Below are 72089 nucleotides of genomic sequence, written 5' to 3' on the forward strand. Positions count from 1 at the left end.
GTCCATCTTCACTTTTCATCCTCTATAAAGCCTAGATGTTTTGGAGTAACTAAGCCTTGTCCCCAAAAGGAAGCAGTTGCATGAAGACAATTTGTAAGAGGTTGAAGTAGACTCTATGATTAAGGTGAACTATATTCTTAGGAAGAATATGTCCCATATCGTTCCTACCCATGGATCCTCCCCCATACATGCATTATGTCTATTTGTTACCTTCCAGGCCAAACATTCCCAATAAGTAAACAAGATAATAATTTTTCCTTCCAAATTACTATACTAGTTCAATGTTTCTTGTTTGGTATACAAATCCAACCTATGATGGTGTCTAGTGCAATGTATTTCTAATGTACTGCATTCACACAAAGCCTTGTACTGTGATCAACCTCCATATATCTTTGGTAGCTAGCGCTGAAGTGAAGGATACAATATTTTGTATACCCCAACATCCAAGGTGCTTTCGAAGTGCTAGCCTACTCGAATTAATCCAAGCTAGCTCCTTCGTGTCTAAGCTACCAAGCCAAATAAATAAAAAACTATGCTCATGAATCCTCTCAAGTATCCCTTTTGGAATATGTGAAAGAAATATTTAGTAAACTAGGATGGCCTCCAACACCAATTTAACAAGGACCAATCTTCCTCCCTTTGAAAGCCACCAAAAGCTATAATTTGAGATTCCTCCTTGTTAACATATGCATCTAGATTTAGCCTAAATCCAAGGTATTTCAATCCCTTATCTAAATAAATCCATTTAATAGGAGAAAGGTTGTTAATAAAATCCACATATTCCTCTTCAAATCTTCACCTGAAATGATCAACTCCCCCTTATTTACTAGAATATTGACCACCTTACAAAATAAATCAACGTTTCCTTGAAGCTTCTCCAAATTCCTCATCGACAAAAAAAATAATTTCATCAATACAAATTAAATGTAGCCAAAGATTGCCTCTAATGCGCACTTGTTTGAACCCTTATCTCTATTTTTCCTCTAAAATAGATTGATTGATCCCTTCTACCATAATTAGAACAAAATCAAGGATAGTAAACACCCCTACCTGAGTCCTCAACTGAGTTGAAAAAAATTAGATGTTACTTTGTTTATCAAAATTGAAAGGAAATTATGGTGATGCAACTCATACCTAGGTTATGAAGGGGGCACAAAATTCTAAACATGTTAACATCATCTACAAATGAAGCCAAATGACCAAATAAAAGGCCTTGAAGAGGTCTATTTTTACAACTACTACCTTCAATTTTTTTTTTCTTATGGTGTGTAGTCCCTCCCGCACCACTCCTATGGCTTAATCAATCTATTGTCCTTCCAAAAAATCTATTTGCTACTCTAAAATATACTTAGATAGATACTCTTAACCCACCTTGAAATAACATTTTCCCACAATCTTATAAATTACATTCAAAGAAAGATAGTTATGAAGTATGGAAAAGATACTAGATTTTTAGACTTCAAAAATAAGGAAACAAAAGTTAAGTTGAAAGCCACAACCATCCTTCCATTCAACCTTGAGTATTTTATTACATGAAATAGATCATTTTCCCACAATTCAAGGAAACCTGAGAAGAATTCAATCGTACACCCATTAGGCCTGGGTCCCTTATCGTTTTGAAAATTTTGGAGGACATCTAATTCATCATTAGTTACCTCAACCATCATATATTGATCGTAATTTTCATATGCAAAGCTTGAAAAGTAATAAGATATCCAAACCATTTCCACGAATATCGTCCATTCATTTTCCTTGAAAATCTTACGAAAATGTGTCACTGTAGCTTTGGCTATATCCTTGAAATTTTTTACCTCCTCTCCTTTTGGACTTTTAATATTCAAATTTTTTTTGATATTGTAATGGTTTGCATATTGGTGGAATAAATTTGTCTTTTTGTCCCCCTTATATAGCCAAATATCCATGTTCTTGAATCACCATTATACTCAGTGATCCTCTAAAATCTTCCTTCTTCTTTGTTAAACATACATGGATTGTAAACAACGAATGTGAAAGATAAGCATTGAATAGCATATATTATTGACATGATATACATTTATAATACATTGATGTGACCCTTGGATTTATATTCCTAGTGGTCTCTTGGATTCCGATGGTTGTTCACATTCCACACCAACGCATAGATGATTAGGCGTCCAAAATTCCCCCCCTTAATCGGAAGGGGTATGTATGAGTCCAAGTAGAGAGAAGTAATACAAAACGTGCAAAAATGCATGGCAAAACTAGGCTGAATATGCTCTTTAAAATGTTGGTATAAGGGGGTGGTTTAAGGATGGCCATCAACACTAGAACACTTAGTGCAGTTCCTAGAACTCTTCCAAGTCTGGCAAGAAGCTGAAATATTCTGCTAGAGGAAGTGTCCCTAATGCTTTGGAGAGGGAGACCTTCAACCTGGAAAAGGGAGGTCTACAATCTACGATGGTTTAAACATGACCACCAAATTTAGAATCCTTAATGCAATTCTTGGAACTCTTCTAGAACTAACAAGAAGCTGAAGTCCTCTACTAGAGGAAGTGTCCCCAATTCTTTGAAGAGGGAGAAACTCAGTATGAAAAGGGAAGTCTCACCCCGCATATATGGTTTAAGGCTGAACACCAACCAATGACATAATCAGGGGCATCTATGTCTCTGGCTACAACTCTGAATTTGGTATGGCAAGTTGTGGCTCAGGCTCACTTGATATGGCTTTGAAACTTGTAGATGACCATAATTTCCCCCCAGTCAGATACAAGGTGAGAAGACAGAGAAAAATCAACTGCAAGACCTTTTAATATTCTAAAAGAAATTCTAACATATGACTAAAATGTTGGTATAAGGGGGTGGTTTAAGGATGACCATCAACACTAGAACACTTAGTGCAGTTCCTAGAACTCTTCCAAGTCTGGCAAGAAGCTGAAATATTCTGCTAGAGGAAGTGTCCCTAATGCTTTGGAGAGGGAGACCTTCAACCTAGAAAAGGGAGGTCTACAATTTGCAGTGGTTTAAAGATGACCACCAAATTTAGAATCCTTAATGCAATTCTTGGAACTCTTCTAGAACTGACAAGAAGCTGAAGTCCTCTACTAGAGGAAGTGTCCCCAATTCTTTGAAGAGGGAGAAGCTCAGTATGCAAAGGGAGGTCTCACCCCGCATATATGGTTTAAGGCTGAACACCAACCAATGACATAATCAGGGGCATCTATGTCTCTGGCTACAACTCTGAATTTGGTATGGCAAGTTGTGGCTCAGGCTCACTTGATATGGCTTTGAAACTTGTAGATGACCATAATTTCCCCCCAGTCAGATACAAGGTGAGAAGACAGAGAAAACTCAACTGCAAGACCTTTTAATATTCTAGAAGAAATTCTAACATATGACTAAAATATCTTCTTGGTTGTTGAAGCCCATTTCCAAGAAGAGATCCATCCAAGATGAATCTTTCTTCTTGCAAGATGATTGTTTTTTAAGCATCTGTGTGAAGAATGAGTACATTGACCACAATGCTTACACGAATGAAGATAAAAACAATGATATTTCACATGGCCAACTTTGTCACAATGTTGGCATTTAACAATCTATTGTCGCTATTGTGGAAGAGGACCAGAATCTGAAACAACTGAAGGTGAACTGTCATGAATAAATCCAACACTCTGAAACTGGATGGACTTTGAGTAATCTGGAATGTCAAAGGAAACCTCACTCTGAGTAATTTGGACAAGTTCTTCCCAAGGTCTGATGACTGACTTGGGAAGTGCAGGCTGAATTTCTGCATTTGCATGTAACTATGCTGCTTCATTGGGCACTGTATTTGAATCAACTGTAACATTAATGACTTGACATTTATGGGAGTCTATTTCAATGTCTTGAAAAGAAATAGGTTCAGAATGATGACTTCACTGCTATAATTCTTCCTAATGTAGTTGAGATTCAAGCTACAAAAATCAATCTGTTCTTGTGCATTTTGCAGAGAGGTTTGAATATCTGTGAGAGTGTCTTTGTTGACTTTAACTATGCTTTCAACAGTTGAAATGATTAGAGTTCTTAATAACTCTAATAAATTATCAATTCTGATCATTATTTCAACAAATGATACGACAATGAGGAAAATATACCCACTTGTACTCTCAACACATTAAGAAGAGGAGTAGACTCCAAGACTATGAACAATCTTCTAGATGCAAGTGAGAGTAAAAAACCTTGGTGTCAACAAGAGAAAATGACACCTGAAAAGAGTTTCAACTCAACACAAAGTTGAGAGGAATATAATGCATTTAAATGTATAGTCCAAATTGACAATACGAAGGCAGAGAGACAATATGTTAGTATCACAAATATTGAAGGCCCAAACTGGCAATCCAAAGGCAGAGAGACAATCTAAAGGAAGTTTTCAAACCTCGAAGACATTCAGTTTCATCGTGGCTGGCAAATATTCATTCCGTTACAGCTGTCCATCCTCGATATATTTAAGTCGGGTTAGTTCATTTCATGTCTAGCAAAATATGCAACAAAAATCCCTGCTAATATATAAATTATAAAAAGCTCAATTACTATACCAAACCACAAGCATTCACCAAACCAAAAGTATTGGATTGCCTCTTCCTCCGTCAAGAGATAGGCAGTCGTGGACAGTGCTTGAATCCAAAGCTTTTAACAGCAGGAGCGCTCTCCTTTTCTTATTTTCCAGAGAGCGACCTTCCTGAGAGAAGAGGGTGTTTTGTCTGCTATTTTGGAGAAAGAAGAATGCCTTGTCCTCCTTTGGAAACTTCACCTGTAGAAACAGTTCTACGAGCCAATTGAGTCCATGGGAGCGCTAATTTGACTCACATGACAACTCGAACATGTTGATTAGGTTTTTCCAAAGATGCAAAAATAAACGTTGGAAAATTTAAAAGGAGCGAGTGCTGTCAAATTTAATTGGTATGAAAATTTAAAAGGAGCGAGTGCTGTCAAATGTCAACGTATGGTGAAACGTTCCCTGTTTACTAACAACTCTTTATCGATCACACCAATTATGAACTATGTGCTTTTTGTAATTCCACAATATACCATTTCATATTATGTAATATGAGCATAAAAATCTCAACGAATATTAGACACAGTAGCATCATTTTAAGGGAACCATCATGCCATTGCCTTTTTTAAACAGGGAGCGAATATAATTCAAATACATGTGCTCACCGAACAGTCAACACAGTCTTTCTAAAAAATACGGAAACATGGAAAATCACACAAATTTCAAATGCGAATCATGGCCTGCATGAAAATTGTTCTATGCACAATAACACATACCAGTCAAATGCATATCATATTCAATTCCACGCAGATTCCACAACTTCATAGTTTAATCAATGCATAGTCCAGGGATTGCAGCGTCCAATTCATTGCAGCGTCCAAAGCAGCCCAAATTGTTTAATTCAGAAAGAAGAGAAAAGAGGGAGGTGAAATAAGTGTATACCAAGTTTTGAACGCAGAGGTTTAGCGTCTCAAACTATTGTTCGAACATTCCATTTTCTATCACTTCAAAAAAGATGCTTCATAAGTTGTACGTGGGTCGGCTTAAACCATGTCAGGTGGCGTTTGTTAAAAAGGTGGCGTTCTATTTTCTATCATTTCAACAAAGATGCTGCATTGTCAGGTAGCATCCACCGTGTTAGGGACGAACCAACGACCACATACAGTTAGGCTAGCTTTACCAAGGATTCCATGGTAAAGCTAGTATTTCATGATCACATTACATAGTCAAAGTCAATGAGAAGACTTTGGTTGAATATGAATTCATATAATTCAATGTATATGATATGAATCGACACTGAGATGAGAGAAAGAAAATACGTTGAACACGGTATTCAAACCCACGCTATATGTTTTACCAACGTATGCAGTATATACTCAGTTCAAACATACCATTCAATTCCATGGTTTTTTTTTTTAATTCTAATTTTGTCTGAGACCCATCCCCATGATAGAAGGAGCTGGAATTCGATCTCCTTCAACAAATTATTCAATGCAACTAACGCTCTGTCCAACGCAGAGAACGAATAATGCAGAGAATAAATAGCGCTTTGTCTAAATGTAGAGAGCAAATAACACAGGGAACGAATAATGCTCTGTCCAAACATAGAGGACAAAGTATAATGGCTTTTGTCCCACAACAAATTTTAGTGGAGCATTAGGATCCCTATGGACAGGACAGGCACATAATGAGAATTCTCACGTTTTGGCATTAAATATAGAGACAATAGCGCGGAATTGACAAGCACAAAGATGCCATAAAACCGCTGGCTCAAACAACACTGAGCAGGTTAGGAACATAGCGGCTCTGATACCATGTTAAACATACATGGAATGTAAACAACAAATGTGAAAAATAAGCATTGAATTGCATATATTATTGACACCATATATATTTATAGTACATTGATGTCACCTTTAGATTCACATTCCAAGTGGTCTCTTGGACTCTAGTGGCTGTTCACATTTCACACCAAACCATAGAAGATTAGGTGTCCAGCATTCTCTAATGTAGCATTATTAGCTCATCTTTAGACTCTATTGTTAAAATCCCTAACCCTTCCATCTCAAACCATTTAATAAGTATGGTTTCAATTTTTCTTATTCCCAAAATTTATTATCATGTGTCCATCCTATCACCACTTTTTTTACTCTTTTAAGGTTCTTTACAAACTGTATATCTAATGACTCTCTCAGAGCCATCAAACTAAACCCATGTTCACTAGTTACACAAAATTAGTTTCATTCAACCAACCAATATTAAATTTAAATGGGGTAAGAATTTTTTCACCTATTCCTAGCAATTCCAAGAGAATTTGGAGGTGATTAGATTTACCCCCTATCCCAAGGCACTATCTCAATCTGGCTACACATTCCATCCATTCTTAAAAAATAAGAAAACAATTTAATTCTTAGGTATCCTATCCTATAATTAGCTTTTTCTTCTTTATAAAACCTTTAGTAAGCAAGTTTTCCGAGAACACCACTCTGTATGGTTCATTTTTTTTAGATTTGTGAAGTCCATAATTGGTTCCTACAAGTACATGTATATCAATATACATGAATCAAAGACCCAAGAGTTAGAGACTTTTAAACAATGTAACCACCAATTGGAAAACAACCCACCTAATCTTCCCTTGACATCAATGTAGAAAAACTCCCACTCTATTAAAATATTCTCTAAATATAAAAATAATTTCACTCCATTACTAATGATCTCTTAAAGGAAAAATAAACTAGACTTTAGAAAATCTGCCATCCTCTTTATGGCTAGATTCTTTGAGGGGCTAGCGAACTATCTACAATTCAAAGACCAAAAAATAATTTGAAACCCTCAACTAGTGAATCTATTGGTCTAGACACCCCAACAATAGATCTTTGTTTTATAGAATCAAAATAATTTGCTTCCTTTTCTTGAGATTAATGAAGAAAGGATTTTCACCCTCTTCCTAGGGGATTACCCCAGGGTTTAATCTTAAACCATCAAATGTTTTTGAGAGAGATAATTCTAGGCCTCCTTTTCAAATTAAAATATTATATTCGGCTTACCCCATCTAAGGCCAATAATGTATTTTTTTCAATGACAATGAACTTGGCATAAGTTTGGCTCGAGTTCCTAATGGCTATTGGGAGGTCTATTGAATCTCTTCAGGAATGTGGTTTTTTAAGCAAGGATTTATCCCCTCTAATGTCTTCTTAACAATTCCAAAACCGTCTTACAATCTCAGGAATTAAACCATTTAGAGTCTATAACCCTAGAAGTAGGACTTTAGAATTGGATATGCCAATGTGTAGAGGGAGAAAAAAAAGTAACCTACTTAATTTTTAAGGCTCAAAGTTGACAGTTTTGTGAAATCACCAATGGGCCCAACCTAATAGTAGATAGGTTAAAACTCAATTATTATAAAGTGTGTCTGCAACACTTCCCTCTTCCCAAAAGTTGCATCTAGCTTCTAGAGGGGAGATTCACTGCAACACTCTCTAAACGTTCTATCAAATGAAGGTGAGAGGAGTCAGATTGCATCTCTTTTCCTTTTGGGCCCTGTTGGATACAGATTGTCATTGATGTCAATATGGCAATATTCGAGAGGAGGAGAGTGACAGAGCATATCAGAACCAAGAGGAGCAAAAGGAGCCAAGAGGAGCAGACCAAATCGGAGGAGCTATAGCAAGAGGAGCCATCGGAGGAGCTATTGGAGCATATCGGAGCAAGAGGAGTCATCGGAGGAGCTATCAGAGCTATCGGAGCATACAAAAGTTCATTTGATGGCGATCAAGTGAACTACTAATATATACATGCCCAGACTTTCAATCAAAACGATGAGAGCATACACAGGAGCCAATTGACCTTCCAGATCAATGGTCCAGATGAAGCCGCAGAGGAGCGGAGAATTTTTGTTGCACCGACGAGATTGGATGTTATCGGAACTAACCAAGGAGAAATTGACATGGGAATAGTGTGATGAGTTGTGAGCCGTCCGATCACTAATCCGGATCGACAGTCCTGATCTAATCAGCAATCGGGCGATCGGAGGAGTGGAGCCTTTCGGGACTGCGAAGTGTAAGCTCCGACAGCCGTAGCCGAAAAGATCATAAAGCCAAGCTGAAGGGTTCGTCAGGTCCACGGGATAGATCATTACTTAATAAGTCGCCGACAGAACTCGTCGAAACCATTCTGAATCCAAAATCCATATAGGGAGGAGTGGTGAAAGGTGTCGGGTCTGCACCGAAATTTATAAAGGCGGAGTTATAAAGATTTGGAATCCAAGCATTGGAAGTAGAGCGGGGATTATATGGTTTCCGTGTATTGATATATTATATGATATATGGCCGCAGGGGTTAAGGCTTGCGGGCTTTAAAGCACTCGGGTGGTGGCTTCTGATGGTTGATAAAAATGCTCAGGTGGTGGCTTCCGATGGGTGGTTATAAAGCGCCAATAAAAGGTCGCTTCGATTCCTAGTAAGTCCATGGTTATAATAGGCTCTTGGCCTAAAGAACGCTTCCGATAAAGCCTGTAAGACAAAAGAAGCAGAGGAATGGAAGCGGAAGTGTCAAGCGATCAAGTGAGGAGGAAGCCAAAGAGCCAGCACGTAAGAGGAAACGAATGGACAGGGGCATGGAGCATATATAAAAAAATAAAAAGCAAAAAAGTGTGAGAGTTGTTGTTGTTGTTCGGGGACGGGATAACCTGAGCATGAGATAGTGGAAGCAGCAGAAGAAAAGGGGGCAGCAGAAGCAGTGGAAGCTGAAAAGAGCGCAGTAGCACACCAGTGTATACCAAAGAGGTTGGAGCCTCAGAATTGAACATGATTGAAGTCCTTGGGAGTTGGTGCTCCTAAGTCCAAGATTGGTGTCTTGGCAAAATAGAGTTGGTGCTCAGGAGGTTGGAGCCTCACCTAAATCCAAGTTGGAGCTTGGCAACCAATTGTGACAATCTATTTATTGTATTTATTTTTACTGCACAATTATATTAATAAAAGCATTTATTCCTGCTGTTCATTTTGTGTTTCTGAACATATATGTTTTAACTAGTAAAACAATAGTGAGAAAAAGAAATACTGATTCACCCCCCTCTCAGTATTTCCAACAATTGGTATCAGAGCCAAGTTTCTTCATATTAGCCTAACAACTTGAAGAAGGATCAGCAGCTATGATGAGAAATCATGAAGCATCGGAAAAACCTCCTTCGTCCGATGACACTAACTTTGGGTTCTGGAAGAAAAGAATGACTTACTACTTAATGTCCCTTGGACCTGAAGTCTGGCATTTTTGTCAAACTGAATACCAAGCGACTTCCACTCTTCCAACAGACCAAGACGAGAGGAAAGCCTACATTGCAAATGCAAAGGCCATGAACTCCATCACTAGTGGAATCACTAATTCCGAGTTTACAAAAATCATGCACTGTAACTCTGCCAAAGAAATGTGGGAGAAGCTAGTTGGCTTGTACGATGGAGACTCAAAAGTCAAAAAGTCAAAGCTTCAAACTCACAGAAGACAATTTGAAAGCTTGAAGATGGAAGATGAAGAAGACATTGCAGCATACCTCCTCCGAGTAGCTGAAGTGGTAAATTCCCTGAAAGGATTGGACCAAAAAGTTGAAGAAAGTACCATTGTTCAAAAGGTATTAAGGTCTCTTCCAGACAGATTTGACTCCAAAATAAGTGCTATAGAAGAATCAAAGGATCTTGACACCCTCAAAATGGATGAACTTCATGGAATTCTTACTGCCTATGAAATGAGGAAAGGTGGGCCAAGCTCCAAAGATGCAGCATTCAAGGCCTCAAAGTCAAAGAAAGGGAAAGAAAGGAATGACTGTAGTGATGAGTCAGATGTGGAATCCGAATTGGCTCAATATGTACGAAAGCTGAAGAGAGGATCTAAGCTTAAAGGCAAGTATCCTCTTATCTGTTTCAAATGTGGTAAAATAGGTCATTATGCAGCAAAATGTCCTCATAAACATGACAGTGATGATGAAGGAAATTCTAAAAGAATGGCACATAAAAAGAAAGGGTTCAATAAGAAAAATTTCTTCTCCAAGCAAGATGAGTCTGACGAGGATGAGTTCATGGTCATCAAAAAGAAATCAGATGAGGAAAGTGATCTGGATGAAAGCCAAGAAGCATTATTCATGGCACTCACAGATGATGATGATGACTTGGGGCTAGAAGGAAATGTAGATGAACTGTTAATAAGCGCCATTAAAGAAAATGAGAAACTACAGAACAAAATCATTTCTCTCAAAGTGGAAAGTGAGGAAATAAGAAGGAGAGAAGATCTCTTAGAAGCAAAACTTAAAGAAAAAGAAGAGACTTGTGAAGAACGCGAGGCCGAAATAGTATCTTTGAGAAAGGAGTTGGAGCAAGTTAAAAAGGGTTGTAAAAGTTCTCAAATACTTGAGACTATTTTGAAAAATCAGAAACCTCAACATGATAAGTCAGGAATAGGTTTCAAAGGAGAATCCTCAAGCACTAAGAAAAGTGCGAAAAATTATGCCGATGCACTTTCCTGCAATCCAAAAGATGAAAAAGTATGTTATTAAAAGTGCATCCCAGATTCCAAGAATGAAGAAAGAATTTCTCCAAAGAAGAATGTGGAGTCGAATCATGGACACTACAGCAAATACAAACCTGTACTCCACCAAGGGCCCATCAAAAATCCAAAGGACGAGGGAGGAGTAATTCTCAGGAAGGAAATCGACTTAAACCGTGGTTGCTTCAAAACCATCTTTCTTGGACATTGTTTTCACTGTAAAAACTTCGGTCACCAAGCTAGACACTGTATGGCTCGCAGAAGTGAAAAGACAACGAAAAAGAACCAAGTAATCAACTCATACGCCCCCAAAAGGCAGGGACAAATCAAAACCTTCAATTCATTTGATCCCTTGACCAAATTTGATCTGACTTGCTCTTTTTGCTACAATAATGGACACTATGAACAAGACTGCCCACTTAAAGGAAGAAAGACGAGTAGCAAGAACTCTGGCATGGACAAATGCGGCCTGGCTCTTTTTGCCCAACATAATGGAAACCAATGGTTTGTGGATAGTGGGTGTTCCAGACACATGACAGGAGACAGAAGGAAGTTTATCTCACTGAGCAAAAAGGAAGGGAATGTGTCCTTTGGAAGTGGAACTGGAAAAATTGCAGGAAAAGGAACAGTTACTCTGATAAATGGAAAAGGAAAAGCTCAAGATTCTCTACTAGTTGACGGACTCAAACACAACCTTCTGAGTGTCAGCCAAATATGTGATCAAGGACATAAGGTTGTTTTCAGCACCAAAGACTGTGAGATAAGGAACTCTACCTCAGGGAAACTTGTGGCAAAAGGGGTGAGAACACCAGACAATATTTACGTTCTCAACAAGATCCAGGAAAATAAATGCTACTTGAGCCAGACAGAGGAGAGTTGGCTGTGGCACAAGAGACTTGGACATACCAGCTTCGAAAATCTGATCAATATCAGCAAGATCAAAGCTATACAAGACATCCCAAGGCTGTTCAAACCAAAGCAAGTAGTGTGTGGTCCATGTCAACATGGAAAACAGACCAGAACCAGCCACAAGACAAAGGAACACTGTACATCAAAGCCCTTGGAGATCATCCATGCTGATGTGTGTGGGCCAACTAGAAATCAAGCACTCCAAGGAGAAAGGTACTTTGTGTTATTTGTTGATGATTATTATACTAGAATGATGTGGATATATTTCATAAAGTATAAGTCTGAAACTTTTGAGTGTTTTAAGAATCTAAAAGCCCTTATAGAAAATGAAAAAGATTCAAAAATTAAGTGTCTCAGAACAGACAGAGGAGGAGAATTCACATCAAACGAGTTCAATGAGTTCTGCAATATTCATGGAATTAAAAGGGAATTCTCAGCTGCCAAAACACCTCAGCAAAATGGGGTAGTTGAAAGACGAAACCGAACTGTCCAAGAAATGGCAAGAACCATGCTATTAGCAGCAGACCTCCAGCCAAAATTCCGGAAGGAAGCAGTAGGGACAGTTGTATATACACTGAATCAAACTCAATTAAGACCAAATTGTGACAAAACTCCTTATGAGCTATGGAAAGGGAGACCTGCTTCGATGAAGTACTTCAAAATATTTGGAAGCAAGTGCTTCATAAAAATAAATGATGGTTCACCTGGAAAATTTGATTCTCGAGTTGATGAGGGGATATTTCTTGGATACTCTCCACGGAGCAAGGCTTACAAGTGCTACAATTTTCGACTGAAGAAAATAGTGGAAAGCATCGATGTAAAGGTTGATGAAGATCTTCCAGAAAAGGAAACTGAAGAACAAGAATATGACTTTCTCATTGAAGAAGAAGAACCTAAAGAAGAAGAGATAGATGATGAAGAAGAAGAAGAGGAAAGAGAACCACCTCATACCCCTTCAAAGATGAAGTATGTAGAAAGATACCATCCAAAAGAACAGATCATTGGCGATAGAGATGAAGGTGTGCAGACCAGAAGAAGGATAACAACCTCACCCAAGAGAAAAGGCGTTTCCCTCCTATCTATGATAGAACCAGAAACATTCACAGAAGCAAGTAAGGGTCCTCATTGGGTAAAAGCAATGGAAGAAGAAATGTCCCAAATTGAGAAGAACAAGACATGGGAGCTGGTACCTCGTCCAAAGGAAAAAAACATAATAGGAACCAAATGGGTGTTCAAAAATAAAATGAATGAGGAAGGACAAGTTATCAGAAATAAGGCAAGACTTGTCTGCAAAGGCTATTCACAAATTGAAGGAGTTGGCTTTGAAGAGACATTTGCACCAGTGGCCCGTATGGAAGCTATCAGGATGTTCTTAGCATTTGCTTGCTCGAAAGAATTCAAAATCTATCAAATGGATGTGAAATCAGCATTTCTAAATGGGGAACTCAAGGAGGAAGTCTACATGGAGCAGCCAGAAGGTTTTGATCTGACAGTAGGAAAGGACCTAGTCTGTAGGTTGAAAAAGGCTTTGTATGGGTTGAAACAAGCTCCTAGAGCTTGGTATGCAAGACTGGATAATTATCTCCAACAACAAGGCTTCAAAAAGGGAGTGGCTGGAAGGAATCTATACATAAAGACAGATCAAGGTAAGTTACTAGTTGCTCTTGTTTATGTCGATGATCTAATTTTTGCTAGTAATAATGATGAAATGAGCCATGAATTTTCTCAAAGCATGGCAAAAGAATTTGAGATGTCAATGATAGGTGAACTGTCCCACTTCCTTGGACTTCAAGTATCTCAAACTAGAGCAGGATTGTGTATATCTCAAGTCAAATATCTAAAAGACATGCTCAAAAAATATGGAATGGAGGACTGTGCACCCATGATCACTCCCATGACCACAAACTGCAAACTGAGCAAAGATGATGACTCCCCTCTAGTAGATGAACTCATTACAGGTCAATGATTGGAGCCCTTCTATACTTAACAGCTACACGACCAGACATAATGCAAGCAGTAGGAATGGTGGGAAGATTTCAATCAGCTCCCAAACAATCCCATTTATTAGCTATAAAAAGAATCCTCAGATATCTGAAGGGAAATTCAGATCTCGGTCTTTGGTACCCAAGGAGCTCAACACTGACTGTAACTGCATACACCGATGCTGATTGGGCTGGAAATATAGATGATCGGAAAAGTACTAGTGGAAATTCATTCTTCCTAGGAGACTGTTTGGTATCCTGGCTCAGCAAAAAACAGTCATCCATATCATTATCCACAACCGAAGCCGAGTATATTGCTGCAGCAGACTGTTGTACTCAGATACTATGGATGAAGGAAGCGCTAAAAGATGTCGACATATATACAGATCAACCAATTACCATTTATTGTGACAACACTAGTGCTATCAGTCTCAGCAAAAATCCAGTGATGCACTCAAGAACCAAACACATACCAATCAAGTATCATTTCCTCCGTGAGCAAGTAGCTGAACAAAACATCGCTCTGGAATATATCAGTACTAAGGAGCAGATAGCTGATATTTTCACAAAGCCTCTTCCTCGAGAAGCATTCGAACATCTGCGACAAAAGATGGGGGTTATTTCTTTATCATCACTCAAGTTCATTCATAAAGATGCAGCAGGACAGGGGGAGCAGTTTGACAGGGGGAGTTCGTCTGCATTCCTTTGCCATTGATGTCAAAGGGGGAGAAGGCAGAAGAATATTGCCATCAATAACAAAGGGGGAGATTGTTGGACACAGATTGTCATTGATGTCAATATGGCAATATTCAAGAGGAGGAGACAGAGCATATTGGAGCCAAGAGGAGAAAAAGGAGCCAAGAGGAGCAGACCAAATCACAGGAGCTATAGCAAGAGGAGCCATCGGAGGAGCTATTGGAGCATATCGAAGCAAGAGGAGTCATCGTAGGAGCTATCGGAGCTATCAGAGCATACAGAAGTTCATTTGATGGCGATCAAGTGAACTACTAATATATACATGCCCAGAATTTCCATCAGAACGACGAGAGCATACACAAGAGCCAATTGACCTTCCAGATCAATGGTCCAGATGAAGTCGCAGAGGAGCGGAGAATTTTTTTTGCACCGACGAGGTTGGATGTTATCGAAACTAACCAAGGAGAAATTGACATGGGAATAGTGTGATGAGTTGTGAGCCGTCTGATCACTAATCCGGATCAACGGTCCCGATCTAATCGGCAATCGGGCGATCAGAGGAGTGGAGCCTTTTGGGACTGCGAAGTGTAAGCTCCGACAGCCAGAGCTGAAAAGGTCATAAAGCCAAGCTGAAGGGTTCGTCGGGTCCGCGAGATAGATAATTACTTAATAAGTCGCCAACAGAACTCGCTGAAACCATTCCGGATCCGAAATCCATATAGGGAGGAGTGTTGAAAGGTGTCGGGTCCGCACCTCGTTGGAGGTCGGGGCTTAAGGGTTTATTGAGACCGCCGAAATCTGGACCCGCCGAAATTTATAAAGGCGGAGTTATAAAGATTTGGAATCCGAGCATTGGAAGTAGAGCGGGGATTATATGGTTTCCATGTATTGATATATTATATGATATATGGCCGCAGGGGTTAAGGCTTGCGGGCTTTAAAGCGCTCGGGTGGTGGCTTCTGATGGTTGATAAAAATGCTCGGGTGGTGGCTTTCGATGGGTGGTTATAAAGCGCCAATAAAAGGTCGCTTCGATTCCTAGTAAGTCCATGGTTATAATAGGCTCTTGGCCTAAAGAACGCTTCCGATAAAGCCTGTAAGACAGAAGAAGCAAAGGAATGGAAGCCGAAGTGTCAAGCGATCAAGTGAGGAGGAAGCCAAAGAGCCAACATGTAAGAGGAAACGAATGGACAGGGGCATGGAGCATATAAAAAAAAAAAGCAGAAAAGTGTGAGAGTTGTTGTTATTGTTCGGGGACGGGATAACCTGAGCATGAGATAGTGGAAGCAATAGAAGAAAAGGGGGCAGCAGAAGCAGTGGAAGCTGAAAAGAGCGCAGCAGCACACCAGTGTATACCAAAGAGGTTGGAGCCTCAGAATTGAACAGGATTGAAGTCCTTGGGAGTTGGTGCTCCTAAGTCCAAGATTGGTGTCTTGGCAAAATAAAGTTGGTGCTAAGGAGGTTGGAGCCTCACCTAAATTCAAGTTGGAGCTTGGCAACCAATTGTGACAATCTATTTATTGTATTTATTTTTACTGCACAGTTATATTAATAAAAGCATTTATTCCTGCTGTTCATTTTGTGTTTCTGAACATATATGTTTTAACTAGTAAAACAATAGTGAGAAAAAGAAATATTGATTCACCCCCCACTCAGTATTTCCAACAGGCCCTACCTACATTTTTGTAGCCCCCAAGTGGGCTCCTTATTACAAGTAACCCTTATTTCTCCACCAAAATATAACAGTGAAAAAGTGCAATGCACTCCGCAACCAAATGTCCATAAGAATGACAATTGTTGCAATGAAAAGGGACTCCCTGGTAATCCAATGAATGAAAATGAAAATGGGAACCTCTATACAACTCTATATCATCGGGTATTCTGACTCTCAAATCCAGTCTAACCAATATATAGGCAAAAATTTTGAGCCCCACATATCTTCTAGACCATTTGGGTGTCATATTGAACATGTTTGAAAACCATGGAAGGCCATAGAGGAGGCATATGAAATGTATTAAATAAAAGAATTCCATGGTGAAACTAGTATTTCATGATCACATTACATAGTCAAAGTCAATGAGAAGACTTTGATTGAAAAATTCAGTGGTTGAAGATTTGGAGTGATAGAACTTCATTCTTGGCAGGTTGAAAACTAGGGGAAACTTTTGGGCTACTATCCCTTGTCTGCTTTCCTTTTGACAGGCTAGATTTCCTTTTGATTCAACTATAAGGAAGATGCAACTAGATTTCTTCACAGTTCATGGAAATGAGACTCTTACCCTCTCACTTTGAAGTGGAAGATGCCCTTGTTCGATACTAGTTATGAAATAAATTTACATAGTCCCCCTCTATGTAAAATTACAAAATATACTCTTGGAACTCAAGTACTTGAATGTCTTTAAATTTATTTAAGGAGGTCAGTAATAAGTTGGGCACATATTTAGATGCAAACATGTTGTTTTTGGATATGGGCCTATTGTTTCTGGAACATGTACTCACTAGAGGATTCTTTTAGTAGTGCAATTCTCAACTCGAGAAGATTAAGGCCATTATTGATAAAACCATTTAAACATGTAACCATTGTCCCTTAATCTTCAATGGAAGGGTCAATAGAATTAAGTCTTTTCTGGCATTTTTATAGATTGTGATGCAAGAAGGGAGTTTGACCTGATCATAGTCTAAATCCTAAGTGTACAACTGGAGGATTCATTACAACATTAGTAAAATCTTAATTTAACTTTGTCTCTTTCATTTTTATATAACATATTTTCTATTATCCATAGGTGACACTAGTGCTTCACTCTTTCACTTTGTCCTAGGAGAAATTTATGATGTCAATATCTCTCTAGATTCTACACCTTTCCATGTCTTCAATTGATTCCAAATGGACAGGAGGCAATGAAAGAGAGTCAGAGATTCTTTTGACACCTAATCATAGGGATTGGGTGAACAACTGTAATTAGTGTAAATAAATAATAGAGGAAATGGAGAGTCATCGGGAGATGAACTGAAGAGTCACTCCCTCTTGTATATAATAATGAACAACCTAAATGAATAATATAATAACATTTGAGGAGTTACCCCCTGGCCTGACATGGTATCAGGGCCAGCTCCCAAAATATTTTTTGTGTTGTAACTCCTTGTATTAGTTTTCTGCCATATTTTTCCCCTCTATTCTCTACGCTCTCTGGGCACTCTGCCATACTGTCCTTATCTTATTCCCCTCCTGAGCATCGTGTTGCTGAGTGGACTGAAGGCCATCTCTATCGTGTGTCAGGATGGAGTGTTGAACCGTCACTGTTCCAAAGCTTTTCGTTGTGGTGGCCTATGCAGGTTCCATTTCCAAATCTCCTGGCCTGACTATGCAGACCTTTTGGCCTCTCCGTTGCTCCTTCCACACTGCTAGAGATATGCTGCTCCCAATACAATACACGCTGGCTAGAGAACCCATTTGTTGCAACCTTCTAGCATGATCCTTGCTCAGTGTGAAGGGAAATAGTCGTCTCTTTTTCTTCGAAACAATCAGACTTGTAGAACGCCTTTTCCTTTTCTCAACTCAAGGAGGGATGTGTGTGCTGTTTGGGAATACCTTTGAATGTGAAAGAAGTCGAAAATTTTTGTCTGCACAAGAGGGTATTCTTTGATGGGATTGACCTTACAATTAGGGAAAAACCAGCTTCCTACAGGAACTATAGCAACAATAGGGTGAAGGCAATACATGTGGTAACCGCTATCACATTTTTCGCAGAGCAACATTTCATTTTCACAATCGCCAAATCCACATTCTTCACAGACTACACGTTAGTATCAATACACGTTGCCTATCCTCCTATATAGTACGTTCCAACTGCTCTAGTATGCGCCTCCATACAAATGTGCTGACCCTCCACGCTCTCATACCGCTCCTTCCCCATATAATCCCTCTCCCAATAGTACCTCTGTCATATTTCTAACAAAATTGCATTTTTTTTCAGAATATTTCCATTACAGTGCAGTTTTTCTTTAACACCATAACTGAAAATATTTTATATATTGGCAGTAGAAGTATATTTTTTTTTATAGTGCACAATTTTTAAAAATGCATTCATTGATATCTATTGTGGGAGTGGTTCTCACTGGCAAGGAAAACTATCCATAATGGTCACGGAAAATCAAACACACTCATTTTTAATAAGCTTTGGAAAGGAGTGTGTGTTGGAAACGGAGACAAAGAGTTAGAACAAATTACCTCAGAAAAGGAATTTTCCACTTGGGAAAATAAGAACAACAAAGCTTATGCATTGATTGAAGCATCAGTAAATGAAGAGGTGAGTCACCATATTTCACCATTTTCAAATGCTTTCTAAACCTTACAAAAACTGAAGGAACTCTATGACTCACACTCTACACTTGAAGTTGTTCAACTCATGATTAAATTGTTCACCCTTGAATTACAAAATGATGATCCTCTTGCTCTTGCATCAGAAGTAAAGTCTATTATGCATGATATCAAAGTCACTAATGTTGAACTGGACATTCCTCTGATAGATTTTCTCAAGGCACTTTATACCACTTACTCAAATTATCTTGAGTCATTGCAAGCAAATGGAAACCTACATATGGTCGACTTCCCCTCATTCACCAACATATTGATCACCTTACAAGATAAATCAAGGTTCCTTGAAGCTTCTCCAAATTCTTCACAAAAAATAAGAATGTCATAAACAAAAATTAAATTTGTAAGCCAAAGATTGCCTCTAGTGTGTACTCCTTTGAACCCTCATCTTTGTTTTGTCTCCGAAATATATTGATTGAGCCCGTCTACCATAATTAGAACAAAAGGAGGGATAGTGAACACCCCTACTTGCAGAGTCCTTGACTGGTTTGTAAGAAATTAGATGTTACTTTGTTTATCAAAATTGAAAAGGGAATTATGGTGATGCAACTCATAACGTAGTTGATGAAGGGGACACAACTCCATGAAGCCAAATGAAAAAATAAAAGTCCTTGGAGAGGTCTACTTTTACAACTATTGCCTTTCATTTTTTTTGTTCTTATGGGATGTAGTCCCTCATACACCACTCCTATAGATTCATCGATTTATCATCCTTGAAAAAATCCAAATTGTTCTTCTAAAATAGAATTGGATAGAATACTCTTAACCTGCCTTCAAATAACGTTTTCCACAATCTTATAGACTGTATTACAAAGGTAGATAGGTATGAATTACTTAAAGGATTCTAGATCATTAGACTTCAAAAGTAAGGCAATTCAAAGACATAATTGAAATCAAACTCTCTACAATTCAAAGACTAAAAAATGATTTGAAACCATCAATAAAGGAATCTATTGGTATAATCACCCCAACAATGGATCTTTGTTTTCTAGAGGCCAAATCATTTGTTGCCTTTTTCCTAGGTTTTATGAAGGAATATTTTTTTCCCTCTTCCTAGGAGATTCCTCCCCCCCATGGTTCAATATTAGACCCTAGAAACATTTTAAGAGAGATAATTCTATGCATCCTTAATGATATATTATTATATTTGGCTTCCCCCCATCTAACGTTGTTGATGTAGGTTTGTCAATGATAATGAAATTAACATAGGTTGGACTATGATTACTTATGGTTGGTGGGAGGTCTATCAAATATCTTCAAGAAAGGAAGTTGTCAAGAAAGGAGTTATGCCTCTAATGTCTTCTTAGAAATTCCAAACCCTCTTACAAGATTACAAATTAAACCATTTAGAGTCTAGAACATAAGTAAGACTTTAGAATGGGATATGCCAATTTGTAGAGGGAGCAAGAAATCAACTTGCTTGAATAATTTTAAGGATCAAAAGTTGAAATTTCTACATAGTCACCAATAGGCTTAGGATAAGAGTGGATAGGTTCAAAATCAATTGTCATAAAGTGTATCTTCAACACTTTCCTCTTCCCAAAAGAATCATCTGGCTTCTAGCTGCAAGATTCACTGCAACATTCTCTAGAGGTTGTATCAAAGGAAGGTGAAAGGAATCATCTCACATCACTTTTCCTTCTAAGCCTTTCCTCTCTTTTTATTCCCCTCAATTGGACTCCTTATTATGAGTAACCCTTTATTTCTCCACTGAAATATGATAGTGAAGAAGTATAAGGCACTCTACAACCAAATGTCCATAAGAATGTAAATGGTTGAAATGAAAAGGCACCCCCTGATAATCCAATGAATGCAAATGAAAATGGTAACCTATATACAACTCTATTGAATTGGGTATTCCCTCTCACAAATCCAATCTAACCAATACATGTGCAAAAAATAATAAACCCATCTCCAAAAACATGTTTACATCTAAATATATGCCTAAGCCATTACCAAACTCCTTAAATACATTCAAGGATCTAACTTCCAAGGGTAAATTCTATAATTTTACCCATAGGGAGACTATGTCAATTTATTTCATAACTGGTATAGAATAAAGGAATCTAGCACTTCAAAGTGAGAGGATAGTAGTATCATTTTCATGAACCATGAAGAATTCTAGATGCATCTTCCTCAAAGTTGAATTGAAACGAAGTCTAGCCTCTCGAAAGGAAAGAATATGAGGGATAGTAGCCCAAAAGTTGCACCCAGGTTTTAACCTCTCAAGAATAAATTTCTATAACTCCACCTCTTCGTCCAATTAATTTAACGAGGCCACATAACAAGGGTAGGGTAGCTAGTCGGCTACTAAATATTCTCACTCATGTTGTTCCCATGACACAACCATGGCCCAGGATGATTCTAATGCAACAATTTTTACGTTTTACCTCGACAACACACATGGTCACAACTGCAATGCACAAACCCACTCGTTACAGGAGTTCAACACCACATATTATCCCCCTAAATTCTACATAGTGTACCCCCCATACAATTCCTAACTTTATACACCCCTAAGCACTAATGCTTAATTGCAGTTAAAGCACATGACCATGCCTATAACTGGATTCCTATTAGTCCCTCGCTAGTTAGTGTCCTCATTATGTTATTTTTTTACCTGCCTCCCAACCCGATATCATTTTTTGTTAGTTAATAGTTTTCTTCTCCCCCTTCCCATTTCTTAACATACTCACAATAACAAGGTCTTAGGTCTTAGACTTGTTGTTGGGTCTTGGGTCTCTGCTACCACCCACTTTGTGGACCGAAAGCTCGACACAAAAAATGACGGGGAAGTTTCCTATATTCCTGTCTAGTAGTTACAAGATATCGATAGCGATATCTCAACACTCGAGCTCCTTTGACTCTTGGTCCTTCGCAATTGCTCCATGGTATGGAGTCTCGAAATTCAAGCGCTGATGACTCTCGATCCTCTACAATTACCTTGCAACCTAAGATCTTGACACTTGGGCTTTGATGAATATCGTTCCTTTGCACTACCCCATAGTCTTGATGCCTAATACAATAGATGACGAGGAAGTTTTCCCATTTATCAGGCCCATCAAATGATGGACCAACCCAATGGTTCTTGGAGGACCAACCCAATGGTTCTTGGATCTCCTGCAGTCTTGGTGTTTAAATGATTTCTCGAGGGCCATAAGGCTTGAGTGATATAATCTTAATAGGGGACTAGATATCCAATTCAAGTTTATGACTTTGAACTAAAGTCGAGTTCTCGCAAGTCTCGTGACATTGTGATTGTTTTGATTATAAAAGGTTGAACCTCAACACTTTAAAATTGCTAATGGATTTCCTCCACCAAACCTTTTAGCTAATATCACAAATATTTCTAGTTGGCATCAATTCCCTCTTTCAACGAAGGCCTTTGGCAGGCTTTTTGTAATTGATTTCTTCATTCCTACAAATTTCAATAGAATGCCGGATTCACACCAACACATCTATTCTTAGCAACGGAATTTAAATTGATTCGCTTGTATTCATGTAGCTATTAATTATAATAAAACACCTAACCATTGTAATGCATACACCTATGTATCATTATAGGAATTCCACACAATTTCCTACGCAATCTCTCGTCCTATAAATAAATCCTACACAAACCATTACACAATTTTCACATAAAATCCCTTAACATATATACACATTTCCAAATATATCATCCACAAATAAACTCATCATAACACACAACCATTCCTAGATTTAAGACAAAAATCTTCATTAAACATAACTATTACACAAAGTCAATGGCATAATTCTATCAAGATGGGTGTTTTATGCCTTGGTCATTTCTCTCCTTCTCATTCTCTCCAACTACTTCAAGTTGCTCCACCCTGATATCCCTTGAGTTTCTCTCTTATATATATATATATATCCCATTACAAATGGAGGTTGCTTAACTAGTAGTCCTCTCCCTTAATTACACCTGTCCCTATTTCTAGAAGTTAGATGCCACTCTATCCTAACAAGCTTTCTACATCTGTCCCTTAAGGACACCTTAGCATGACTTACCAACTATGTATATTTTTCTAGATCAAAATATTACAAATTAAAGAAATTGTTAAAGGGAATTGACTCCCTTGTTAGAATTCTAGAGACCCCCCTTTTAGATGGGTTCAACAAGGTTAATCTTTTGAGAGAAGATGCTCCTACATCAAACTCCTAGGGGAGACATTTTTCATGACCTCTTGGTCATATTTCATTGATTTTAAAACCTTCCAATATCCCAAACCTTATGTTGCAGTTGTTCATTCATTCATTTACAACGTCATTTTGATGTTGTCTTTAGTTCTCTAGGATTCCAATTTTTATATTGTTGTTATCCACTTTACTGGTGTAAATACTTTTAGACAATTATTTTGTTATTGGTTTTCCTTCTCTTTCTGTTGTTTCTTCTCTTGGACATCTTATTCTTTTTTTTGGTAGGTAAGCACCCACAAGGGATTTGAACCAGTGACCTATCACAAGAAGTGCCTTAACAGTGCACCCATTCACCGTCAATCCAAAGCCCCATAGGTTCTCTTGGACATCTTATTCATCAACATCCTATCCTGTCAATTTTATCATCCAACTTTATCCTTAGTTGAATTGCTATTATTATTCATTTATTGTTGCATTTCTTCCTCTTGCATAAGAATTATAAAATTGTTATTCAATTATAACTCAAATACCTTGTTTGCAACATGTTGATCATACTTTGCATATTCATCCACCTTGGTTCCTTTCAAGACAATTCTTTCTCCCTTTAGCTCAAAATTTTCATGTTGAATATGCACCTTGGTATTTTCTAACCACATCTCCAAGAAATTCAACTTCTCATCTAGATTAGTTAAATTAACCTGAATTGGTATCCCAAACTCCATGAAAGGCTCATCCATTGTGTCCCTTATTATCCATTCCTATAAGAAAATTATCTCTTCCTAAAAATATGTGATCAGTACCTCTAAATTCCATCCTTTAGGTTTATCTTCAGCTCCAAAAAAATGCATGAATTCTATATCCCTAATTACAACTTCATGTCCATCATCTCCCTTTATACCCACAAACACACAATTAGTTTGAAAACATCAAATCACCTATGTCTCCTTAGATGCTATGGGCACCCCTTCTACACTAGGTACTCATGAAAATTCCTCATTACTTGTTGTAATTCTCCATCTAGATCAAGTTCTCTCAGTAGCTCTTCCAACAATTCAATTTCTTCATCACATTTTATGAGCATTGCATCTATATGCTACTCTTAATCCACTTCGTTCTCTTGTAGAGTTGCATCACGTGGAACTATGTTGTTATCTCTGTCTCTTTGAGACAATTCTTCATTTCTCTCTTTCCATATGATGACTTTTAATGAATGTCCACCTTCATGAATTGCATAACCTGCACATGTACACAATCACTTAGTTCTAAAAACATGGGACTCTTGAGTCTTTGATGATGCTTTTGGCATCATTCTCGATGTTGGTCTAAATTTTCCAACCATTTCATCGTCTTCATCATCATCAGGTCCAAGATGCGGTCCTTACTCTACTACACAAAGGTAAAATTCTTGTTCCTCATACTCATTTTTCATGAGTTCTTCTTTCTCCAACAAAACACTCAAATTGTTCTTGTGCTTCCACTTATCCTACAAATAGTCCATTTCACATTATTCTTCCCTAATATCCAAACATATTTCTATTATTCATTACTTTCATGTAACATCTCCATTACCACACTAAGTCGTGCCTTCAACTCGTCTCTCTTTCTCTCAAACTCCTCGACACTCATCTTTCTATGGCTTCTTATGGAACACTTTACCTAACTATTCATAGTCATATCTCTATTTACCTCTCTGAGATTCTCCATACTCACGATGAGCTACAAATATCCAACCTCTGTAGCAAGCCTTTTCACTTGCTACCGAATAGCTCATCGAGCTTTCTCCCAAGATTTCCCTTTTGGTATTCTAGGTTGCTTTTTTTAGAACCCCTCCAAAAATCCTTTCTCTAGGCTTTTGCGCTTCTCACTTTTTCTCAAGAGATTCATCTACTCTCTTACTCTGGAAAACTCTACCCATGTTTGCAATCATGGAGATGTCTCGACAACTTCTACCCAATTGCAACTAGAAATTATTCTCCTCTCTACTACAACTTTCTTGTTTTAAGTGTTGCCACAAATTTCCTTCACTTTCCTTGCTACTACCTGCATAAACAATTAAATATTACAAAATACCAAATTTCGTCAGATATGTGATCCCAAGAACTTTTGAGTTCTTTTCTTCATAGCCCTAGAAAATTCCTTCTGCCACTATTACCAACATTCTACCCGGCTCTAGTGCTTGAATGAAATTGTTTCACTTATTCTAATTCTCTTATATAATTTCTTGAAATCATTAGAAATTAAAACCACAAGATATTTTTTTTTTCAAATTCCCACTTTGATACCACTTGGGAGGGATAGATGATGGGGGCAGGGTAGTTAGCCGGTTTCCAAATATTCTCACTTCAACTGTGCCCATGGCACAACCATGACCCATGCTAATTCTAACACAATGTTGTTTACGCTTTACCTTGACAGTGAACAAAGTCACAACTCAAATGCGTAACCCCACTCCATATAGGAGTTCAATATAACTTCCCTGAATTTTATGCAACACACCCCCTTGTGCGATCCCTAACTTCATATAACCCTAAGCACCAAGGTTTAATTGCTCTTCACACATGTGACCACACCCAGAATTGGGAACCTATCATTCCCTCACCATTCAACGCTCATCCTTATATCGATTTGTCACCTTCCTCTTGACCTGAGATCATTTTATATTAGTTAACAATCAACTTCTCCCACTTTCCATTTCTTTACAAATCCCTGATGGTGGGGTCTTGGGTCTTAGCCTCGTTGTTGGGTCACGGGTCTTTTATACCACCAAATCAATGGTAATGATGCCTGACACAACAAACAACAAGGAATTTTCCCATCTATTATCATCCAACACTTAACAAATCGTGAGAATGAGATCTTGCACTTGGGTTCCAATGAATCTCGATCCTCCGCAACTTCTCCATAGTCTTAGATCTTGACACTTGGCGCTGATGACTCTCAATCCTTCGTAAATACCCCCCGGTACAAGATGTCAATATTTGAGCTCCAATGAATCTTAGTATTTTATGAATATAATTCGTATTAAAATAATAAAATTAATGTAAATAATAATAATCATAATAAGGCTAACTAAATAATCATTAGTGATCAAAAGGCATGTCTTAAAGACATGACCATTCATTAAGAGGCATCTTCCTAGTTATATAAGCAAACCACATTTGTAACATTCAAATCATCTCATAAGCTCTTTTATATAATATTCAAAATAAAATTTACTTGTCCTAAAATGAATGTCTTTGTCTTCACAGTATTCTGAATATTAGTGTTGCGTATACAACTTTGATCGTTACATAGTCCTCCACATTACCTTGTGGTCCCAATGCTTGACACAAAAGATTATGGGGAAATTTTCCCGTCTATCAGCCCATCAAATGTCAAATTGATTCTATGGTTCTTGGAGCACTCGCAATATCGATGCTTAAATGACTTCTCAAGGGCCTGAAGGCCTAATTGACAGATTTTTGACAAGGGAATTCATGTCCTATTAACTTTTCCGACTTCAAACTAAAGTTGGGTTCTTTTAGATTCTTCATATTGTAACCGTTTCAGCACTGAAAGGCCAACCCTCAATAATTTGATGATGTTAAATAATTTCCCTCAACCAAACCTTTGATCTAACAACGTAGAGGTTTTGAGTTGTCATCAATGCCCTCTTTCAGTGTAAGCCTTTGGTAGGTTTTCCACAATTAATTTCTTCATACGATGCAATACACTTTAATAGAATATCAAATTCACATCAAGACACCTATTTTGGTTCTCCGAAACTATATTCCCTTGACTGTTGTTTTGTCCCTCAAAATAATAGCTAACTTCCTCTACCTCCAATGACTTGTCCTTCAACCTTTGCGGTAACAAATTTTCCTTAGAAGATTTTCCCCATGAACCAAATTAATCACATCCATTAAAAGTAACCTACTACTCCTTTGCAGGTTTGCGGTTTTCGTACCAATCAAATCCCCCATCAAGAAGAAACATCCTTTATTCTCCTCTCCAAAAAATTTCTCAAGCCTCTCCATTGGCTTTTAATTTATACCTTTACAAAGAGTGCAATGCCATGAGTCTATATGATGGCTTATCAAAATACCATGCTTCATCGAAATACCATGTGTCTATACTATGGGTCATCATAATACAATAAGTTTATTGGTACAAAACCCCATCATTTAGATCATACACTCATCCAATCACTTCCATGAGTGTTTTCCTCTCACATACCCAACACTAAGGGCACATGGGAGTACCTCCCGATGCTACCAAATTTCAACTTTTTAATTAGTTGATGAGGATCATTTATTTATGTTCCATTAGAAATTATAATTTAAAATTTAAATACATTTCACAAATATAAATAACCTAATAAAAATATTTATTAAAAACTTATCTAAATAAATAAACAATATAAGTCCCAAGGGTTAACTCAAGTGGCCTATAGCAAGACGTGAAATTCTTTGATATGGTTGCTAGTTGTTGCTCATCACGGGTTCGACTTTCTTTCATTCACTTGGGGTGAGGCCCCATGATCAAGGGCAATGATTTACTCGATTTACTATCCAAAAAATGTGGGGAAGTGCTTAGGTTTCCGGTGCTTTCATTCCAAGTAAAATAAAAATAAAAATATTAGCTAGAAATGAATAAAAGACTCTACATTTGAGTTTTATTAAAAACAACATAAAATTATGAATGATTTAACAAATATCTTTTGAATTAATCACATTGTCATTTGTTGGTCGATGTTTTGAACCATCTAATGTGGTTTATCGTGGGGACAACGTTGAAAAAAAAATGATCTATCAATAAAAAAAGGTAGCAAAGATGCATCCTATATGAAATATTTTAATTGAAAATGAACGTTAAAAATATAAAATATTTTAATTGAAAAGTGAACGTTAGGACAAGTCAGAGTAGAAGGTCAATATATTAAAAAATATTAAAGACCAACCATTAGTTTTGTAAACTAACCATTATAATAACAAAAAAACCACATAATAGGAAAAAATAATAATATTATATTATATTATTATAAATAAATAAATTTTATTTTGAATTCGTTTTTTTTGTTTTTTTATCTTATTATTTATTTAGTTAATTAATTATGATGATAAGAAATTTTATAGTTACTAAAAATAACATATAATATTAAAGAATTGAATATATATATATATATATATATATATATATATATATATATATATAGATATAGATATATATACTTATTTATTTATTTATTGTTTTTAACAAAATATTAAGAGATTATATTTTATATAAAGTTAAAAGGTAATATAATATATAATAATAATAATAATAATAATAATAATAATAATAATAAATAAATAAATAAAATAAAAAAATTCACATAGGCAAATCTAGGCAAATCAACTCCAAAGGGAATCAAATCCTCTAAACCCAAGGGCATCGAGCAAAATTGACCCTATGACCTCCCGATTGTGGAGACACTTAACAACAGGGACTCGATCAGTTGAGCTAACCCTAAGGGCTTAATATATATATATATATATATATATATATATATATATATATATATACACACACACACACAAATTAAATTAAAGAAAACAATCAATAGATATAAAAATAATAAGAATAATTCTCTCATACATATATATATATATAACAAACAAAGGAAGAAAAATACTAATAAATCAAAAGGAAGAAAAAAAGAGAAGAAGAAGAAAATGAGTAGGAGGGGACAAAAGACAACCATGAAGAGAGAGTGGGAATCCAACTCTTACTTAACTTCCAACCATCAACTTTGTTGAGATTCTTCGAATGCTTCTCAATTTCAATAGCCTCCCTTAACTTCCTATGGTGGAAATGATCAATCTTCGTGATGGACCGAGAATCCTCAATGAAAACATGATGATAGTTTTATCTGCATGTCAAGGATAATTTTAGGGGCGAATGTTCGCCCTTTGGCGAAATTAAGGGGTTTTAAATTTTTAGTGGGCGAATATTTTGTATCATAGTACATTTTTACAAATCACCTCAAATAGCCCACCTTATTTTAAGGGAGAGGGTAAAAAAGGTAAATTTAGCCCTTGAAATTAGGACTTACAACCTTCCATTCGCCCATTTTCAAGAATAGGTTTTATTTAAGTGAATCCATTCGCCCATTTTCAAGCATAGGTTTTATTTAAGTGAATCCTATGGGCCAAATACCATATTTATAAAAGAGGTATGGTAAATTAATAAAAATATAAATAAATGAGAGGTATGGTAAATAAATAAAACATTTTTTATATTTACTCCATAAGTCACCTTATATACATGTAAGGGTGTAAACAAATAAAAATATAAGTAAAGTGGATGTATGGTAAATAAATAAAACGTTTTTTATATTTACTCCCTAAGTCACCTTATATACATGTAAGGGTGTAAACAAATAAAAATATAAGTAAAGTGGATGTATTGTAAATAAATAAAACGTTTTTTATATTTACTCCATAAGTCACCTTATATACATGTAAGGGTGTAAACAAATAAAAATATAAGTAAAGTGGAGGTATGGTAAATAAATAAAACGTCTTTTACTCAAAAGGTATGGTAAATAAATAAAAATATAAATAAACTAGACGTATCGTAAATAAATAAAACCTCTTTTTATATATAGTCCATAACCCTCGTTCTATTTATGAAGGCTCGGGAAAGAGGTTTTATTTAAGTGAATCCTATGGGCCAAATACCATATTTGTAAAAAAGGTATGGTAAATTAATAAAAATATAAATAAACGAGAGGTATGGTAAACAAATGAAACATTTTTTTATATTTACTCCATAAGTCACCTTATATTTACGAACACTCAAAAAATGGGTTATATTTAGGTGAAACCTATGGCCAAAATACTATGGGACAAATACCATGGACTAGATTGTTATTAATACCATTCAAAAAACCATTATTAACCCTAATATTAGAATTAATAAAAACAAAAATGGCACATGGTATTGACCCATGGTATTCACCAAAATGGCACATGGTATTGACCCATGGTATTCACCAAAATGGCACATGGTATTGACCCATGGTATTCACCTGGAATGTAGCCTATTTAAATGGGGGAATTAAACCAGCATGTAGCCTATGCTAAGATTCACTAGGAATTTACAAAGTTTTATTATTTAGTGAAAGACTCGCCAAGATCTTACAAGATTTTATAATTGAGTAAAATATTCGCCATGCCTGGTGAGAGATTCGCCAAAAAATTATATATACATATTATATTATTGATAAAATCGCCTTCCATTTTTCCTATATACCATGGAGATTCGCCCATTTATTATATTTATAAATTTAGGGGGGTTCTTAAAATTTTCCCTGCTGCATGTTCAACTATAGCTGAGGAGCAAGAATGCTTGTACCTACTGTCTACGACATGCTCCTGCATTCTTTGGTTGATGTAGCGACCAATTTCAGTGATGTATGGAATCCCACAGGAGAATGAGATAAAGTAAACACTTTCATGTCTTTACGGTTTTCTAGGTCCTTAACGGATCCAAGGGAGTTTCTAATGGTGTTAAGGGGCTTGAACGTAGTGGAGACATTATTATTCTTAAGAATATGAGCAATCTTATCCATGGTCCCCTGGATGAACAAAAGATGAACCATAGAAACTTGTTCACTGAGAGTTTTCATATTCCTAGGACCTTTATTGACTCTTCGAAAAGCTCTTAGACATTGATGTTTACTATATCCATTATTTAAAAAAAAAATTAAAAGATGGTATTTTTCATCTTCCAGATGATTGTCATTACAAATCCTTAGAGCTCTGGTGGTTAGCATGTTGGGAACCCTGAATTTATGAGCCAAAAATAGTGGGAACACACACACACACACACACACATTATTATTATTATTATTATTATTATTATTATTATTATTATTATTATTATTTTTCGAAAATCTTGGTGTGATAATGAACCATCTTCCATTCAAGAAAGAAGAACGTCAAGGAAAGGAAGGCTCCCATCAAACTCAACCTCCATTTTGAATTTGATGGAGTCAGATTGGGAATTAAGGTGGAGGAGGAACAAATCCAACTTTTCCCTATCCAAAAACATTTTTTAAAGCTTAGGGTAGAATTGAGCAGAGGCCAAAGCTTTGGCCTCAAATGGTGGGGAGAAATTGAATTTGTTCCTCCTTCACCTTAATTCCTAATCTGATTCCATCAAATTCACAATGGAGGTTAAGGTTGATGAAATCCTTCCTTTCTTTAATGTTCTCCTCTCTATAATGGAAGATGGTTCATTATCACACAAGGATTTTCAAAAAAAAAAAAAAAACTCACACAAAACCATATCTTCATACTGATTCCCACCATTTTTCGGCTCAGAAATTTGGGGTCCTCAACACGCTAGTCACCAAAGCTCTAAGGATTTCCGATGACAATCACTTGGAAGATGAAAAATCCTATCTTTTGAAAGTTTTTGAAAATAATGGATATAACAGACATCAAGGTCCTAGAGTTTTTTTAAGAGCCAGTAAAGGTCCTAAGAATAAGAAAGCTCTCAGTGAACAAGTTTCCATGGTTCATATTTCGTTCATCCATGGGACCACGGATAAGATTTCTCATATTCTTAAGAAGAATAATGTTTCCACCACCTTCAAGCCCCTTAAGACCATTAGAAACTCCCTTAGATATGTTAAGGACCCGACAAACCCTAAAGACATGAAAGGTTTTTACTCTATCCCTTGCTCCTATGGGATTCCCTACATAAGTGAAACCAGTCGCTCCATCAACCAAAGAATTCAGGAGTGTGCCACAAACATTAAGCACAATCGTTCCCACTCCTCAGTTATAGCTGAACAAGTGGAGAAAACTAAACATCATGTTTGCATTGAGGATTCCCAAGTCATCGCGAGGATTGATCACTTCCACCATAGGAAGTTAAGGGAAGCCATCGAAATTGAGAAGCATTCAAATAATCTCAAAAGTGACGATGGTTGGAAGTTAAGTAGAAGTTGGATTCCCACTCTCTCTTCATGATTGTCTCTTGTCCCCCTATTCATTATTTTTTTTTCTTGGTATTTTTTTTCCTCCATTTGTTTTCGATCTCCCCACACCCACACACATAATTATAATTCTTATTATTTTTATTTTCGTTCTTCTCCACACACGCTTCTTATTATTTTTATAGATTTTGATTATTTTCCTTAATTTAACTTATTTTTCTATCTTATATATATATATATATATATATATATATATATAATATTAAAGGTTATAGTAATATAATATATTACTTTTTATCTTCATATAAAATTTAAACTTTTATCATTTATATATATATATATATATATATATATATATAATTAATCAATTAATTATATATATATATATATATATATATATATATATATATATATAGAATTAATCAATTAATTTTATATATATATATATATATATATATATATATATATATATATATATATATATAGATAGATATATATATAATTTCTAAACATTTTCGATCCTTAATAATCCATTAATTCTTTACATTAATATTATGTTTTTTTCCAAGGAAAAAAGCCGAGCTTTTCTATTATAAAAATAAAAGAGCTACAAACAGATGAGTTAACATCCAGCAGATAGAAACACTGCCTGAAACAGAGAGGTAAAGACCGTCCATCTCCATGCTGTCATCTAGAATGACTGATATAAAAAACAAGAAACACCAAGTTCTAACGAACTCGGCCTGTCACAGCCGCATCAAAAAATAACAGAGGCTGTCTAGTGCAACTGGGCCTCCATTAAGGAAAACGACCCGCGTCATAACAAAAGAAAGAAAAACAGAGTTTTTCCGGAGCTTCTCCAAGACAGGAACTGTAAAGAAGGAGATACGAGTTTTCATATAACATATACCGCCAAAAACAAAATTTAAAGTGACACATTTGTTTCTGGCGCATTCCCAGCATGATGCACAAAAACCATTAAGTGTAAGGGGCCAAATCCGTCTCACGGATCTGGTCCTGAACCTGTTCCTTTATCCTCCATGAACCCACAGCCTGTTGTAAACCTGCCTTAGAATATTCGTCTGCTTCAACATTCCTGTCCCAGATGGAGCATCTGCAGGGGGGTCGACTGGAACATCCAAGGGTATTCCTTTTGGAGGCAGGTCTTCATCGTTGCGCAGAGGGAACGCTTCCTCCCGTTGCATGACCGCTTCTGCCTGAGCCTCATTATTCGCTCTTTGGTGTTCTGCTTCCGGGTTAATATCCTCCATCGGCTCCTCATTTTTCCTCGAAAAGCCCTCCTTATCCTCTTCTCTGCTCTTCATCTTCCTTCTTCTTTTCCCCGTAGGGCAATCCCTAGCCAGGTGACCGTATTCATGGCAGCGGTAGCACCTGAAAGGGAAGAGTTCGTAATCCAACTTCTGCTCATACACATAATCCTTGTAGTGCAAAGTAACTGTTTTTGCAAGTCCTTCCGACGGGTTTAGCCTTACAAGAATCCTCGCCACCGCTCTTTCATAAGTATGCAAGAAGGATCTGTCTGCGTCCAGAAAGGTTCCCAAGTGATTTCCAATAGACTTAAAGACTGAATCGACCCAGAGATATGGAGGTAAATTTGGAGCTCTGACCCAAACGGGTAATTCGTCTACCTTCTCCTTGGATGCATCGAACATAGGCGACCACCGTTTAAAGAAAACGGGTCGGTTCCCAAAAGCCCATAGACGTTCCTCGACCCATTCCATAGCCTTTTTGCAGTCGAATTTCACCATGAACCAGCCGTTCAACAGCGTAGCAGTCGTGAATGTGTTCGCCGGAGTATGCGACCACTGGCTCTCGGCCCACTGCTTTAGGAAATTGCCAGAAATATATCTTCCTCTCACTCTGCCCACAAGGGTGCTCTCCGCCACATCCAGCGCCTCCTCAGCCTGAACGTCCATGCCAAGTACCAAATTTGTGACCTTCTTTGATTTCCACGATTTTGCCTTCTTCCTTTTTTCCCCTACCTTCGCTGCCTCTCTAGCTGGTTCTCGATCTTCTGAGATAGGGTTTTGATTTCTTGTATCCCCGGTTTTGCCGCTTCCATCTTCCACAACTCTCTGATCCTGATGCTCGATTGGGGTTTCAACCAGCCCTTCCACCGGGCTCCCTGCTTCGCTCGAAACCGGATGAAATCCTTCGGTTGCCTTCCCTGTTTCAGAAGGGTTGACAGAAACCCCCGGAGAATTGAAATTTCCCGCACCAGCTAAACCCTCTACCTCCTTGGAAAGTCTCTGCAAGGGTTCATTTGGGAACAGGGTTTTGTGAAACGCCGGCTGATTGCTTCCTTCCCCCAAATCTTTCCCCACACTCTGAACCCCTCCTACAGTCCTCCATACTCCTTTTAAATTTGGAAAATTTATAATGTCCTCCAAGCCTCCCGACGAAGTGAAAATTTTTGACGGGGAGATAGGCTTAAAACTTTGCAAGCCGTCATTCTTGCTTTTGGACAGGCCTGGCCATGCATGAGGGTTTGTCGCTTCCAAACCCCTTCCTCCGGCATTGTTTGCTTCTACTGTGCCTCTGCCTCCGACTCCGACCCCGCCTAAGAGCTCCAGGCTCTCATCCAACAGCCCTTTTGCCGCGGTTGAATGCCAAATGCCTCCTCCCGTGAGCAAAGCGTTCGCCTGACTGACCGAGTGTCCGAAGTATTCTTCAATGTTTTCCGTCGAGGCCTCCTTTCCCCAGACGGAAAGGATATCTTCCGGGGAAGGGTCCAAATCGACCGACTCTCTAGGGTTTACCATAGTAAAAAACGGCGCCGTTTACCTTAAAACTCCCTTCAACCGTCACCGGATGTGCACAACGCAAAGAGCCTGGTCTTCGAAACCTCCGAATGCACAGGAAATGGTAACAAAGCCAAAAGGGTTTCACCATATCGAAACCGCCTATTTACGGAAAGCCTCCAAACCCCGTTCCGCAACGACCACCAACACCGTTTGCAGGTTCCAGCTGGCGGTTACACGGCTGTCCTCCTCACGCTGCTTTGTTGACCCTGCCAGCTGCAAACCGAAACCTGTACTATTTCTGCCATGCCTGCGACACCTGCATCACCTAGGCCTAGGGCCTAGGGTTCCCGGGTCGAGCCCTATTCCCTCCATCGCTTCCCTCCAAAATCTCTTAATATTATGTTATTTTTAGTAACTATTAACATTTCCTACCATCATAATCAATTAAAAAACAAAAAACAAAAATATTTATTTTTAATAACATAATATTTTTTTTCCCTTTTAGTTTTTTTTGTTATTATAACCATTACCTTCCAAAATTAAATGTTGTTTTTTAATATTTTTTAATATATTGACCATTTGGCCTATTTTAATGTTCATTTTTCAATTAAAATATTATATATTTTTAATGTTCAATTAAAATATTTTATATTTTTTTAATGTTGATTTGCTGGAAGATGATACAACTCTGCTATTTATTGTTATTGATAGATCGATTTTTTCAACTTTGTTTTGAGGATGAACCACATTAGATGGTTCCGACCAATAAATGACAATGTGATTAACCCGAAATGCACTATTTATTGTTCTTGATAGATCGATTTTTTCAACTTTGTCTTGAGGATGAACCACATTAGATGGTTCGACCGATAAATGACAACGTGATTAACCCGAAATACATTTGCTATTTCAATATGGATCAAAAGAGCCTGAAATCAATGATTATTAATGATGTTATGCCATATTATTGTATATCTAAAGTTTAAACAAGTAATAAGACTACCTGTACATCTATCACTAAAACATCTAGACAAAAAAGAAATAGAAACATTTCTGCAAATATGTGATTTCTTTTAAAATCTCATTGCAATTTTTTAATGATTGAACCAATTACCATGTAAGAAAGTATACTTATTCAAGCATACTCATAGTTTTGGCATTTTTGTATGTATATAAGATTCTTTGTTTAAGGGCTACACAAATTGAAACAGTAGAAACTGTGATGTGTGAAGTATATATGAAATTTAATTTTTATTTTTATTTTCATATGAAAAAATAACTTATTTTAATTTGTCAATGTTCAAAAGCTAAAATTAAATAACTTTAAAATATTTTATATTTTTAACGTTCATTTTTCACTTAAAATATTTTATATTTTTTAATGTTCATTTGCTAGAACATGATGCATCTATGCTATTTATTTTATTGATAGATTAATTTTTTCAACTTTGTCACGAGGATGAAGCACATTAGATGGTTCGAAACATCAAACAACAAATGAGAATTGATAGATTGATTTTTTTCAACTTTGTCCTAAAGATGAACCACATTAGATGGTTCAAAATGTCAACCGACAAATGATAGTGCGATTAATCCTAAAAACATTCGCTAAATTATCATGGATCACAAAAACCTTAGATCAATGAGTATTAGTGATGTTATAAAATATTATTGTTATATCTAAAATTTAAACAAATAATACGTCTACCTATAAATCTATCAGTAAAGCATTCAGACAAAAAAGAAATAAAAACATTCCTACAAATATGTGATTTGTTTAAAATCTCATTGCAATTTTTGAAACGATTGAGTAGTTACCATGTAAGTGTACCCATTCAAGGGTACCTATAGTTTGCGCATTTAGGCATGTATATAAGATTTTTTGTTTAACGTCTACAAAATTTTGACATAATAGAAATTGTGATGTATGAAGTATATATGATTTTTTTTTTTTTCTAATGGAAAAAATAACTTATTTTAACTTGTCAATGTTAAAAAGTTTAAATTAAATTAACTCTTCAAATTGAATTTAATCTTTGAATTCCTTTCAAATTTGATTCTTCATTTAAACAAATAATAAGCCTGCCTATAAATCTACCACTAAAATATTTAAGTTACCATCAAATTTGATCTTTGATCTAAACAAATAATAAACCTACCTATAAATCTACCACTAAAGCTTAATGATGAAAAACAAATAGAAAAATTTGTACAAAAGTGTAGTCTAACTTATACATTGTGATTTAATAAAAGTGTCTTTTTATATAAGTTCAAACTTGTAATTTTTTATTGTTTAAAATATATTTTTGAATGCATAGATAAATTAACAACTTAAACTCAAGTTTTTAAAAGTCTACCAAATTTTAGTTAAAAAAGAAAAATTCTCAAAATATTATTTTCTACCTATTAGATAGAAAACCATATCTATAAATTAAACAACTTAAACTTTAGTTTTTAAAAATCTCTACTAAATTTTATTTTATTTAAACTCCAGTTTTTAAAAATCTCTACTAAATTTTATTTTATTTAAACTCCAATTTTTTAAAATCTCTACTAAATTTTATTTATAAAAAAAAATTCCTAAAATATCCATTTCTCTACCTGAAATACTATTTTACTTAATAAATTAATAGAAAACATAGTGAAAAGATAAGATTACAACAATTATATCACATACTTTTTAACTGATTAAATTAATAAAAAGTTCTAGTTATCGACGAAAGTAAATAAATAGAGCAAAAGCATGGGAGGTGTGCTATTTTTTTTATATATAAAAGGTGTATGAATATTTTATATTTATATATATATTTGCCGTGTCTTTATATAACATTATATGTCGGCAGAAGCAGGGCACGTGTGCTCTTTTATATATAAAAGGCGTATGAATATTTTATACATATTCCCTTTGGTACGGTTGAGCATGGGGAATGTCCCAGAAGAAACGATGCAGAGATTACGCAAAGCTCGAATGAGAAAAACAACCACATAAAAGCCGATTTTATGTGGTGCTCTGCTTCCAGGGGGCCTTTTCTTTTTCATTAATTCTGCAACTGATAAAACCCGGCAGTCAGTGTATAATCTAAACCTAACATTCAATCGTTATAAAGAGTTTGAAATTCAATTTTTAGGGAACAAATTGGAACATACACGATATTCAGATGACAGTACAGTAGCCATGGGATGGGTAAATACAGAGCCTGGAATAGATTGGTCAGAAATTGGTACTAAAGCCATGGTTGCTGAACAAAATTCAAACGTAATTCCTGCATTATTTACTGTCTTTTAATGGTGTTCCTGTTCCTGCACCTGAAGCTATGGCAAAATCTATCTCATCCGAAGCTAAAAACCCTAATCTGGTAGGGTTTGATGAATTCAAGAAGAAAACTGGAAATGAAAGGGATCGAAGTACGAGTGATCAACGTGGAATTATTGCTCACAGGCTTGAACCTGAAGGAAGTGAATACAATTATGCTGCTGCCTCCAAGGGAGCCAAAATTTTAGCTCACAACAAAGAGTCCAAAGGTGTTCAAAATATTCTGCAGAAGGACAAAGATAAGTACCTTCGGAATCCCTGCAGTGCAGAGGATAAGTTTGTTGTTATAGAGCTTTCTGATCAAACATTGATTGATACTGTAGCAATTGCAAATTTTGAACATTATTCATCCAACTTGAAGGACCTAGAGCTTCTGGGTAGTTTAGTTTACCCTACTGATGATTGGATTCTCCTTGGGAAGTATGTTGCAGAAAATGTTAAGCATGTTCAAAGGTTCACTCTAAAGGAGCCTAAATGGGCACGGTATTTGAAAGTGCGATCCCTTAGCCATTATGGTTCTGAATTTTATTGCACTCTAAGTATGGTGGAAGTTTATGGAGTTGATGTTATTGCATATTTGCTTGAAGACTTGATTGCACCTGGGCAACATGGGTTGAGAAATCCTGATTTGTTTACTGTCAGGCCAGATTCTGTGCTAGGTGGAATTGGGTTTAATAGTAATGATGAGCATCAGAACCCTTATGTTGGTTTATCAGAAAAACAAGCAGATACTAGATCACAAACTGATATGCCCAAGTTAAAAGAATCAGTACGCTCCAATAGCAATGAGCTTGTTTCCACTATAGAAATTATCAGGCAGCAGGGTGGAAGGGTGGCAGGAGACACAGTTATGAAGATTTTAATGCAAAAAGTGAAATCTTTGGAATTGGATTTTTCTGTTTTAGAAAGATATTGGGAAGAATTGAATGTTCAATATGGTTATCACTTGTCTGATATTGACAAGGGACTAGTTGAAAACACACATTATACAAGGCAAGTTAGGAAAGACTTAAATGATTTGCAATGGCACAAGATTCTGATGCAAAAGGAAATGGAGGAATACAAGTTTTGGAGATCTGCAATTTCAAATAAACTGAATGAATTAGTCACAGAAAATGAATTCCTTAGGTCAGAAGTTCAAAATAACCATTTGCGCTTTCAGCATATGGAGAATAAGGAGAGTGTGATCTTGGTGTTGAGTTTCATTTTTGTGTGCATAGCAATAATCAAACTTAGTCTATGCTGCCTTCTAAAATTACTGAATTTTAGTAAAGTTCAGAATGTGGGTCAGCGAAGTTCAGCTTGGATTTTGTTACTGCTAAGCAGTTGCTTAGTTGCTTTCACTCTTTCCCTGTAAAGAACAATACATACCTTTTTTTTATCCAAAAATATATACGTCATATTATTATTATAAATAACTTTTTTTTCCAATTGAAGAAATCATATACCCTTTTTTTGTATTATCAAAAAAATACATAACTTGGAAATTTGTGGAATATTTTTTTTTTCAATGGAAGAAATCATATACCATTTTTTTATTATTATTGAAAAATACATATTTTTTGTATTATCGGAAAATACATAACTTGGGAATTTGTGGAATATTTTTTTTTCAATTGAAGAAATCATATACTATTTTTTTGTATTATTGAAAAATACTTATTTTTTTGTATTATTGAAAATACATAACTTCGAAATTTGTAGAATGTAAGATGGTAATGTTGTGATCACATACATGTTATCTTTTCAGAATAAATCAAGTTCCAGTTTCCATGTGAGTATCTCTTTTGTTAAAGCATCAAATATAGTGGTTTGTTTTTTGTGTAAGTAAATTTTAGTTAGTTGTTGATGAGTTTTGTATTGCAACAATAATGTTGTAATTCTTAAGGTTATCAAGATCTAGGTACGTTGTTAATCTTAAGTTGTAAGTAAATTGTAGAAAGAAAATCTAGACTAATTGCAAAAATCAACATTCAAGAAGCAAGAAATGTAAAAGCTAAATATCGTTCTAACCAAGCTTCAACTCAACCAAAGTGGTCTTGGAGCATTCATAGGCTATAAATCTACTTTTATCATGAATTCAGAGTGAATGTGGGCCACGAAAGACCTTGAGAACAAATTGTTACAAGAGAGTCTTTGTTGCTATCGACGTTTGCCAGCGAGTCTGTCTTTTGAGTTATGTCACCAAATGACCAAGCAAATCAAATGCAAATGAGATGGGGTAAAATTTGATATTAAGTAGGATGTCCTAGGAATTCAATCCAAGTGGAATCACTAAAAAATGTCCTTGTTAACATGTGCTAAAAATTAGTGAGCTAGTTAACTTACCAAATGCATAACTTGATCAAGTGCAAACGTGATGGGTAAATTTTGATATTAATTAGGATGTCCTAGGAATCCAATCCAAGTGGAATCACTCAAAAATAATTTTGTTAACATGTGCTAAAATTTAGCAAAATTTTATTACTATTTTGTTACAAGATTGTTGGGAATGACTATATATTTAATTTATTATCTTAAACAAAGTTCCTACTAGATATATGAATCCATTTTATTCATATTTATGGTCTTATGATCATTATGGAGTGCCTATGAGTGGTTAGGAGTGTTGTGGGGCAAATCAAAATGCATTTGGAGGCTTTTTCCATAGTTCTACAAGATGTCCTCTTTTGCTACAAGATCAAATCAGAGAGCAATCTGTCGGATTAGAAGGTGTTTTGAAGGCAATAAATGGTGGGATAAGGTAGGGGAAGGGTGTATGAAGCCCTTTCCAAGCCTAGTTCTCCTCAAGAGCCCATATTGCACAAGGAAATATGTGCACAATGACCTCTAACAAATCTGAAAAGTGATTTCTATACAGTCTGCTTGAAAAGGTTGTTGGGGAAGGAAGAAAAGTATTGGTGATGGAATGACAAGTGTAAATGACAATGCTCAACCCTACAAACCCATAGCCTCACCTACACATAGGATAGATTTTTCTTTTGATGCTTGAAAAGATTGGCAAATGAATGATTTAATTCCTAGGGACCCATTAATACTATGAATTAACTCTATAATGTGCAAATAAAAGGGGTTAAGAAAATGTTTTAGGTGTCTAGGAAAGACCAAATGTTCCTTAAAAAATATCCAATTTTGGGACCCATCAATTTCCTTGTTTCTTTCAGCAGAGGCATCATAGTTAAATTTGAGCATTGATGATCAACTTTGAGCGACTTAATAACTATCGTTGAGTCACTAAAGAACTAAAGGTGTGTAATTCTGTTTTCTATATCTGATGGTAATAGTAGACTAAGGGCACTTAACTTTGCCAAATTGTTGGTACAAATGTCTAGTTTAGCTTTCAATTAGAGAGTGCAACTTTTAAAGTCGAAGAATACCTCCTACTCCATAAAGGTGTGGCTCACACTATGCTACACCATCAAAGTACACACAATATAGATCTTTATTTGTGTCCACTACCACACATCACATTGAAACTATCTTTTTTCTTGTGGGGGATTTTGAAGAATGTTCAGACCCTAGGTTGAACACAAGAGGGGATTTGTGAAGATATTAGCATTCCTAGTGAGCCATATACCCCAATAGATGATCAAAGAAAGTGCTTTGTAGGATTTAGGTATTGGGTTTGATTACCAATTCATAAGACAATCTTCCACAAAGGTACCAATTTAGACATTCTACAAGCCCATTAAACCTCTAATTTCATTCCATACTTATTTGATGTAAGTACATTCCACCACCAAGTGGAAGTTTGTCCCCTGACACTTGCAAAGACTACATATACTTACACCGAACCTACTTCTCCTTTGGAATATGTCCAAAGTCAAGACTTTGTTTTGTAACAGAAATCACATGATATTTTTTTGCTTTTGAGGGGCATTGGAGCTTCTAAAGAATCATTCATCACCACATCCTTGTCTCCACATGGAGATGGTTTCATAGTTTGCATTCGAGAAAGACTTGTTCTTTGTTTATCTCATCCATTTCCATAGATTACATCGGCACTGCCTCTTTTTCTTGTGGGAATATTTGAAGAATGATTAAACCATGGATTTTGCACATGAGGGGATTGGTGAACCTATATTCAAAGAGACACTAGCATTCCTAGCAAACCATATGCCATAACAAATGATCAAAGTAAGTGCTTAATAGGTTTTAAGTGTTAGTTTTGAGCACAAATTCCTAAGAAAATCCTCGATAAAGGTGCCAATCCACACATTTTGTAACCCAATTATACCTTTAGTTCCATTGATCCGGATTTAAACAGGAACGCAACAAATTACAGAGATAACCATATACACAAAGATGCAGCAGAAATAATACTTCATTTCATTAATGGAAAATACTGAAATGTGCTTACAACCAGAAATGGAAATAAACCAGCTAGGGCGATGTTAGCTTATCTCTGAGGAGAGATGTGGTGGCTACATGCCTCTGAGTTGTGTTACAATGAGGCTCGAAGGCCTATTTATTGTTGAGAAACAATGGAAAACCATTAACATTCCAAAACCTAACCTTAGAAGATGAAACGCCAAACTGTGGGCCCCATTTGGGTAAATTCGTACACCAACTTCCCAGGGTCGTAACTTTGGCACACGATCACTGTTTGACGCGTACAATAGCTCGTTAGAAAGATCTATCCGAGCACTGCCACTTTGGGAGGCAACATCGGTCCATGTACCCATGTTGCCCCAGATTTCCCAAAAAACGTCGTTTAGGGCCTCAAAACGGCTCCGGAAGTTCCGGACCCGAAAAACTGTTAAAAATAGTAAGTTGTGCTACAATTAAGGAAACTAAAAATGCTGAGAGAAACAATGGTGGGGGTCCAGGTGGACTTGGCAGGTGGCCACCAATATCCACCTGGATCATCCATTCCATACTTGTTTCATGTAAATGCATTCCAATATCAAGTGGAAATTTATCACCTCATTACAATTGCAAAGACTATACTATATCTACCTAGACCAAACCTACTTCTCCTCTACAGTATGTCCCAAGTCAAGGATTTGATTTGTAGTAGAAGCCACATGCATAAATTTCATTTTGAGGGGCATTAGAACTTCCAGAATGTTGGTCACCACCACATCACTTCATCATGAGATTTTCAATTTTCAAGCAATTGCATCCCACTTTTTGTGTACATAATCTAGTGGGTGTGTGGATCCATACTAAGGAATCTTCATTATCTATTAGGAAAACATGACCAAATTTTGTTTTTTCAGCATAGTAAGTCCATCTTCACTTTTCATCCTCTATAAAGCCTAGATGTTTTGGAGTAACTAAGCCTTGTCCCCAAAAGGAAGCAGTTGCATGAAGACAATTTGTAAGAGGTTGAAGTAGACTCTATGATTAAGGTGAACTATATTCTTAGGAAGAATATGTCCCATATCGTTCCTACCCATGGATCCTCCCCCATACATGCATTATGTCTATTTGTTACCTTCCAGGCCAAACATTCCCAATAAGTAAACAAGATAATAATTTTTCCTTCCAAATTACTATACTAGTTCAATGTTTCTTGTTTGGTATACAAATCCAACCTATGATGGTGTCTAGTGCAATGCATTTCTAATGTACTGCATTCACACAAAGCCTTGTACTGTGATCAACCTCCATATATCTTTGGTAGCTAGCGCTGAAGTGAAGGATACAATATTTTGTATACCCCAACATCCAAGGTGCTTTCGAAGTGCTAGCCTACTCGAATTAATCCAAGCTAGCTCCTTCGTGTCTAAGCTACCAAGCCAAATAAATAAAAAACTATGCTCATGAATCCTCTCAAGTATCCCTTTTGGAATATGTGAAAGAAATATTTAGTAAACTAGGATGGCCTCCAACACCAATTTAACAAGGACCAATCTTCCTCCCTTTGAAAGCCACCAAAAGCTATAATTTGAGATTCCTCCTTGTTAACATATGCATCTAGATTTAGCCTAAATCCAAGGTATTTCAATCCCTAATCTAAATAAATCCATTTAATAGGAGAAAGGTTGTTAATAAAATCCACATATTCCTCTTCAAATCTTCACCTGAAATGATCAACTCCCCCTTATTTACTAGAATATTGACCACCTTACAAAATAAATCAACGTTTCCTTGAAGCTTCTCCAAATTCCTCATCGACAAAAAAAAGAATTTCATCAATACAGATTAAATGTAGCCAAAGATTGCCTCTAATGTGCACTTGTTTGAACCCTTATCTCTATTTTTCCTCCAAAATAGATTGATTGATCCCTTCTACCATAATTAGAACAAAATCAAGGATAGTAAACACCCCTACCTGAGTCCTCAACTGGGTTGAAAGAAATTAGATGTTACTTTGTTTATCAAAATTGAAAGGAAATTATGGTGATGCAACTCATACCTAGGTTATTAAGGGGACACAAAATTCTAAACATGTTAACATCATCTACAAATGAAGCCAAATGACCAAATAAAAGGCCTTGAAGAGGTCTATTTTACAACTACGACCTTCAATTTTTCTTTTCTTATGGTGTGTAGTCCCTCCCGCACCACTCCTATGGCTTAATCAATCTATTGTCCTTCCAAAAAATCTATTTGTTACTCTAAAATATACTTAGATAGATACTCTTAACCCACCTTGAAATAACATTTTCCCACAATCTTATAAATTACATTCAAAGGAAGATAGTTATGAAGTATGGAAAATATACTAGATTTTTAGACTTCAAAAATAAGGAAACAAAAGTTAAGTTGAAAGCCACAACCATCCTTCCATTCAACCTTGAGTATTTTATTACATGAAATAGATCATTTTCCCACAATTCAAGGAAACCTGAGAAGAATTCAATCGTACACCCATTAGGCCTGGGTCCCTTATCTTTTTGAAAATTTTGGAGGACATTTAATTCATCATTAGTTACCTCAAGCATCATATATTGATTGTAATTTTCATATGCAAAGCTTGAAAAGTAATAAGATATCCAAACCACTTCCACCAATATCGTCCATTCATTTTCCTTGAAAATCTTACCAAACTATGTCACTGTAGCTTTGGCTATATCCTTGAAATTTTTTACCTCCTCTCCTTTTGGATTTTTAACATTCAAAATTTTGTTGATATTGTAATGGTTTGCATATTGGTGGAATAAATTTGTCTTTTTGTCCCCCTTATATAGCCAAAGATCCATGTTCTTCAATCACCATTATACTCAGTGATCCTCTAAAATCTTCCTTCTTCTTTGTTAAACATACATGGATTGTAAACAACGAATGTGAAAGATAAGCATTGAATTGCATGTATTATTGACATGATATACATTTATAATACATTGATGTGACCCTTGGATTTATATTCCTAATGATCTCTTGGATTCCGATGGTTGTTCACATTCCACACCAACGCATAGATGATTAGGTGTCCAACATTCCCCCCCTTAATCTAAAGGGGTATGTATGAGTCCAAGTAGAGAGAAGTAATACAAAATGTGCAAAAATGCATGGCAACACTAGGTTGAATATGCTTTCTAAAATGTTGGTATAAGGGGGTGGTTTAAGGATGACCATCAACACTAGAACACTTAGTGCAGTTCCTAGAACTCTTCCAAGTCTGGCAAGAAGCTGAAATATTCTGCTAGAGGAAGTGTCCCTAATGCTTTGGAGAGGGAGACCTTCAACCTGGAAAAGGGAGGTCTACAATCTATGGTGGTTTAAAAATGACCACCAAATTTAGAATCCTTAATGCAATTCTTGGAACTCTTCTAGAACTAACAAGAAACTTCACCTGTAGAAACAGTTCTACGAGCCAATTGAGTCCATGGGAGCGCTTGAGAATGTTAAACATACAAAGATAACCTTGGAAATAATTTTCTCCCTTAGACACTGCAATCCCTGTAATTTGATTCACATGACAACTCGAATATGTTGATTAAGTTTTTCCAAAGATGCAAAAATAAACGTTGGAAAATTTAAAAGGAGCGAGTGCTGTCAAATGTCTTTGCAACAGAGGGAGCGATATATATTCAACGTATGGTGAGGTTGGTGAGGTGGAACCGTTCCCTGTTTACTGCACCAAACTATATATGCGATAGATACGCTGGAGTAACCGTATTACACAGCATTTGAACAACACATGTATCATCACACCAATTATGAACTATGCCCTTTTTGTAATTCCACAATATACCATTTCATATTATGTAATATGAGCATAAAAATCTCAACGAATGTTAGACACAAATTTCAAATGCGAATCATACCAGCCAAATGTTCTATGCACGAAAATTGTTCTATGCACAATAACACATACCAGCCAAATGCATATCATATTCAATTCCACGCAGATTCCACAACTTCATAGTTTAATCAATGCATAGTCCAAAGCAGCGTCCAAAGCAGCCCAAATTGTTTAATTCAGAAAGAAGAGAAAAGAGGGAGGTGAAATAAGTGTACACCAAGTTTTGAACGCAGAGGTTTAGCGTCTCAAACTATTGTTTGAACATTCCATTTTCTATCACTTCAAAAAAGATGCTTCATAAGCTGTTCGTGGGTCGGCTTAAACCATGTCAGGTGGCGTTCACCGTGTTAGGGACGAACCAACGACCACGGTCTTCAAACCCACGCTCACGGTCTTTACGACATGAATGTTTGACCAACGTATGCAGTATATTACTCAGTTCAAACATACCATTCAATTCCATGTTTTTTTTTTTTTTAATTCTAATTTTGTCTGAGAGCCATCTCCATGATAGAAGGAGCTGGAATTCGATCTCCTTCAACACACACTTCCAAATTATTCAATGCAACTAACGCTCTGTCCAACGCAGAGAACGAATAATGCAGAGAATAAATAACGCTTTGTCTAAATGTAGAGAGCAAATAACACAGGGAACGAATAATGCTCTGTCCAAACATAGAGGACAAAGTATAATGGCTTTTGTCCCACAACAAATTTTAGTGGAGCATTAGGATCCCTATGGACAGGACAGGCACATAATGAGAATTCTCATGTTTTGGCATTAAATATAGAGACAATAGCGCAAAATTGACCAGCACAAAGATGCCATAAAACCGCTGGCTCAAACAAGACTGAGTAGGTTAGGAACATAGCGGCTCTGATACCATGTTAAACATACATGGAATGTAAACAAAAAATGTGAAAGATAAGCATTGAATTGCATATATTATTGACACCATATGTATTTATAGTACATTGATGTCACCCTTGGATTCACATTCCAAGTGGTCTCTTGGACTCTAGTTGTCACGCCCCTACACCTGCGGTGATCTTTCAACCGCTTGTAGCGAGGTGCGGCACCACCGAACGCTTTCTTTTTAACAATACTAACGTTTATGGACTACGCCTACTCCAACATAAACTTATTTTAACTTATGTTCTCTTGCAACCAAGTAAAGAGTTATCCTTTATACTTTAAAGAAGATCATTCACAATCATTAACCATGTACAATAAACCGAGAACATCAACAATAAACAAGTACAAAGGGAGGGGCAACTCCCAGAAAGTCTGCCCAGCAATATATATTATAACAACTTTACTTCAATTGCACAAATGCAAGTGATGCTTGACAAACTTCAAGCCAACACTTAGAATATTTTACATCAAGGCATAGAACAGCCTTCTTACAAATTATGTGCACCTTTGCACAAAGTGAAACACTCACCCAAGCCTCCTAATTCACCTTGCCAAATCCTGCACACAATTGCCTGCACAATCTCCACCTCTCAACCTGGGTCAAAATTCCATCTCCACACAAGGGAGGAACTACACATAAGACATGTGTATTCCCCTTTTACCCCTGCGCAGCCTTTTTACCCCTTTCGCTGATTTAGAAGTGCGAAGATTCGATGGGTGAAATGAGGTGCAGCCACCTCTTATATATACGCTCTCCATCATGGCACATAACTTTGGGCCGACACCTTAAATCATATCATGAAGCCCCCACATTATGTTTTTATGAGGTCAGTTTGGTTAATGCTTTAAGCTCCACGTTTAATGCATATAAAGCTTCGTACACTCTTATAACATATGCGTACAAGCGTGGAGCGACACTTAGTCGATTTCATGTGTTTATTATTGTCGCATTTTTCGTCACATTTGTGTCGCAATTGTCATTTGTCACGCGCCCGTGCACCCGCCCGTGCCCGTGCACGATCGCTCGCCCGGCGCCCGTCGCACAATCACCCGGAGGCCTTACATTCTCCTGCACCTGAAATCGTTGTCGTCCTCGACAACATACCATCATCCATGATGTTGACTCCTCCACATAAGGCAAACATCACTGCAACATATGTAGAACCACTGTCTCCACCATGTCTCGGCCTAGTGACGAACTGCCACTAAGCTCACTATACCAAAGTATGCATCTCCACGATCCATGCCCAGGTCCATGGAAACTCCATCCATCTCATCTGCAACACGCCATCATCAATCGTACCTGCTCCATATACTTGAGGACTCACTGCCATGAGCAGCTAACAATGAGCCCATCTTCTTACTCATCTAAGAAGATGTAGAGGGAGTAGAGCCTGAAGGATCTCCCTCACTAATCAACTCGATCCATCTATCAGGATCCTCAACCTCCATCCTTTTTAGATAAGCAACTCGGTCTTCCTTCTGGACATCCGGCCTCACATATGCCTCATCATCATCATCATCATCATCATCTTCCACCAGCTCTAGCCTTCTTGTTAAGTCCAAGATGCTATCTGAAAGTGTCTTTATGACCAATGACTGTTCCACAAGCTTTGCCTCAATAGTGGACAACCGCTTGTTCTCCTTTTCCTTATCCTCCATTTGCATCGCTCCCACTTTACAATGAGGCCTTGTTGCACCAATGGTAGGCACACCAATAGGTACATCTTCCCTTCCATCATAAATGTAGAGCTTCTTCAAATGTGGTACAATCATAGCATCAAACTGCTTCATAAACTCCATCCCCAATATAGCCTCATAGTCATCAATCCATACTATAGTGAAGTTCACCTTCCCGGTCCATTCACCAAGTGTAGTGTCCACCTTCTCAGCTATACCAAGGATGTTCATAGGAGGAGAATTCACTGTCTTTATTTGCGCCTTTGCCGGTACAAATTTCAGCCCAATTCTTCTTGTAGTATCTTCTCCCATGAAGTTGTGAGAAGCCCCACTATCTACCATAGTGAGTACATTAGTATCTCCAATCTTCATTCGAACATACTCTAACTTGTTTCTTTCTGGATCGTCCTTAGAGACTGCTTTTGTAGTAGCAGAAGCACCAAGTATCTGCATCATCCCCACAGAAGCATCATTATCCTCATCATCAGATTGTGCAACCGTAGCCACCTTTAGTTTAGAGGGACAATTCTTCACTGTGTGTGGTCCTTCACATAACCAACACTTCAAAGGTTTCTTCATCTTTGCACCATCATCTGATTTTGGAGTATCATCTTTCTTCTTCTCTTTTGGCTTTTCGGACTTCTTCTTCTTGTCATCAGAAGTTTCCTCAAAGTGATCCACCATCCTATCAACTACAGCAAAAGCTTCTTCAAGTGTGTTGATCTTCTGCCTCCTTACCTCATTGCGTGCCCAAGGTTTCAATCCCATGATGAAGTTGAACACCTTGTCCTTCTCTGCCATGTCATGGAGTTCTAGAGCTGCACTTGAATACTCTTGCTGGTATGCTTGTAGGCTTCCTGTTTGCTTTATGTACTTGAGTTTGGTCCTTTCTTCCCATGTGTCATCTTGAGGACTGAAGTGGGTCTGCAAGGCCTTCTTCAAGTCTTTCCACGAAGTAATGTCATCAGCACTGCCATCTCGACCAACTTCTTCTTCCTTTGTGATCTAGTCTCGACCATACAAGAACTCCACCGAGTATCCTGCAACCTGAACCAACCCTTGTTCCACTTTGTGTGAAACGGTTTCCTTCACCTGCAAGTACCCTTATCTCTGTCTCGAGCAACCTTTGCTCTGATACCAACTGTCACGCCCCTACACCTGCAGTGATCTTTCAACCGCTTGTAGCAAGGTGTGGCACCACCGAACGCTTTCTTTTTAACAATACTAACGTTTATGGACTATGCCTACTCCAACATAAACTTATTTTAACTTATGTTCTCTTGCAACCAAGTAAAGAGTTATCCTTTATACTTTAAAGAAGATCATTCTCAATCATTAACCATGTACAATAAACCGAGAACATCAACAATAAACAAGTACAAAGGGAGGGGCAACTCCCAGAAAGTCTGCCCAGCAATATATATTATAACAACTTTACTTCAATTGTACAAATGCAAGTGATGCTTGACAAACTTCAAGCCAACACTTAGAATATTTTACATCAAGGCATAGAACAACCTTCTTACAAATTATGTGCACCTTTGCACAAAGTGAAACACTCACCCGAGCCTCCTAATTCACCTTGCCAAATCCTGCACACAATTGCCTGCACAATCTCCACCTCTCAACCTGGGTCAAAATTCCATCTCCACACAAGGGAGGAACTACACATAAGACATGTGTATTCCCCGTTTACCCCTGCGTAGCCTTTTTACCCCTTTCGCTGATTTAGAAGTGCGAAGATTCGATGGGTGAAATGAGGTGCAACCACCTCTTATATATACGCTCTCCATCATGGCACATAACTTTGGGCCGACACCTTAAATCATATCATGAAGCCCCCACGTTATGTTTTTATGAGGTCAGTTTGGTTAATGCTTTAAGCTCTACGTTTAATGCATATAAAGCTTCATACACTCTTATAACATATGTGTACAAGCGTGGAGCGACACTTAGTCGATTTCATGTGTTTATTATTGTCGCATTTTTCGTCACATTTGTGTCGCAATTGTCGTTTGTCGCGCGCCCGTGCGCCCGCCCGACGCCCGTCGCACAATCACCCGGAGGCCTTATGTCAGGTGGCATTCACCGTGTTAGGGACGAACCAACGACCACATACAGTTAGGCTACATTCAGTCCTCAAACAAGTATTCATATAATTCAATGCATATGATATGAATCGACACTGAGAGGAGAGAAAGAAAATATGTTGAACACGGTCTTCAAACCCACGCTATACCATTTACGCACCGCACATGAATGTTTGACCAACGCATGCAGTATATACTCAGTTCAAACATACCATTCAATTCCATGTTTTTTTTATTAATTCTAATTTTGTATGAGACTGATCCCCATGATAGAAGGAGGTGGAATTCGATCTCCTTCAACACACACTTCGAAATTATTCAATGCAACTAACGCTCTGTCCAACGTAGAGAACGAATAATGCAGAGAATAAATAACGCTTTGTCTAAATGTAGAGAGAAAATAACACAGGGAACGAATAATGCTTTATCCAAACATAGAGGACAAAGTATAATGGCTTTTGTCCCACAACAAATTTTAGCGGAGCATTAGGATCCCTATGGACAAGACAGGCACATAATGAGAATTCTCATGTTTTGGCATTAAATATAGAGACAATAGCGCGAAATTGACAAGCACAAAGATGCCATAAAACCGCTAGCTCAAACAAGACTGAGCAGGTTAGGAACATAGCAGCTCTGATACCATGTTAAACATACATGGAATGTAAACAACAAATTTGAAAGATAAGCATTGAATTGCATATATTATTGACACCATATATATTTATAGTACATTGATGTCACCCTTGGATTCACATTCCAAGTGGTCTCTTGGACTCTACTGGTTGTTCACATTCCACACCAACCCATAGAGGATTAGGTGTCCAACATTCTCTAATGTAGCATTATTAGCTCATCTTTAGACTCTATTGTTAAAATCCCTAACCCTTCCATCTCAAACCATTTAACAAGTTTGGTTTCAATTTTTCTTATTCCCAAAATTTATTTTCATGTGTCCATCCTATCACCACTTTTTTTACTCTTTTAAGGTTCTCTACAAACTGTATATCTAATGACTCTCTCAGAGCCATCAAACTAAACCCATGTTCACTAGTTACACAAAATTAGTTTCATTCAACCAACCAATATTAAATTTAAAAGGGGTAATAATTTTTTCACTTATTCCTAGCAATTCCAAGAGAATTTGGAGGTGATTAGATTTACCCCCTATCCCAAGGCACTATCTCAATCTGGCTACATATTCTATCCATTCCTAAAAAATAAGAAAACAATTTAATTCTTAGGAATCCTATCCTATAATAAGCTTTTTCTTCTTTATAAAACCTTTAGTAAGCAAGTTTTCCGAGAACACCACTCTGTATGGTTCATTTTTTTTTAGAGTTGCGAAGTCCATAATTGGTTCCTACAAGTACATGTATATCAATATACATGAATCAAAGGCCCAAGAGTTAGAGACTTTTAAACAATGTAACCACCAATTGGAAAACAATCCACCTAATCTTCCCTTGACATCAATGTAGAAAAACTCCCACTCTCTTAAAATATTCTCTAAATATAAAAATAATTTCACTCCATTACTGATGATCTCTTAAAGGAAAAATAAACTAGACTTTAGAAAATCTGCCATCCTCTTTATGGCTAGATTCTTTGAGGGGCTAGCAAACTCTCTACAATTCAAAGACCAAAAAATAATTTGAAACCCTCAACTAGTGAATCTATTGGTCTAGACACCCCAACAATAGATCTTTGTTTTATAGAATCGAAATGATTTGCTTCCTTTTCTTGAGATTAATGAAGAAAGGATTTTCACCCTCTTCCTAGGGGATTACCCCAGGGTTTAATCTTAAACCATCAAATGTTTTTGAGAGAGATAATTCTAGGCCTCCTTTTCAAATTAAAATATTATATTTGGCTTACCCCATCTAAGGCCAATAATGTATTTTTTTCAATGACAATGAACTTGGCATAAGTTTGGCTCAAGTTCCTAACGGCTATTGGGAGGTCTATTGAATCTCTTCAGGAATGTGGTTTTTTAAGCAAGGATTTATCCCCTCTAATGTCTTCTTAACAATTCCAAAACCCTCTTACAATCTCAGGAATTAAACCATTTAGAGTCTATAACCCTAGAAGTAGGACTTTAGAATTGGATATGCCAATGTGTAGAGGGAGAAAAAAAAAGTAACCTACTTAATTTTGAAGGCTCAAAGTTGACAGTTTTGTGAAATCACCAATGGGCCCAACCTAATAGTAGATAGGTTAAAAATAAATTAAATTTGTAAAGTGTGTCTTCAACACTTCCCTCTTCCCAAAAGTTGCATCTAGCTTCTAGAGGGGAGATTCACTGCAACATTCTCTAAACGTTCTATCAAATGAAGGTGAGAGGATTTAGATTGCATCTCTTTTCCTTTTGGTCCCTACCTACATTTTTGTAGCCCCCCAAGTGGGCTCCTTATTACGAGTAACCCTTATTTCTCCACCAAAATATAACAGTGAAAAAGTGCAATGCACTCCGCAACCAAATGTCCATAAGAATGACAATTGTTGCAATGAAAAGGGACTCCCTGTTAATCCAATGAATGAAAATGAAAATGGGAACCTCTATACAACTCTATATCATCGGGTATTCTGACTCTCAAATCTAGTCTAACCAATATATAGGCACAAATTTTGAGCCCCACATATCTTCTAGACCATTTGGGTGTCATATTGAACATGTTTGAAAACCATGGAAGGCCATAGAGGAGGCATATGAAATGTATTAAATAAAAGAATTCCATGGTGAAACTAGTATTTCATGATCACATTACATAGTCAAAGTCAATGAGAATACTTTGGTTGAAAAATTCAGTGGTTGAAGATTTGGAGTGATAGAACTTCATTCTTGGCAGGTTGAAAACTAGGGGAAACTTTTGGGCTACTATCCCTTGTCTGCTTTCCTTTTGACAGACTGGATTTCCTTTTGATTCAACTCTAAGGAAGATGCAACTAGATTTCTTCACAGTTCATGGAAATGAGACTCTTACCCTCTCACTTTGAAGTGGTAGATGCCCTTGTTCGATACTAGTTATGAAATAAATTTACATAGTCCCCCTCTATGTAAAATTACAAAATATACTCTTGGAACTCAAGTCCTTGAATGTCTTTAAATTTATTTAAGGAGGTCGGTGATAAGTTGGGCACATATTTAGATGCAAACATGTTGTTTTTGGATATGGGCTTATTGTTTCTGGAACATGTACTCACTAGAGGATTCTTTTAGTAGTGCAATTCTCAACTTGAGAAGATTAAGGCCATTATTGATAAAACCATTTAAACATGTAACCATTGTCCCTTAATCTTCAATGGAACGGTCAATAGAATTAAGTATTTTCTGACATTTTTATAGATTGTGATGCAAGAAGGGAGTTTGACCTGATCTTAGTCTAAATCCTAAGTGTACAACTGGAGGATTCATTACAACATTAGTAAAATCTTAATTTAACTTTGTCTCTTTCATTTTTATCTAACATATTTTCTATTATCCATAGGTGACACTAGTGCTTCACTCTTTCACTTTGTCCTAGGAGAAATTTATGATGTCAATATCTCTCTAGATTCTACACCTTTCCATGTCTTCAATTGATTCCAAATGGACAGGAGGCAATGAAAGAGAGTCAGATATTCTTTTGACACCTAATCATAGGGATTGGGTGAACAACTGTAATTAGTGTAAATAAATAATAGAGGAAATGGAGAGTCATCGGGAGATGAACTGAACAATCACTCCCTCTTGTATATAATAATGAACAACCTAAATGAATAATATAATAACATTTGAGGAGTTACCCCCTGGCCTGACATGGTATCAGGGCCAGCTCCCAAAATTAGTTTTTGTGTTGTAACTCCTTGTATTGGTTTTCTGCCGTATTTTTCCCCTCTATTCTCTGCGCTCTTTGGGCTCTCTGCCATACTGTCCTTATCGTATTCCCCTCCTGAGCATCGTGTTGTTGAGTGGACTGAAGGCCATCTCTATCGTGTGTCAGGATGGAGTGTTGAACCGTCATTGTTCCAAAGCTTTTCGTTGTGGTGGCCTATGCAGGTTCCATTTCCAAATCTCCTGGCCTGGCTATGCAGACCTTTTGGCCTCTCTGTTGCTCCTTCCACACTGAAAAATAAGCATTGAATTGTATATATTATTGACACCATATATATTTATAGTACATTGATGTCACCTTTGGATTCACATTCCAAGTGGTCTCTTGGACTCTAGTGGCTGTTCACATTTCACACCAACCCATAGAGGATTAGGTGTCCAACATTCTCTAATGTAGCATTATTAGCTCATCTTTAGACTCTATTGTTAAAATCCCTAACCCTTCCATCTCAAACCATTTAACAAGTTTGGTTTCAATTTTTCTTATTCCCAAAATTTATTGTCATGTGTCCATCCTATCACCAACCATTTCACAAGTTTGGTTTCAATTTTTCTTATTCCCAAAATTTATTGTCATGTGTCCATCCTATCACCAACCATTTAACAAGTTTGGTTTCAATTTTTCTTATTCCCAAAATTTATTGTCATGTGTCCATCCTATCACCAACCATTTAACAAGTTTGGTTTCAATTTTTCTTATTCCCAAAATTTATTGTCATGTGTCCATCCTATCACCACCATTTTTACTCTTTTAAGGTTCTCTACAAACTGTATATCTAATGACTCTCTCAGAGCCATCAAACTAAACCCATGTTCACTAGTTACACAAAATTAGTTTCATTCAACCAACCAATATTAAATTTAAAAGGGGTAAGAATTTTTTCACCTATTCCTAGCAATTCCAAGAGAATTTGGAGGTGATTAGATTTACCCCCTATCCCAAGGCACTATCTCAATCTAGCTACATATTCCATCCATTCTTAAAAAATAAGAAAACAATTTAATTCTTAGGAATCCTATCCTATAATAAGCTTTTTCTTCTTTATAAAACCTTTAGTAAGCAAGTAAGTAGCTATTCCATCCATTCTTAAAAAATAAGAAAACAATTTAATTCTTAGGTATCCTATCCTATAATAAGCTTTTTCTTCTTTATAAAACCTTTAGTAAGCAAGTTTTCTGCGAACACCACTTTGTATGGTTCATTTTTTTTTAGAGTTGCGAAGTCCATAATTGGTTCCTACAAGTACATGTATATCAATATACATGAATCAAAGGCCCAAGAATTAGAGACTTTTAAACAATGTAACCACCAATTGGAAAACAACCCACCTAATCTTCCCTTGACATCAATGTAGAAAAACTCCCACTCTATTAAAATATTCTCTAAATATAAAAATAATTTCACTCCATCACTGATGATCTCTTAAAGGAAAAATAAACTAGACTTTAGAAAATCTTCCATCCTCTTTATGGCTAGATTCTTTGAGGGGCTAGTGAACTCTCTACAATTCAAAGACCAAAAAATAATTTGAAACGCTCGACTAGTGAATCTATTGGTCTAGACACCCCAACAATAGATCTTTGTTTTATAGAATCGAAATGATTTGCTTCCTTTTCTTGAGATTAATGAAGAAAGGATTTTCACCCTCTTCCTAGGGGATTACCCTAGGGTTTAATCTTAAACCCTCAGATGTTTTTGAGAGAGATAATTCTAGGCCTCCTTTTCAAATTAAAATATTATATTTGGCTTACCCCATCTAAGGCCAATAATGTATTTTTTTCAATGACAATGAACTTGGCATAAGTTTGGCTCTAGTTCTTAATGGCTATTGGGAGGTCTATTGAATCTCTTCAGGAATGTGGTTTTTTAAGCATGGATTTATCCCCTCTAATGTCTTCTTAAGAATTCCAAAACCCTCTTACAATCTCAGGAATTAAACCATTTAGAGTCTATAACCCTAGAAGTAGGACTTTAGAATTGGATATGCCAATGTGTAGAGGGAGAAAAAAAATTAACCTACTTAATTTTGAAGGCTCAAAGTTGACAGTTTTGTGAAATCACCAATGGGCCCAATCTAATAGTAGATAGGTTAAAAATCAATTATTATAAAGTGTGTCTTCAACACTTCCCTCTTCCCAAAAGTGGCATCTAGCTTCTAGAGGGGAGATTCACTGCAACATTCTCTAAACGTTCTATCAAATGAAGGTGAGAGGAGTCAGATTGGATCTCTTTTCCTTTTGGGCCCTACCTACATTTTTGTAGCCCCCAAGTGGGCTCCTTATTACGAGTAACCCTTATTTCTCCACCAAAATCTAACAGTGAAAAAGTGCAATGCACTCCGCAACCAAATGTCCATAAGATTGACAATTGTTGCAATGAAAAGGGACTCCCTGTTAATCCAATGAATGAAAATGAAAATGGGAACCTCTATACAACTCTATATAGTCTAACCAATATATAGGCACAAATTTTGAGCCCCACATATCTTCTAGACCAATTGGGTGTCAGATTGAACATGTTTGAAAACCATGGAAGGCCATAGAGGAGGCATATGAAATGTATTAAATAAAAAGATTCCATGGTGAAACTAGTATTTCGTGATCACATTACATAGTCAAAGTCAATGAGAATACTTTGGTTGAAAAATTCAGTGGTTGAAGATTTGGGTGATAGAACTTCATTCTTGGCAGGTTGAAAACTAGGGGAAACTTTTGGGCTACTATCCCTCGTCTGCTTTCCTTTTGAGAGGCTGGATTTCCTTTTGATTCAACTCTAAGGAAGATGCAACTAGATTTCTTCACAGTTCATGGAAATGAGACTCTTACCCTCTCACTTTGAAGTGGTAGATGCCTTTGTTCGATACTAGTTATGAAATAAATTTACATAGTCCCCCTCTATGTAAAATTACAAAATATACTCTTGGAACATAAGTCCTTGAATGTCTTTAAATTTATTTAAGGAGGTCGGTAATAAGTTTGGCACATATTTAGATGCAAACATGTTGTTTTTGGATATGGGCTTATTGTTTCTGGAACATGTACTCACTAGAGGATTCTTTTAGTAGTGCAATTCTCAACTTGAGAAGATTAAGGCCATTATTGATAAAACCATTTAAGCATGTAACCATTGTCCCTTAATCTTCAATGGAAGGGTCAATAGAATTAAGTCTTTTCTGACATTTTTATAAATTTTGATGCAAGAAGGGAGTTTGACCCGATCTTAGTCTAAATCCTAAGTGTACAACTGGAGGATTCGTTACAACATTAGTAAAATCTTAATTTTACTTCGTCTCTTTCATTTTTATCTAACATATTTTCTATTATCCATAGGTGACACTAGTGCTTCACTCTTTCACTTTGTCCTAGGAGAAATTTATGATGTCAATATCTCTATAGATTCTACACCTTTCCATGTCTTCAATTGATTCCAAATGGATAGGAGGCAATGAAAGAGAGTCAGAGAGTCTTTTGACACCTAATCATAGGGATTGGGTGAACAATTGTAATTAGTGTAAATAAAGAATAGAGGAAATGGAGAGTCATCGGGAGATGAATTGAACAGTCACTCCCTCTTGTATATAATAATGAACAATCTAAATGAATAATATAATAACATTTGAGGGGTTACCCCCTGGCCTGACATGGTATCAAGGCCAGCTCCCAAAATTAGTTTTTGTGTTGTAACTCCTTGTATTAGTTTTCTGCCATATTTTTCCCCTCTATTCTCTGCGCTCTCTGGGCTCTCTGCCATACTATCCCTATTGTATTCCCCTCCTGAGCATCGTGTTGCTGAGCAGACTGAAGGCCATCTCTATCGTGTGTCAGGATGGAGGGTTGAACTGTCACCGTTCCCAAGCTTTTTGTTGTGGTGGCCTATGCAGGTTCCATTTCCAAATCTCTTGGCTTGACTATGCAGACCTTTTGGCCTCTCCATTACTCCTTCCATGCTGCTAGAGATATGATGCTCCCAATACAATACATGCTAGCTAGAGAACCCATTTGTTGCAGCCTTCTAGCGTGATCCTTGCTCGGTGTGAAGGGAAATAACCATCTTTTTTTCTTCGAAACAATCAGACTTGTAGAATTCCTTTTCCTTTTCTCGACTCAAGGAGGGATGTGTGTGCTGTTTGGGAATACCTTTGAATCTGAAAGAAGTCGACAATTTTTGTCTGCACAAGAGGGTATTCTTTGATGGGATCGGCCCTACTATTAGGGCAAAATTAGATTCCTGCAGGAACTCTAGCAACAATAGGGTGAAGGCAATACATGTGGTAACTGTTAGAGCCTAGATTTGTCTCAGGCTGAAAAGACAAGGTTCTAGGTCCACATCAAACCACGCTCAACCTCATAGCTAGCCCTATGAGGACAGGAAAGGGCTCTCTTCAGGTCAATCTCACAAAAATTTAATTGATTAGGCTTGAGATGACTAAATTTTCAACTGATATTAGGCTATGTATTAAGTGTAGGGATTGGATTTGGTTTTTTGAGGGTTTTGTTGAAAAAATAGGAAAGGCAAATTTGGGCTCGGCGATGAGGCACAGTTTTTGCAGAGGTCTGATTGGGGCAAGGAAGGTGATTGTTTTGATGCTTTAAAGTGAGTGAGATGGATAGATCAGGATGGTGAGGAGCTAAGGAGAGCAAGAGAGTCTCAAGAATTCTCCTTAAATAGATGAAAACATGAAAATTTAAACAAATTCAAAGGCAGAGCATAGCAGTTATGGATTCTACCTTAATCACTCATTTGTTCAAATTCAAAAGAAGAAAGCTTTGAAAATGATACACATAACACTAGATAAACTTACAATTACTCAGAGAAGCACACCATCAAAACATAAAGCCACATGGATCCCAAACAGTGCTGCAAAACCCTAGTCTTTCCTTAGCCAAAAATGCAGAATTGAATGTACAATAGTGTGCCAAACTTTCCCAAGAGTCCAACCCTAAAAATGACTTACAAATTACATAATATAGACAAGCCAACCTCTTCCCTTGCCTCTAGGGGTCGAGCTCATCCTTCTAGGAGCTGTTTCAACCAATTCTAAACAAAGCACTAAAATCTAGGCAATCAAAACAACTTGCCTTTATAAGGTAGGAAACTGATTCATTCATTAAATTTTCACTCTTTGGTGAATGAATCCTCTAGAACAAGTAACTAAGTGTCAAAATTACATCATGGTTGTCAAATTACATCATGATAGACCAAAAATTACATCAAAAAGCAAAACTAGTCAAACTGGCCAAATTTCTGAGCTAGAAGGTGAAAAATTGGGCAAAAAACCTCTGTGCATTGCGCCAATTTCTCTGTGTGTCGTGCCACTTTGCTGCTGATTTTGAGGCACTTGCAGAAGTCCAAATTGATCCCAAGTGTTCTTGTTGGAAAGCCATGCCTGTCTACTTTCCAACCCAGGTGGAATTTCTGAATTTGGTGCCCATTCGCCCCTCCAAAATCTCAATCTCCCAAGACTGCTTTCTGTGTGTGAAATTAGGGGCAGAAAGGTCATTTTTAGGGTGTTTTTGCCCTCCCGAGGACTCAAAACTTGCCCAAACTTCTTTTCCATGCACCAGCAGGCATGATTTTTCACGCTGAATCCAAAAATGCAAACCATTTGTGATTTGGAGCTCCCAATCCTAAGCGTCGCGCCAGTGGTGCGGTGCATAAGGAGAAAAAACCTGTGTTGTGCCCAAAAATTTTTCATCCTTTGATGATGGTAGTGAAACCAGGTGTTGTTGTGATATCTGCCACCAAGGGGAACAATGTAAAAAGGGAGTGTTAGGAAGGGGAATAATATGATGGGAATAGGGGTTATGGGGGGAAATTTTGTTCAAGGATATGTAGGAGGGTTTGGGGATTTTATAAGGTAGGGTTTTGGGGTTTTATAGTTGACAAATGTGTGGAGGGATAGGGAATATGGGTTTAGTAATGTTTTAGGGTAGGGAAGATAGGGAAAATGAGATAGGGGGGAAGGGAACAATGGAAAGGAGTGAAAAAATGAGAGGTGAAAGAGGAGCCTTGGCATCAACACAACAAGTTTTCAACCCTAGAGCAATGGCTTTGATGCTTTCAAGAGGTAGGGTTTAGGCATTTTTTATTGTAATTATACATAGCCATGAACCACCATATGTTCACAAAATTTGATGAGCAAGCCAAGATATAGAGCCCACCTGTCAATTTGAAGGGTTTCAAAGAGATTTGTTGCAAGTTTGGCACAAATCCAGACCTTTGTGTGTGTGCGCCGTGCAGCAAACCCAGTGCACAACGCACTTTATATGCGCCGTGCCCGTGTTAATTTAACACTGTGGGGTAGCTGTGTGTGCCGCGCTCTGTATGTGCGCCGCGCCCTTCTGTGTGTGTGTCGCGCTCCTGAAAAACGCCTCCAATCTCCCTCCAAACACACACTAGCTTCTCAGAATGACTTTTCAATGCTTCTCTATAACCTTGAGTTGCACAATGACTTTGTTTGCTTGTGAAAATATTTTATAAAGACATTGGGAGTCATGGGTTAAATTTTTGCTTCTTCAAAAACCCACTTCATAATGTTTTTGACTATGGCACTTTGTCTTTTAATGAAACTCTGTCTTTTGGTTGTCTCATTGATTTTCTGAGTTTTGAGCTGATGAACTTGGTTGTTTTTTACAGGGATGTTGGCGTTGATGTTTGGCAAAGGAAAATCAGAGCCTGCTTTGAAAACTCCATAGCGAAAAAATACATGATTATTACGAAAAATGAATTCGACGATTTGTTATTCAAAACAGAGTTTTGAACAAGAAATGTCCTCAAATGTGTTTGATGATGAGCTTTTGAACTAGGAACCTCTTTGAAAACCATCCTCATGGCCTGCGGGCATTATTCGACATGTTTGAAGACCAACCACTAGACCTAGACTCTTAAAATAACTCTTTTTGACAAAAATAGCATAATGACTATGAAGGACTGAAATGAACTTTGATGAACATAGAGAAATTTTGACTAGCCCGGGCGGGTACAAGCATGAGGGAAACAAGAACACCAAACCCTTCCATCAGACAATGGCATGCCCCTAGCGAAATGCAACGAAGTGAGTCGAGCGAGACACCTAAAAATGAATTGCAAAAAATAGGAATGGTCTCTGACGGAGGGATGACCAGACCGACTCTAATAGTAACCGCTATCACATTTTTCGCAGAGCAACATTTCATTTTCACAATCACCAAATCCACATTCTTCACAGACTACATGCTAGTATCAATACACGTTGCCTATCCTCCTATATAGTACGTTCCAACTGCTCTAGTATGCGCCTCCATACAAATGTGCTGACCCTCCACGCTCTCATACCACTCCTTCCCCATATAATCCCTCTCCCAATAATACCTCTGTCATATTTCTAACAAAATTGCATTTTTTTTATAATATTGCCATTACAGTGCAGTTTTTCTTTAACACCAAAACTGAAAATATTTTATATATTGGCAGTAGAAGTATTTTTTTTTATAGTGCACAATTTTTAAAAATGCATTCATTGATATCTATTGTGGGAGTGGTTCTCACTGGCAAGGAAAACTATCCAGAATGGTCATGGAAAATCAAACACACTCATTTTTAATGAGCTGTGGAAAGGAGTGTGTGTTGGAAACGGAGACAAAGAGCCAGAACAACTTACCTCAGAAAAGGAATTCGCCACTTGGGAAAATAAGAATAACAAGGCTTATGCATTGATTGCAGCATCAGTAAATGAAGAGGTGAGTCACCATATTTCACCATTTTCAAATGCTTTCTAAACCTTACAAAAACTGAGGGAACTATATGACTCACACTCTATACTTGAAGTTGTTCAACTCATGATTAAATTATTCACCCTTGAATTACAAAATGATGATCCTCTTGCTCTTGCATCAGAAGTAAAGTCTATTATGCATGATATCAAAGTCACTAATGTTGAACTGTACATTCCTCTGATAGACTTTCTCAATGCACTTTATACCTCTTACTCAAATTATCTTGAGTCATGGCAAGCAAATGGAAACCTCAAAGATATTACCTTTGACTCCCTTGTGAAAAAATTTGCTGAAAGAGAGAAAGATATTGGGAAGAAGGAATCTCCTCAATCTTCTGAAGAGGCTATGTGTCTTGAACATAGAAATAAGAATATTGCTCAAGATTCTTCCAGAGGAAGAGGTGTTCGAAGAGGAAGAGGAAGAAATTTCAGAGGTAGGGGGGGCAGACACTCTCAAGGAGAAAAGTCAGATTTGCATTTCATACACTGCAAAAGAGATGGATCACATGATGCATCCACATGCAAATTTCCTTGGGACAGAATTGAGCAGGAAAGAAACCAACCCAAAGGTAAAACTAATGACAAAGAGAAAGGTAAAGCACATGAATCCACTCACTATGTTGTGGCACACCGTAATTTGGAGTAAATGAAGACTTATTTAATGCTTCACTTACTTCTTGGAAAAATGATTGGTTTCTTGATTCAGGAGAAACTTGCCACATGAGTTTTAGAAGATATTTTTTTGAAGAATTTACTGACAATGTTGATGAAGTAGTAGACTTTGCAGACAAATCAAAACTCAAGCCATCAAGTCTTGGCACAATCAGGCTTAAATTGCCTTGTCTTTCAGACTTTCTTCTACATCATGTTCTATATCTTCCACAACCGAGGAGAAACTTGTTGTCCTTGGTCCACATCCGCTAGCAAGGACACTCCATTCATATGTTTGATGGCAAGATTGAGGTGATAAAAGCATCAAACCACTCACTTGTCATGACATGGATAAAATAAGAAAGGATTCTCAAGCTGTAGGGTACCTTTGCTTGTGCATAAAATATCTCATGCAATTTTCATTATGAAGAAGGTACATTTCCATCAAGTTTATTATGGCACGCTAGATTTGGACACTTGAACTATGATAGCCTCCACTTGTTGAAGAAAAATGGTGTTACTAGTTTGCCTACAATTCCTAGGAGACTTAAGCAATGTGATGCTTGCATTCTAGGAAAGCATAGCAAACAGTATTTTCATGATTCACATTCCAGAGTACATAGAAAACTTGAACTCATTCATTCAGATTTATGTGGTCCAATGCCCATTCCTTATGCAAATGGAAATAAATACATGATGACATTTATTGATGACTACACCAGAATGTGTTGGTTTTATTTATTGAAGAACAAATCTGATGCTTTTCAAACATTTAAGAACTTTCATACATGGATTGAAAATGATGCACAATCTCATATTGGCTCTATTCACACTGATAATGGAAAATAATACACTTCAAATAAATTTGAAAACTATCTTCACCAACATGGGATCAAACATCAAACGACTGTGCCTTATAATCCCCAACAGAATGGAGTAGCTAAAAGAATGAATAGGACAATCTTAAATATGGTGCACTCCATGATGTTTTTCAAAAATGTAAAATTGATGTTCTGGGGTGATGCAGTTCTATGTGTTGTATATGTAAAGAATAAATGTTCATCTAATGCTATTAGAAACAAGACTCCTTATGAAATGTGGTACGGGCACATTCCTTCAATAAAGAATCTCAGGGTCTTTGGTTCCACATTTTATGCCTTGATACCAAAGGTACATAGAAACCAACTTGGTGCAAGAAGTCGTAAGTGTATCTTCCTGGGGTATTCAAACACCTCCAAAGCATATCATCTCTATGATGAAGTCAATAAAAGGTTTGTTGTATCTAGAGATGTAATCTTTCTTGAATCATCCAAAACTGACAATGTTGTTGAGCGGAAACTTGATCACTTGGATAGATTCACAAATGAAAAATAATATCAAGAATTTGATAATCAGATTCCACATCTTGAAGTGGGTATTCCTATACTAGATCAACCTGTGGAATCCTCTTCTGAAGCACTCTCTACCCCGCATGAAACTCCAACAACAGATGATACTTTGAGTGATGTAATTGATAGAATTGGGAGACTCAATCTTGATTTAGTCCCAACTCAATCAACGAAGCAGCCTGGACCATCTCAGAAAGGTCCCCCAAAGTGGCTGACAAAGACACTTGAAAGTGTTCATCGTGATGAGGTTGGAAAGACAGGAACTAGAAATTCAACCCGACAAAATGGAGGTGATGTAGATGACTCTGATTCACCTGTTGATATGGATGTTTCTTATGATTGTGAATTGAATTTGTCTATAGATTTTGAACCAACTTCCTTCAAAGAAGCTGCTTCTCATGATGAATGGAAAGAAGCAATGCAAAAGGAGTATGATGCCTTGATAAAGAATGGCACTTGGAAGCTGGTTTATCCTCCATTGGGAACCAAACCAATTCGCTGCAAGTAGGTCTACAAGAACAATTATAAAGTTGATGGCTCACTTGACAAGCACAAAGTCAGTCTTGTGGCAAAAGGTTTTGCACAGAAGGAAGGGGTCGATTATGAGGAGACTTTTGCCCCCACAGCAAAATGGGCTACCATCCAAAAACTCTTTGCCCTATCAGCTCAGAACGGTTGGAAATTCCATCAAATGGATGTAAAAACTTCTTTCTTGAATGGAGATCTCAAAGAGAATATTTTTATGTCCCAACCTGAAGGATTTGCTGTAAAAAAACATTAACATAAAGTATGCAAACTTGTGAAATCCTTGTATGGCCTCAAACAAGCATCGCGAGCCTAGTATGAAAGACTAACTGAGCATCTTCTGAAACTCAATTTCAAACATTATGATCTTGATGATGCAAATTTTTTTGTCAAGAAGGTTGGCAAAACAGCTGTATATCTTGCGGTATATGTAGATGATCTTTTGATGACAGGGAACAGTGAGAGCTACATTGCATCTATAAAGAAGGAATTAAGGAAAGGTTTTGAAATGACTGATTTGGGCTATGTCCATTACTATCTTGGTGTTGAAGTAACTCAACATCCGGAGTCCATATTCTTTCTCAAAAGAAGTACATTGGAGATCTGTTGAATAGGTTTGGCATGATTGAATGCAATCCTCTGAATACTCCAATGGAACAAAACTTAAAGCTCACATCCATTGAAGGAATAGAATTTGAGGATATAACAAAGTATAGACAACATGTAGGAAGTCTCAACTACCTAACTACTACTAGACCAGACATTTCATTTGCTATTGGAATCCTCTCCTGGTTTATGAAAAAGCCTTGTGAGGGACACCGGTCTGCTGCAAAAAGAGTTCTAAAGTACTTGAAGGGAACTCCAGACTTTGGAATCAAGTATACCTAGGTGGGTGACTTCAGCTTGTTTGGATACTCTAATTCAGACTTTGATAGAGACAAAGAAACTAGGGTATCTACTTCGGGTTATGCTATGAGTCTTGGATCAGGAGTTGTCTCCTGGAGATCATGCAAACAATTAGTTCCAGCAGATTCCACAACAGAGGCAGAATATGTGGCAGCAACTAAGGCAACAAAAGAAATTATGTGGCTCAGGAAAATTCTGGAAGATTTGCAGGTAAAACAAGTACAATCGACTCCACTCATGATTGACAATACCTCGGCAATAAATTTGGCCAAGAACCCAAAGTTCCATGATCGAACGAAGCACATCAATACAAAATATCATCTTATTCGACATCATGTTGAGGCCAAAACAATCCATCTTCGCCATTGTTCCACTAATGAACAGATTGCAGACATCTTCACCAAAGCGTTTGGAAGAGAAAAGCTTGAAAGATTCAAAATGATGCTTGGACTCACCAATATCCCTTCAGATTAAGGGGGGGAATGTTGACACCTAATCATAGGGATTGGGTGAACAACTGTAATTAGTGTAAATAAATAATAGAGGAAATGGAGAGTCATCAGGAGATGAACTGCACAGTCACTCTCTCTTGTATATAATAATGAACAACCTAAATGAATAATATAATAACATTTGAGGAGTTACCTCCTGGCTTGACAGAGTCAGAAATGAAAGTCTCCAAAAACTAGATCTTTTTTATTAGTCCTACAATGAACTAGATATCACTAAATACTATGTCTTATGTAGGGGTCTTAAAGTTCCCCTTTACCACTTGATGATTCCTCAACTGAGTTCCTCAACTGAGAGAGAGAGAGAGAGAGAGAGAGAGAGAGAGAGAGAGAGAGAGAGATCTATTATAACATTAAAAAACGTTACTTATAATGTTAGTGTTACATCGTTTGTTGAAAACTATACCTTATTTTTCTAGGCTTAAATCTATGCCAATCAATAAGTGAGGAGTTGTTGTTACTTATTCGAGGCATTATAAAGGTCAAAGAGACATATTATTGTTAATTAATTTATGTTAATCACTATGTTAGGATATGTTCTTATTGATTTGTAGTGTTGAAGAAATCATACAAATATTATATTCAAGTACCATCATACCATTATTACGTTAATGTATTTTTTTTCAAGGAAAAAAATGTAGTTTTACTTATAATATAAATAGAAAATATGTTTTTTAGGTACAATAAATAAAATTATAGTAAACTTATGAAGTATAAGTACTATGATAAAAATAGTAGTTTAGTAATTCAAGATTGACATTTGAACTTCAAGTCAACTTAAAATTATGAAAAAATGGATATGAAAATTTTCTTTGAAAATATCAAAATATAGATGTTTATAAAGTTCCCACAATCCACCTTATTATGGTCATCAATAAAAAAGTTGTTTGAATGATATTTCAAAACTTTAAGAATGGTTGGACAGGGTCCCTTGGGTCAATTTTGTTAAAATATTATAAGTTCCCGCATTTTGAGGAGCGGAGCATGAGTAGCACAGGTCAAATGGGAGTCAAGGCGTATTACGAAGGTAAAATCCCCTTATATTTTGGTATTTTTTGAGATCCACCCATGGTTTGTGAACCATGGTATTGTAATAGAAAAGAATATAAAAAGGTGTATTAGTGGGTCTAAGGAAAGCAGTTTCTAAAGTACTTGGTGGATGAAATACTTCTGAGTTTATAATTGTAGATCTTTATATGTTTAGGCAAAGGGGAAGGCTCATGTAGCTGAGTGTGTGAAGACATTGGTAAGTCCACAGCTAAGTGCATGGGCCCTTGCAATTGTGTGCGCAGGGTCTGGAAAGTTGTATAAGAAAGATCTGAAGTAATGAAAGATATTTGAGGCAATTATGTGTCTATTTTTATGCACTTGTGTGTTTTTTGTATTTACGTGCAATTGAATGATATTTATCTTTATTTTATCCTAATTACTCTGTGAAGATCCAAATTAGCTGCTAGATGTTATTTTATGCATGATTAGATGTTTACACGTTGTTTGTAACTTTATTTAACTAAATATCACTTAAGTTCATGAATAAGGGTTCACGAAGGCCAGATTAGAACTAAAATTATAAGAAACACCTTAAACCACATCACATAGCCTTCAGGATGTAGAAGCCTATTTCTAGCATCCCCCAATACTACCTCAAGTGAGACTGCAGCTTGCGCTATGCAGGTTGTTTCCGAAAGGGCCGGTAGTGTAGGGTTTTGTTGGTTAGCGCAACTAACTCTGAACCTGGGTAAAAGCCCCCTCAATCTAACACTAGTCTGTAGCACTGGGTGTGTTGAACTCTTTGTAGTTCATTTTGAGATATTCCATGAACCTATATAGATATAGGTAATTATGAATACCTCCCTAGTTAACAAGGAGTGTTGAAGAATGTAACTAGTATCGTTCTTCATAATTATATTTGAGTCATAATGTAATATATTTGTCAAAAGAAAGAAAATAAATTTTATTATTAAAGAAATTGACTTATTAAAGCACAGGTTTCATGCTTGGGTCAATTGTTTTTAGGGCAAAGCCTCCATTTTAGGCTTCAAGGGTTTATGTCAAGTGTCTTTGTCCATGTCATAATGTAAACAACCTTTCTTTGGATTTATTTGTCAAGAAAGAAATTTAATTTTGTGTAAATTAGGTCTTTTAGGCCTCCTCCACCAATTTAGCCTCAAAGAATGACAAGTTGGCCCAAATGAGGAGTAGAAACACCTATAAAAAGGCAAGATATAGGTAATTATGAATACCTCCCTAGTTAAGAAGGAGTGTTGAAGAATGTAACTAGTATCGTTCTTCATAATTATATTTGAGTCATAATGTAATATATTTGTCAAAAGAAAGAAAACAAATTTTATTATTAAAGAAATTGACTTATTAAAGAACAGGTTTCATGCTTGGGTCAATTGTTTTTAGGGCAAAGCCTCCATTTTAGGCTTCAAGGGTTTATGTCAAGTGTCTTTGTCCATGTCATAATGTAAAGAACCCTTCTTTGGATTTATTTGTCAAGAAAGAAATTTATTTTTGTGTAAATTAGGTCTTTTAGGCCTCCTCCACCAATTCAGGCTCAAAGAAGGACAAGTTGGCCCAAATGAGGAGTAGAAACACCTATAAAAAGGCAAGACAAAAATTCAAAAGTAAATGAAGAAATTGAATTTCAGAAGTGCAAGCAGATCGAAAAGTGAAGGAAGGCCGAGAAGTGTAGGCAGACTGAATAGTGTAAGAAAGCCAAGAAGTGCAAGAAGATCGAAAGCGCAGTTACACCGAGAAGTGAAGGTAGACTGAGAAGTGCAGGTAGAATGGAAAGTGTAGGCAAGCCAAAAAATTCAAAAGTGTAGGCAGGTCCGAAATTCTGAAAAAGTTGGGGCTGAAATTTTTGGGTTGTTGTTGGGCTATAGCTGCTGAACAAAAGGAGAATATTGAAAGTTGTTGTATCACATTAGAAGCTTGACTTGGTGGAGGAGGAAGGTATTTTGGTACAGGGTCTTGGTCTATCTCATTTGAATTACAGAAGGAAGAGTTCTTGACTGGATTTTCCCCTATATAGGGTTTTTAGCCCAGGCTGAGTGCCTACATCTGGTGTGCATGATATTCATATTTTTGATTTGATAAGTGCTTGATGATAATAAGATAAAGTGAAGAACACAAAAAAGTTAATAATAATATAATAATATCACAAGTTATTGTCATTAGAAGAAAATATTTCAGCCTTTCTGATTTTCTAACAGGAATTTCATCAATCTGTGGGACTGGATACCTATTCCTGACAGTGATTTTATTCAATGTCTGATAATTAATGTAGAGTCTCCAAGTCCCATCCTTCTTCTATACGAGTACAATTGGGCTCCCACAAGGTGGGGAACTTGGTCAAATGTGCCCTTTTTGTAGCAACTCTTGGATCTACCGCTTGATTTCCTCATTTTCCAGAAGAGAGTAGCGATATATTGGCATGTTGGATAGAGGTGCCTCGGGAGTCAAATTGATAAAATGATTGACTTGATCGTGAAAAGGTACCCCTATGGGTGAGGAGAAGATGTCCTTGTACTCGTCCACAACCTTATCCACTTGCTTCTATTTCATGGAGGAACCCTTTATGGGGCCCATGGATGTAACCATGATCATCCCCTTACTTTGAGATCAAATCAGAAAGAAAACAAATTTCCTGGTCTGAGAGATGGTCTTACTACATTTTTTAGCAGAGATCAAAGAAATGATAGTAGGTGGGGCTACCTCTGGTATCCTGTATATTTTTATGCCCAATGTAATAATAATGGTGTGAGATCTAGACTCATACACAACATGACGCTTCCACAAGGATAGTTGGCTTAATAAAACATCACAAACTTCAAGAGGAGCAACATCACATAGTACCTCATCCGTGAAGGGCTTAATGTTGTAGGGAAGGTGACATTCTTGGCTAACACGAATATATTCTCCTTGGTGGAGCCACACGATAGTGTGTAGTAGCGAGTGTGTTGTGGTCAGAAAGCCCAACTGTTGAACAACTTATGTTGAGATGAGGTTCTTTTGGCTCCCATTGTTAATAATGAACTGCAACAGAGAGCCCTTCACCCACATTTGTGAGTGGAAGATATGCTCCCCCTCCTTTGGATCTTCGGGCTCAATATTCTAGACCTTGGTGGTGGCAAGAGTGGCATTGGGATCGACATCAATAATCTGCTTCCCCTTTTCTTTCACCCTATTAGGTTCTAACTTAGAGTCAAAACGTGCATCTGACTCTGAAGCTTTTAGCTCAACCACCAGTGACTGCTTAGCATGACACTCATTTGTGTTGTGGGTGGGGCTCTTGTGGAACTCACACCACTTTTGTTGAAAATGGCAACAAGAAATGCTAAAAATAGAAGTGCTAAAAATAGCACTGCTATAAATAGTAGTTTGTGTAGCAGTGCTGGATTGAGCAACAAGGAATGAAAAATGAAAGTGCTAAAAATAGCATTCTATTTTTAGCAGCTCGGGATGGATTCCTATTTTAGTCAGTCCCTGGACTAAAAATAGGAAGTAAAATTCGAATTTGAACTTAACAATTGTTTGAAAATAAATTAATTAATTCACCATGAGTTAATTAGTTGTGAAAAATCAAACATGAAGTCTATGTGAGGACATGCAACAGTTTATCTATTAATTGAGGAATTTATCCATTAGTTAAAGAGATAAGGATGAGTTCTAATTTGAGTAGTAATTAGTTGGCTCAATTAACTTAGTCAAGTCCAGTTATAATTGATTTAAACAATTTGTTTAAATTAAGTAAGTTCAGTTAGTTAATGCTTTCTTGCATATAACTACTGCACTTCAGATAACTGAAGATTCTCTCATGAATAACTCATGCATGTCAGTTCAGACAGAGACCCAATTGAGATCAAAGAAGGGACAGTGTACTATCAGTTGGATGAATATTTTTCCTATAAAGGAAGCTCATCCATGATGAGGATTTATCTCCTTCAGGACTGCATAGTTGGATCAGAGGTTAGTGAGTGTGTGAAGAGGCCAATTCACACAAGTGGTTGCACTGGACCCCAATCAAAATTGCGCAAAGAAATAGGAGGCTTGGAGGGCAGATCAGGAGGTTTGAGAGAGGCCTTTGACTGTTTATGAGCAGCAGAGGTATTGCAGAGAGAGAAGGATAGCTTTTGAGCTGATTCTTTTTGTAATACTGGCTATATTTCCACTTGTATGATAGTACAGAGTTGGGGTTTTATGCTTAGGCTTTCCCCTGGTTATATCTTTTGTGTTATGTGTGATTTCTTCTCATTCTCAGTTATATATGTTCTTAGTTTATAATACTCATATGTGATTAAGCTTCCGCAAATTTTATGATAGAAGTAGATCTTGTATTGTGTTTTAGTATATTGCATAATCTGTTGATCTACAGTGGGAATTTCT

At 36.9% G+C, this 72089-nt stretch overlaps 1 pseudogene; it reads left to right on the forward strand.

Annotated features, from left to right (window-relative positions):
* The first annotated feature begins 37820 nt into the window (after positions 1-37820).
* Positions 37821-39569, forward strand: LOC149195997 (SUN domain-containing protein 3 pseudogene; annotated as a pseudogene).
* Positions 39570-72089: the final 32520 nt, after the last annotated feature.

The sequence above is a fragment of the Pinus tabuliformis genome, chromosome 2_2 (assembly GCF_031772625.1).
Source record: "Pinus tabuliformis cultivar Carrire ecotype Pingquan chromosome 2_2, CPIR1, whole genome shotgun sequence".
NCBI lineage: Eukaryota > Viridiplantae > Streptophyta > Pinopsida > Pinales > Pinaceae > Pinus > Pinus tabuliformis.